Here is a 72089-nt window from a genome sequence, read left to right as displayed (position 1 = left end):
TACAGTGTTCACAGAATAAGACAAGAATTGGACTACTGTGCTGGAATGGTGTGATTCACTATAAACTCACAAGAAGATCTACAAGAATTTCTAATGTACTTACTACAAGTACTGGAAAACAAAAGCATATCTATAAATGAAATCTTCCAGATTTCATACATGTGGAAACATACATGCTCTCTCTGTAGCAATGTGATACAGGAACAAATCCCAAATGAGCGATTTGTGTATGTATCTATACCTAATTGTGAATCCATTCCATTTCAGCAACTTGTACAGAATGTAAACCATGGTAGGTACATAATACTTAGGCTGCTATGTTATAATGCAGATGGTACCAAAAACAACTGCAAGCTGACTTGATTCACACACGGTCAAGTGTCACTTGGAAAGAAAACTTTTACAACAGTATGTATAATCTACCATGCAGGTGGAATGTAATGATAGCACCATTACTCTAAAGCAGAGATTGCCAGCTAATCTTACAAATGCGTATTTAGTCTTCTTAAAGCCAAAATTTAATAATTAATGTGTACTTCAACATTACCAAAAAATGAAGTGAAAGACTACAAACAGTTAGAATACGCCAACAGGTATCTAACTGCCCAAGAGTTTATAACAACGACACAGATAAATGAATACCATAGAACCGTAACAACAAATGCACAGTTAGAATACGCCAACAGGTATCTAACTGTTGTTAAAAATCGGCAACAAGGCAACAAACATAGCATTAATTATAAAGAACAAGGAAACACTCAAAGAAAGCAAAGATATAGTTTGTAGCATAGCAAATAAAGGTTTTTTTTTAATCTGACAAGGATTTTTTTTTCCCCCCAGAACCAAGGATTTGAAAAACAAACACAGAAACTGTGCAAAATGCACAGTACACTGGTTTGTAAACTAATTATAAGGTTAAAAAAAGCTAAACTGTCTAATGTACAATGTAATAAGTCTTCATGAAATGCAAACACTAAAATGCTTTTTTCTTTTATCACAGAAATTTAAAAAGGCTAGTGCCGCCAAGTACTACAGTCATGTAAGACATATATGGATTCTGAACAAATTAAACAGTAAGTATAATTACAGTCATTTCATACATATGCAAATCTACACGTCTAATCTATGGCAGTAATATCTTGCAGTGGCTGTAGCCTGGGCCTAGCACCTTTGATGTATAACCTACCACCTACACCCTACGGCCAAGCAACCAAGACTATAGGTCCTACCCACAACCATTGCTGCATATCAAAACCATGGTGCTTCTAATTTGACTACTTCTAAGTTTAGTTTTGGGTGCATGGTCTGCAGCTATACAGCCAATACACTAGAACATGCACACAACCTCCGCACCACACCACCCCCATGTTCACTTATAACCTCACTGCTTATGACTTCAGCCATGCACCCAAGACTCTGGGTCCTGGCCAGAACCACCACAGCATATTGCAACCATTGTGGCTTCTAATTTCACTATGTATAAAGTTGGTTTTGGGAGCAGGGCCTTCGGCCATGCTCCCAAAATGCTACTCCCTCCCCATAACCACCTGAATGATGTTTCATAGTACAAGTGTACCTATACCTGTGATATGCTGCAGTAGTTGTGGCCACAGGCTACAGACCTGGGTGTAAGGCCGTAGATTTTTCAATGTATGGGTATGCAGTATATAAAATCCATAGTGGCTTACAACTGCAGTGCTTACAACTTTGTTCTTGGGTGCTTGGCCTTCGGCCATGCACCAAAGACTCTACGTCCTGGCCACAACTACCACACCATATCACACACATTGTGGCTTGTAACTACACTAAGTATAAATGTGCTGTTGGGTGCATGGCCTTTGGCCATGCACCCATGACTGCATGCCCTCCCCACAGCCACCTGAGTGATGTTCAATACTATGGGTGTATCTATAGCTGTGATATGCTGCAGTGGTTGTGGCCAGGGTCTAAAGTCTTAGGTGTATGTCCATACATATTTCAATGTATGGGTGTGAAGTGGCTTATAGATCCAGTGCTTATAACTTTGTTCTTGAGTGCATGGCCTTTGGCCATGCAGCCAAGACTCTTCACACTCCCCACAACCATCTTTTCGATAACGAATACTACAGATGTACCCATTGCTGTGACATGCTGTGGTGGTTGTGGCCAGGGCCTAGAGTCTTGGAAGTATGGCCTACGGCCTACTGCCATGCACCCAAGACTCTAGGCCCTGGCCTCAACCATCACAGCATTTTAAACCCATGGTTGCTTATAAATCAGTAGCACACCCATAGAATGAAACATTTTAACTGTAGCATGTACTCAATTTGTAGCCAAGACTCTAGGCCCTACCCACACCTACCAGATACATAGTCGATTGTATGGGTGTGATGTATGAATGTGATATGCTGCAGTGGTTGTGGGCAGTGTGTACATGCTTGGGTGTAAGGCATACAGCCTGCAGCCATGCACCCAAAAGTCTACGTCTTGCCCACAACCACGCACTATATAAAACCCATGTTGGCTTATAAGTTAAGAGGTTATAACTTTGTTGTTGGGTGCAGGGCCTTTGGCCATCCACCCAAGAGTGCAGGGCCTCCCCACAACCACCTGAGTGATGTGCGATACTACGGGTGTATCTATAGGTGTGGTATGCTGCAGTGGATGTGGCGAGAGTATGGACTCTTGGCTGTATGTCCATAGATATTGCAATGTATGGGTGTGCAGTAGTATGGGTGTATTGATAGGTGTGGTATGCTTCAGTGGTTCTGGCCAGAGGCTAGACTCCTAGCTGTATGTCCATAGATATTACAATGTATGGGTGTGCAGTGGCTTATACCTCCAGTGCATATAACTTAAAAAAAGCATCCTACGGCCATGCATCCAAGACTCTAGGCTCTGGCCACAACCACCGCAGCATGTCACACCCATGGCGGCGTACTAATCAATAGCACACCCATTGGAAAAAATAATGTAATAAGGACATGTACTCAATTTCAATGTTCGCTAACACGACGCGCGTCCTTAGAACAGTTTCAAGGTGCCTGTGCACAGCACGGACTGAAATACTACCCTTATTAAACCCCTCATTTTCTGTACGCACAAACATTACGAACAAGGCGGGCTTAGAGAATACATCATTAACACCTACCACCTGAACAAATACAGTTTTTCACCCATCTCTTGCTGTGTGACCCTCCCCAAGCACTATGACACACCAAAATAGAATTCAAAATAGCATGTTGCTGCTGGTAGCCGCTGTGCTGTCGGCGGATCCAAGATGTCGGGCGCATCCAAACAATCTGACGCAGAACATGTCTCACTGCAGCCAATCGGCAGAGATGTTGCGTGTCCGCGGTCATGACGCCAGCCCCTTAGCCAATCTGTATCTTGTCAGCGGAGTGAACAGGGAAGTGTGACCGCGGAGCGGACATAGATATCACTAATTTTTTTAGACGTACTTTTTAGTCATTTTAAATTAAAGTACTGCACGGATTGTCACCAAATTTACAAAAGCACGCTTTCGGGACCAAACCCCTGCAGCAAATTTGGTGAAAATCAGTCCAGCGGTTCGGCCTGTAGCCGTGCGCAAAGTTTTTCCCCCATTCAGTCTATGAATGACCCCTCCTATAACTTTTCCCCCCCTGGACAAATTCTCACCAAAAATTCAGAGTGGCCCATATACTGTTTTTGCAAAGTTTGGTGGGGTTTCGTCCAGGGGGAGCGGAGTTATAGGCCACCCAAAAAGTGCTCTTCCTATGGAAACTACTTTGGCTGTGTAATGTAGAATATTTCTGCAAACAATTGTGCAGATTTGTCAAATGGAACCACATTTATAAGCCTTTACAATATTTTGGGACCCCCCTTTAATTTTGCCCCCCCCCTTTACAGAATACCACCAACCGACTTTGCAGAATAAATCTAATGGGGCCATATACTTTTTTTGCAAAGTTTGGTAAGGATTCGTCCAGGGGGAGCAAAGTTATAAGCCACCCTAAAAGTGCTCTACCTATGGGTTGAGCAACTTAACCATAACTACAGGACCGCTACCACAGGCCCTGTAATGTATGTGTGGGTATGTATGTTATTATGATATATGTAATCCTACATATAAAGCAATATAGCAAGTCACAATAGAGGGGAATTCTTTAAGAATGTGTGCATTAAATGAGAAGGCTAGGTGAGAGGGCTCAGGAGATAGGGATAGGAGGATTCTCATTTCAGAGGTGATGAGGTAAGTGGCAGCGGTTGTAAATTGGGGGGCCGGGAACAGGATCTAGATGCAGTGGGGCTTTAGCATGGTTTCATAAAATGCTCCTTAAAAAGGTGGGTCAAAATAATAAAAATAGGGTGTGTACTCACATTTATGTAGGGAGCGGTGCTATTTCTGATTATTACTCCATAGCTAGGTGAAGGCCTGCTTACTTGTCTTTTCCTTTTTTGAGTTTAGATTTCCAATCTGAAAATGTCATGGCTGCGTGTACTACAGTGAGCACTAGAGATTATACGTTTGTATTGCAGATATGATGGAAACTTTAGTGGCAATGGCTTTATAGATTATGCAGAAATGTATGTCAGCCAGTGTTAATTCTTATTATTATAATTATTCTATTTATTGAGTGCATACCTAGCTTCAAGAAGCAACGGAGTACTTTATAATCATAGGGGGAAGAACACAGTGAGGGAAGCAGAGAAAAAAGGGAGTGTGGATCTAACAACAGGGGAGGGTGGGCATTTGGCATAAAGGGATCTACAAGCAACCAGGGGAGGAAACAGAGCATTTATATAGCGCTACGAACCCTCAGGTATCTGAGAACTGCTTATTATTACCCACGGTGTGTGGTGCTCATTTATCGACCTCGGAAGGATGAAAGGATGAGTTTGGCCCTGCCGGGATTCGAACCTGCGTCAGCAGGCTCTGCACCAATGTCAAAGTGAGCGCTCTACTCGCTGTGCCACTTGACCAGATAGGTACAGATCACTGAGATTCAGCAGTGGTGGATAGTGGAGGGTGTGTGGGCCTAGGAGTTATGGATGATCCATTCCTTGAAGAGGAAGGTCTTGAACTTTTTCTTGAACTTTAGAGCGAGTGGTAGAGAGTGATGTTGATGGGGAAGAGGTTCCAGAGTCATGGGTTTGAGACCGAGAAGGCCTCTTTTTTGCTTCTTTCCTTCCTGCGCCAGCGGTGTTCAAGTCTGCACTTGTCCTTTCTTCAAGTGGATCGCAGTCCTCAGGAGAGGCTGAGTTTCTCAGTGAGGTGGCTTGGGAATTTCATGGTGACAGCTTTTTAGAAGATGCACCAGGATTTGAAGATGATATTGGCTTGCAGCCGGAATCAGTGCAATTTGATGAGGGTCAAGATTATGTTGTCAATTTCGGAGAGTCCTTTAATGAGTCATGCTTCTGCATTCAGGACACATGTCCTGGGTGCCAGGGAAGTAGCTGGAAGGCCTTCTAAAAGGGTAGTGCCACCATCCGGGTGGGAGAGGACCAAGGCTTGGAAAGCAAATCTGAAATTGTTTTCTGGGTTGAAAGGATTGATTTTAGGCAGGGGAGAAAGTTGGTACCAAGCAGCTTGTGTCTTCTTTGCTATGTGTGTTTGAAGGCGAGGTGTCTGTGCATCGATCCGTTTGACCATGGAATGCAAATTCTCTGAGTCTGCTGATTTCTCTGGCTGCAGAATGTACTACTACTTTTCAAAAGATAATGTTATGCTTAAGTTGCCAGTGGCTGACTATGCTCTCGCCACTATCGAGATATGAGAAAGCCATTGGTCATGTTGCAGTTCTGAAATCTGGTTTGTTAATGTATGGCTGATTTTGTCAAGTAGGCAAGGCTAATGACAAGCAATCACAGTGTGTATGATGCAGTGTGATTCATAGAAAAGTGATTGTTTATGAGGATGCCAATTGAATTGTCTTGTGGTGAGAACTGATGTGAAAATCACTAAGTTAACTGTGGTTGAGTCGTTCCTGTTTCTAGACTTGCCTGCATGTTCTGGTGATGAGTGCACACTCTGTCTCTGATGGGTCCAGTTTGAAAAAGGGCATGCGCATGCAGGTTTAAATTAGGTTCAGAGAGCAACTAAGCCTATGGATATCAGAAAGAGGGGACACCTTTTGGCTGAACTGTGTGTCATCTGTATGTTTGTGTACACGTAAATTGGGTTAGATTATGAGAAATTCTAGAGGGTGCATGCAGCAGGTGCAAATTAGAAAGAGAGCATGTATCCTTCGGAGCAGAGCTGGCCCGAGGCATGGGCCTTCTTTGCGGTAGCACAGGACTCCGCAGGGGGGGGGGTCAGGCATTTGACTCATGGAGTATGAAGAGAATGCATGTGAATCCTCCAGTCGCATTCATTAGCACCTTTCATCAGGCTCTGGCCGACAGCAAAAGAGTGCGGTTTCACAGTTGAATGAATCATGGGTTCCGTGTCGTGAAATCGCCATCGCAGCACAGGCCCCTGCTGCCACATCTCTGAGTGTATCAGAGACCCCTGCTATCACATCTCACTCCATTCAGGAAGAAACAATGCATGGGCAGGAAACCATATTTTCTGGTGCTCACACCCGCCCACCCTCCATTCATGCAGCCAAGCACCAAATATTAGCCCCTGCAGTCACAGGCAGTCCATGGCCAACAATCACTTCAGAAGATAAGCCCACTGTAAATCTATATCATTAGTACTGCAAACACAGAAAAGTCAGAATGCCCGTGAAATGATGTGTACATTCTTTTTTGGACATTGCATGGCATTGCTTTAAATTATAAGCTTTGCATTTTTACAACGTGAATGTATTTTGTGTCCAATTATATGACGTCACTACATGTGAAAATTGGAGAGAGCCCCAAACTTTCTTTTCGACTGGGGCCCTGCATGTCCTAGGTCTGGCCCTGCTTAGGAGACACTGTGGGTGACTAAGAGATTCTCTAATTTGGAAGCGAGCTCTGACCCAGTTCATTTCAGTTGCTGAAACAAATATATTTAGCAATCTAGTCAGGGAAGTCGATCCGGAAGTAGAGAGATTTACTTAGAAGGACTGCAGGGTCTGGGTACCACAGGCAGGTAGATGGAATAGAAAGTTCGTATATGTCTGACAGAGCTAGAAAGTGTGGATCAACATTATCAGTGTTGCTGTGTTTGCCTTCAATGATCCACATGTGTGTTCCCATGCACTCCATCTATATTGTTGCCATTCTGTACTTGTGTTCATCCGGGAGGGGCGTGCTATTTATTTCTCGATGTCCGACTTCAGGAAGGATAAGTGAGTGATGTTTCTGGAGTTGCCAAAACTCCTTTATGTAAGGGGAGTTTTTTCCAGAATGTATTGGATGTATCCTCTACTGAGAGTAAAAAGGTACAGATTACCAATATGTGGTTAGGTATGTGAGCCCCTCCTGATAGGGTTTTAAAGTTGTGAGACAAGAGGATGGCATTTTTGTAGGAGGTGGCTTTGAGGCCGATCTGGGTGGCAGCCATTTCTTTGATTGCGATAGAAAGTAAAGCGGTCCATCTTGTCATGTCCTGGTCATGTTCTTGTGGTGAGTAGTGGGAGGATTGTAGGTTTGGATAGATTCACCGATGTAGGATAACAGCTATATCTTCTTGATGAATAATTTGCTGGTGCTGAAATGGTGCTTTTTCTTTGTGATTGAAGGACCGTTGGGATTGTGAGATGGTTGATACAGGTTCTAACCATTTTAAAGAGGTCCTTTCCCATGTTGATGCCCTCAGAAAATGGGATTTGTCAAAGGTTTCCGCTGACAAAGTGGTGAGCTTTCGGCAACAGTAGCAGTGAATTTAAATGTAGTGCTCTTATGTTGTTTGCATGTGTTGTGCTTGATTAGCATCCTGTCACTTGTAGCCGGTGCGAATGGCAGTAATGACTGCTGTTCTGGGCTTTGCTGAACCCTAGTGTCCCACCGTGCTCTTAAAAGCCCTTGTCTTACTCAGGGACATGCAGTGGGCACAGTTAGTGATGCAGGCATTGTTGCAAGAAAAGATGTTATGATTCATTTTGTGTGTTGGCTTAGATATAATCATAGTGCATGCAACCATGATTTCATCTAATGTCAACATTCCTGGAAACCAGCTATTCTCAAAAGACGCACTGCACATATTGCAAGATAATTTCCTCATGTCAAGCATGGCTTCCCCAAAATAATTGTGGATTCCTTGTTTAGTTTAGTTTATTATTTGATAATGCGCTCCAAACCCTGGGGTAGCCGGGCGCAGCCGACACAAGAATGCTTAAGCTTGGTTACATACAATAAATGCATACGTTATTACAGTATTTACCGTACAAATATACAAACTGTTAGGACACAACACATGGGGGGGAAAGGGATAGTCCATGTTACAATTTTTTAGGAAAGTACAGCTTTCAGAGTATTTACATGCATGAATCCAAAGGTATAGAGCCGGGGACCAGATTAGTGGGTATCATTAGTCCGAAGCCAACTTTTCACTTTACATCTAAATCTAGAATATGGTTGATCAGCTCTTAGTGCAGATGGAAGTGCATTCCAGGCACGGGCAGCTCTAACAGAGAAGCTCGCACCGACCGATTTCGTAAGTCTGAATCTGGGGGTTTCAATTAGAAGATGGTTAGAAGCTCTGGTGTGGTGTCTGGAGTTTTTTCTGGTCAGTCTAGCTGAGATATATGGTGGCGCTGAATTGTTGAGACCTTTGTAGGTGATAGATAGCGTCTTGAGGAGAACTCTGTCGCTCATTTTTAACCACTGGTGGTCTTTCCTAATATTGGAAATATGCTCTCTGCGGGGTATGTCCAAGGCTGCTCTGAGAGCATTGTTCTACAGTATTTGCATTTTGTTTATGATAGTTTTATTGGCACCTGCATATAGGGCGTTGCAGTATTCTAGTTTGGACATTATTGAGGCACTGGCTAGTGTGATACAGTTGGTTTTGGAGAGGTAGGGTCTGCAGGCCTTCATTAATGTTCAGGTGTAGGCTGTAGATGAGGCAAGGGAGTTTACTTGTCTTTTGAGAGATAGTGTGGAGTCAAGGTAGAAACCTAGTGTTTTTACCTCGGTAACCACCTTGATTATGTTACCATCTATATTGAAGGCTGTGTAGCTGGGGCTGAGTTTTTTAAGGTTAGAGTCGGAACCCAGGATCAGTATCTCTGTTTTGTCGTCATTCAGGCAGAGGCCATGGGAGGCCATCCATGCCTGAATGATGAGGTAAATCTTGTTTACTAGAGCTGTGTCTGTGACAAAGTTGCTAGATAGTGGTATAAGGATCTGCGTTTTGTCCGCGTAGTTAGTATAAGTTACCCCCAGTCTGTCAAGTTTGTCGAAGAGAGGCTTAGAGAAGATATTGTACATTGTAGGGGAGACACATGAACCTTGTGGGACACCACAGGTGATTTGTATTGGGTCCGCTGAAGCTAAGGGGGAGAAAAGACTCTCATCATACGGCTGGCAAGGAAGGATTGTACCCAAGCTATAGCTTCACTTGAGAAATGGGCAGCGGACTGCATAACACTGCATGGTCAACCAGGTCAAAGGCCGCCGATAAGTCAAGGATGAGGAGCATAGCTGTTTTACCTTTGTCCTTCAGCTCGTCGATTTGTGTCTTAAGGTCAATTAAGGCTGTTTCAGTGCCATGTTGTGGTCTGAATCCAGATCGGCGTGATCCTAGAAGTTGGTCCGTCTCCAGGTATTTTTGGATCTGGAGGTAGGCTACTCTATCAATGATTTTAAGGAGGAATAGGACCGTAGTAATGGGCCTATAGTTGGTAGGGATGGCTGGGTCCAGGGTCTGTTTTTGTAGGAGAGCCAGTACCCAAGATTCTTTGAGGTTGGTAGGCACGGTATTGGATCTAAAGGAGGCATTAATTAGCTTAGAGATGAAGGGTGCTAAGTCTCTAGCAGCGTCCTTCAATACTTGTGCCGGGCAGCTGTCACCCTGGCAATTCGATGGTTTCAGAGATGAAATAATCTTTTCAGTTTCCAGTATGGAAATGTTAGTGAACTTAAATGGTTTACAGCTACCTAGTCCAGCTGTACTTGGTGTATCTGACAGATGGGTAGTATGGGTTCCTGTGGAACTCAGAGAGGATTTCTTCTTTGCAATGTTGGCCTGTAACATCGTAATTCTGGCGCACCATTGTTTGTCCTTGGGGATATTGTCCGTGGGAGCAATTGGATTTTCCATTTCCCTAAGGATGGAGAAGAGTTCTTTAGAATTGGAGTTAGCTTTACTGATTCTCTCATTGAATGTATTTTTTTAGCTTGGATTATTTTTTTCTTGTATTTGTTCTCAAGGTTGGCAAGCAAGGTTTTGTTCTCAGCTGAGGGTGAGCGTCTCCAGATAGCTTGGAGTTCACGTTTCTGGATTCGTAGTTCTTTGAGATGGGGAGTGAACCAGGAATTGAGGTGTGATTCTTGTTTACTTTTACGTAGTTTGACTGGGGCAATGGTGTCCAAGGCTTTGGACATGGAGATGTTAAATGTATCGACTAATGAGTTTGGGTCAGGGTTGTTGGTACTAGCAATAAGAGCTGGTCGGAGGAGAGGGAGTAGTTTTTCAGCAGTAATATCTTTTTTGCTTCTAGTAGGTAGTGGTGGTACTGTTTCACAAGTATTTGTTTGAAAGGGTTCTATGAAAGATGAAAAGCAGATAAGGTGGTGGTCTGTCCAGGTTTGAGGTATGATGCTAGCGATGGTGGTAGTGCAATTCAGGTTAGCTATCCAATCTAGTGTGTGTCCTTTTATATGTGTGGGGGCTAGGACTTTTTGAGTGAGGCCATGTTCACATAAGATAGATTGGATGGATTGGGCCTCTTTGTCCTCAACATCGTTGAATCCCAAGTTAAAGTCGCCTAGTAATAGGGCTGCGTGTTCCCAAGCGGGCCAGGTGGTCTATACACCAGGAGAATGGTTAGTGTACTATTATTGGAGATGGGTAGTTTAGCTGAAAATAGTTTGAAGGATGTGATGGCTGGAGGAGGGGTGAGTCTTATTGCTAATTTAGTTTTGGGAATGATAGCTAGGCCGCCGCCTCTTTAGTTGGGCCGGTCGACTCTGAGTATATTGTAGTTGTCTGGTATGACAATCATAAGTGCGGGACCTGCTATATCATGGAGCCAGGTCTCGGAGACAGCCAAAAAGTCTATGTTATCCAAAGTATGTCAGCAATCTCCGTGCTGTGTGCTATCAGGGACCTCGCATTGATGAGTGCTCCTGATAAAGTCAGATTGGTAGTTTTTTCTTGAGTAGTTTTAAGTTTGGGGTACTTGGATCTCTTCTGGGTATGAGGAAGGTGAATCTGTGTTTTAGAGGGTTTTTCAACATCTGTGGCAGATAGGTTAAGGTTAGTGGCAGTTAAGGTGTGTTTGAGGATAGAAGGTTTCGTTCTATTGTTTTTAAGATCGTAAAGTCGTGGAACAAGCCACTCACCCTTGCAAAGCAGACATTTGATCTCCAAAAAAAACTACCACTGCACATGTCCCCGCCCCCCCTCCAACGACCCATGAATAGTTGAACAGGCCTTAATGCCTTGTTGGGTCCCGGTAGGGCAGTGAGGCCAGATAGAAGTCACATAGAGATTAGCCTTTTTGGTGAGTGGATCTCCACAACAGCGCTTGTGGCATTAGTTTACCCTCAACACAGACATCATACTGTACAGCTTTTCGTCCTGATGAAGGCCGTGTACAAGATGAGGCACATCAAGCCCACCTAAAACGGCTGAAACACCTTGGTGTAGACGCACAACCCCCAACCGCAGTGTATTGACACTGTCTTACATAAAGAGAACTTTTTGTCTTTAACTTTTCTATGTGATGTTACAATGTTGAATTGTTTATGTGTATGCTACAATATGTGAATACATTGAAAAATCACGATTAAGGTCAAATGTGTCCCGCACATACAAATTGGCTATTTTGGCCAAAAAAATGTTTTGGTCCTGTGTGTTGTAAATATCTTTGTCTGTATTTCCGGTTAAGCACCGTTTGATGTCTTATCTCTGAATTGTCTACTTTATGTTGACTTACACAACTTTAGATATATAAAAACGTGATTGGTTTTCATAAACAGAGTATGAATAAGTGATTTTTTCTTTATTGATGCAGAGGATGACAAGGAGTGGGAGTACACTCTGAGCAAAATTTATCTCGGACCTATTCAAGTGTATTTTTTGTTTCCTAAACAACCCTCCTGGGTAGAATAGGCTCCAAACCAGGAGCCCAATTTTTTGAAACCCAAAACATTCCAGACAAGTCTATATACATGTTAAAAAAATAGTTGGTAAGCAAATCCACAAAGTAGATGATAAGCATTGCCACTAACCAATGGTTTGCTGCCATACATGAGTGGATGTGGTGGATTATAATCTACCAACAGCAAAACACATTGTCCACCAATACGTATTGATACTCATCTGAATTTGTTACCCAACATGTTAGAAATGTTGTGCAACCCTTTTCCAGTTGCCAACAGTTTCATACATTGATCAATGATTACACACACCGGAGTTCATTTTTCACTTGCGTGTGTTGAGTGCCCTGAATCAATGTTCATCTTTTTCAAAAACAAAGTTTAAAAGTGAAGATCTCTCGCCATAGCAGGGGCCTCCCCCTGAAACAGCCTTCCGGCTTCCCAGAAACTTTAGGAGAACCATCTCCGGTTCCGGAAGCACCTCAAAACCTTCCTCTTTGCTTCTGCTTTCTCTCTCCCTCTCCCCTGCTAAATTCTCGACTAAATCTGCACCTAATCTGCAACTGGGCCACTCTCACCGACCTCGGTCCTGGGCCCAGCCACTCTCCTCTTGCACTGCCTCCCTGGCAACCCCTGCACTGAGGGACTGTCTCTGTATCCCTACAGCCCCCCTTTCCCAGCACTTGTCTGCACTTACCTTGCACTTGCCACCTGCTGGCCCTATTTATTTACTTTATTCTACTTACTTGTACTGCACTTCCCCCCTCCCCTTCCCCTTGCACTTTTCCCTTCCCCCTACCCCTGCACTTGCGTGGTCTGAATAACACCTGGCCTAGTAGGATCATTATCTGTCTTCCCCTTGTTAGCCCCTCCCTGCCTCGTCGCGCCTTGAAACACTTGTGTATAGGCGCGTTACAAATGCCATATCATATCATATCATATCAAGAGTAAAAACAGACTAAATCATTTTTTATTTTTTGCTTTTGTGCTCCGTTTTGTAAAGAATGGAAACGCAGTCAGAACATTATACCTTGAAGACAGCATTTGATAGGCAGGGTCGGATTGGCCCCTCGGCCGGTGTCTGCCCACGCCTTGCCCATTTTGAAAAAAAATGAAAAAAAAAGAAGTTTAATTTTAAAAAAAAAACATTTTTGAAGAAAATAAAACACCTGCAGTGGCATCATTCATCAAAGCAAGATAACACTTTAGATTGCTATGATGATTGATTTGCATACATGATGTGTGCATCATAAATTATGATACATGCATCATTCACATGCTGCTGCAGCATGCAAAGTTGAGGGGCCGGGGCCACCGCCGGACCAACGGGTGTCACCGTGCTGCCATTCCAGGTGGCACGGTGCCCCCTGGAGTGGCTGTGCTGTTGTATTAGTGATAAATATTTATTAGTGATATTAGTGATACACAATCAATTTTAGAGTAGAATAAGCATCTATTTCCGACTATGTATTTTGCCTTTCGCAAGTTGCATTAATAGCATTTTTTTTGTCTGCTGTTTTCTCTGTTATGATCATCACAAGACATTCCATCTTGGTATCCTCAGTTACTTGACAAAATCCTTGTGCCTAAAAGCTTCTTTACAGTGTAGAAATATTTGAACATAGCACATCAAGTGGCCATTGACTTCATTGTGCTACAATGAATGCTTTGTTGTAATGTGTCTATCTTTCCCATCTCGCTAGCATGCTGTTCAGGATGTTTGTTTGCATGTATGAGGTAACGAGTGCTCAGAGTATGGGATTTCCTGTGAGTGCGCTGCTTTCCCTATTTTGCAAACCTCTGAAGCCTGTAAGTAGATGAATGCAAGCTTGACATGCGGTCAACTTTGCTCCAGAGCTGCAGATGAACTTAACTGCACTGCTGTTAAATTCTCAGTTACAAGTTTAATGGTCTCCACTACAGAATAATTGCTCATTTTACAATAGTCTATATGATAGCTCAGGTGGTTGAGCGCTCGCTGCTCTGATGTGTGTGTGATCTGCAGATCCGAATCCCAACAAGGCCATCTCAGCCATTCATCCTTCTTAGGTCGATAAATGAGTACCAACATAGGTTGGGTGATATTGTTTGCATATTTGTTCCATAAAGTATAAAATGATTTAGTCTGTTTTTACTCTTGATATGATATGATATGATATGGCATTTGTAACGCGCCTATACACAAGTGTTTCAAGGCGCGACGAGGCAGGGAGGGGGGAACAAAGGGAAGACAGACAACGATCATACTAGGCCAGGTGTCATTCAGACCGCGCAAGTGCATGGGAAGGGGAAGGAGGAGAAGTGCAGGGGAGAAAGGGGAGCGGACAATGCAGTACATGGGCTAGGAAAAAAACAACAATGAACAGTAAGAAAAAGTACGGCCAGCAGGTGGCAAGTGCAAGGATAAGTGCAGACATCAGGTGTCAAGTGCTGGTAGTGGGACTGTAGGGATACAGAAACAGTCCCCAAGTGCGGGGGCTTGCCAGGAAGTCAGTGCAGGGAGTGCAACTGGCGGGGGAGGGGACCAGGGCCCGAGATCAGAGGGTGACCAGGTAACCAGTGCAAATTTGGTGTCAGTCAGGAAATCAGCAACGGAGAGGAGGAGAAAAAGCAGTAGCAAAGAGAAATATTTTGAGGTGCTTCCGGAACCGAAGATGATTCTCCTCAAGTTTCAGGGAGGCAGGGAGGCTGTTCCAGAGGGAGGCCCCAGTTGAAGAAAGAGATCTATCACAAACTCGTTGCTTGGAGAAGTGACTGAACCTAAGGGAGTTTGAGGTAGATGAGCGAAGAGCTCAAGAAGGAAGGTATTTAGGGAGAGAGAGTTGAAGGTAATGAGGCCCCAGGCCCCAGAAGGCCTTGTGGACAATGCAGAGGGTTTTGAACTTAACCCTCGCAGCCATTGGGAGCCAGTGCAGAGATGTCAGTCCTGGAGAGATACGATCCCTGGGTTTGAGGCCAAGGACAAGTCTTGCGGTCCTGTTCAGGATAAGTTGCAGAAGGCGGAGAGTAGAAGCTGGCATATTTAGAAAGAGGCTGTTGTAATATTCCAGCCTAGAGAGAACCAGAGCTCTGGAGATTGTGAGCTTCTAGGGGAAGGAGAGGAATGGAAGAATACCTCTGAGGAGGTGCAGCTGGTAGTGTGACTTCTTAGAGACGTCAGAGATGTGAGGAGTGAAGGAGAGTGTAGAGTTGAAGATGACCCTGACATTTTCAGCATTGCAGGTTGGAACAGGAAGAGGGCCAAGGGAGGCCAGCCAGAGAGCTACAGGAAAGGAGGGAGCGTGTGTGCCGATGAGGAGAATCTCAGTCTAACTGACATTAAGGCAGAGGTCATTGGCGGCACACCACTCCTGGATAGCCGACAGACAGTCAGACAGTATATTTATGGAATAAGCCTGCTTTTAGCAGATGCGAAAGGGAATCGGAATCCCAAGGCATCTGTTTTTTTTATGTCATGAAGAAAATCTTATGAAGGCATAACACGGTGAGCACTTTGAAGAAAGCACAGCACAAAGACTAATTCTGCTTCATGTACTTTCTCCCCCGTCAAAGGGACAATGTCCTGGAGCCCTAAACCAAGGCATGAGGCCATTAGACCTTGCTGTTTCCCCTGGTTTACTAAGCCGATTTTACAATGATACCTTTGTATTAACGAGAAGCCGAAGCTAGCTATGCTGCAAGGGCTGTGGTTCAAAGGAACCTGCGTAGGTGATGACATCTTGCTGTGAAATGCAACGTGCTCCCTCTCCACTTCATTTACTTACAGCATGCGTGCTTCCTGTCACTTTGTGCTGTATCCATTTCTCTCTGCGTAGTTCTCCTGTTCACATCTTTCTCTCTAACCAGGTGAGCTGAATTGGACTGCGCTAGCCTTTACGCTTCGCGGCACTGAGTGTAAACCGGCTGCGATCATTCGTTTATCGCGCCAGCAGGAACTGCGCGTCAGCTAGGGGCTTTGCAGTGATCTATCTAAAGCATTCCGCGGTGGGAAAGGAGCAAACCTTTTCATCTACTCTCAATGCCCCCATCGTGCCTGCGTGCTGGGAGAGATTTGAAAATTCAATTTTGGTTCACAACAGGGAATTGTTGATATTTGCTAAGCTGACGCCTCAGGGCGCCCGATTGGACTGTTTAGCTCTTTTGAAAACAAAAAGGCATGCAAGTGACCACTTTCAAATTGTATAGCACATTAATGAAATCTTTGCACTGCAGATAATGCAAAGTTGCATTTTTACATGTGTGTTGCTTTTATTGTCCCCTTGTTTATCAAGCATTTTACACACATACACAAGTGTGTGTGTACATGTGTGTTCAAACAGTTAACCATTCTGCATTATTGATTTAATACGTTTAGAGGCTGATAATGATATCAAAGCTAATTATGCTTTTTCTATATAAGATGTGAATATGAGAAAGAGGCAGTGGCCAATGACACTGTAGGACAAGTGGGGAATGATTAGGGTGCATTAACTAATGATTCAATAACACGTCTGTGAGCTACACTGTGGCTTATGAAACATGTGATCCAATATCTTTTTTATGTATTTATGTGTAAAGCATGCACAGCACATTACATTTCCATTTCCTCCAGGTGGTACACAACACGTTGAACGAGGGGTGGTTATAACGCTCCCTTGAGATAGTCTTGTGCTGTGGCAGCAGTGCTTTCCACTACAACAAAGTACGTGTTCCATTGAGGAATTAGCTGTGTTATAGAAGGTCGTCTTGTGCTCTTGCAGCAATGTTTCATGGCTCTGTGTAGATACACATTTTAAGTGCAGCATTGTCATTGTCAGTATGTTAATATGAGGCGTTATTTGAGTAAGCACTGACATGCAGCAGACCAACAGCTCTGTTGATAACTTAACAACATAATGTTTTGGTAATTCAGTGATGTGTTTGGACACACAGGTGTTCCATAATGGACAGTGCCCACTTAAAGTGGCAAATGGGCACTTCACAAGACCACTAACATTATATTACTTTAAAAGGGTATACAAGCGAATATATCAATTCCGTGCATGCGAGGACAGCTTCTTAATTACTGTCTAATCATGACCTCTAGCCGGCCCTTATGAACTTTAATCAAGTCAATGCAAAAAGGACGGGCATACTCGCGCTTAGCACTTAAGGGGTTAATGTATTGCTAATTAATGGTCTTGTTCTCTACCCGCCCCGTTACTGTATTTCAATGTTTTTGATTGATTGCTACCAGCCTTACTCTGTGTGTGGTTGAAAGTCCTAAACTGAACCTCCGGGTTCAGTTACGGTTACCCATGGATAAGGTGCCAAGATAACGTGACATGGACTGACCCATTCAGACATTAGGCCCTTATTCACAGATTCGTTTATAATGGTGGAATCCCATAGGAAAACGCTCCATGAATCAGGCCGTAGATGTACAAACGGGCCACAGCCTTCCCCTAAATGTTCTGGATGAGCATTCAGCTCAGCCCAGGTCCGCCACTCTATACAGTTGTGAGTTCTAGGTCTAAAACGATACCTCTACCCTGGCACAATGATACCTCTACCTTGGTGATAGTGGACAATTCATTAGGAAAGAAAACATCTTAACCTCGCTATCAGTACACCAACAGTACCCAGTACGCGTTCTGATGGAACCGGGGAGAGAGCGGTCTGATTTGTGGCAGCAAGCAAACCCTTGTTGTTTTGGCTCTGTTGGAATACATTAAATACGTTTTTTATAAGGACGTCTTCTATGATGTAGTTGATTCCACTAATGGAGCATTGTTGTCCACAATTTGTGGAAATGGTACAGACGTTTATTTTTGTATTTATTTAGTGTGCTTTTGTAAGGCGCTTATACATCAAGTACATTGTGTATCCACCTATGAGATAACACAGGGCTGCTATATCTTCTTTCCGATAGAGCTGTGATTACAGATGAAATCATGGCAATATCAGGTCCAAACTCCAGACCTTGTATCAGGAGATCTTTTTCTTCGATCCTGTTAACCTCATGACTTTTTTAGGTTATTAATTCTTTGAATTGTAACTTAATAATAGGTACATGAGCCTGAAGACGGCACTTTTTATGAAATTCAGGCTGAATGTTTAACTTTTGTCTGACTAATTTACAAATAGATTCTTCTAAGTGTTGTCTATTTTGCAGCCAGAAGTTGAATCCGATATCACTTTCTTCTGTTCTGCCCGGCTTATGCAAAATTGAGAAAGAGTTGGCTTTATCCCGTCTTAGTTAAATATCATATACGTTCCTCAACTGACGAATATGTCCTTTGCGACATGACAAAACATAAGGTTGTAACATTTGCAGTATTTCGTTTTTTTTAAATGAGGCATGGAGAATCTGGGCGAAGCTCAAACAATCGAATCCATCACCGGAAATTACACCCGTACTTTGCTTTTATTTAATCCAATTGAATATGTTTTTCCTTTTTTTGCTTAATAAAGTTTAAGTGCTCTGTACTATGCTTTTATGGGCATTGGCCCGAACTAAAGGTGACTGACTTACTGACGGACCTCTGGTAAGGGGCCACTGAATGTATAATTTATTTTCCTGATTTTTCTCTGGACAAGTTCTCACCCAAGGTCTCATCAGGGGCTCTGTCAGTGCCCTTGGGAGTCCCGTGGCCTCTAGAGGTTACGCATGTACCTGTTCCCTCCATGCCTGGCAGAAAACTATCATGTGTAATTCGAGTGGAGAACAGCCTACTGTAATCCAGGCATGTCCCTTCCTGTAACTCCAGTGCAAATTCCAGTGCTGAGCCTTGCCACCTCATATTTTCTCTGGTAAGAGTGAATGTGGCACTGATGTGCTTCACATGGTCATGGCTGCAGTCCCAAGACCAGACCTGGTTAGATACTCGAATGGTATCTGAACTCCTTGCTGAAATCAACATTTGAGTGCACACCTGGGAAGATGCATGGGAAACTTTGATTGTGTCATTCAAAAACCCGAATTAATGCAAAGCAAGGATTGCCAAATGATCATTCCTATTGCAACTGAAGCACTGCATCCTTATGCTGTCTATCAATGTAAGGTGAACCTGCGGACGAGTCACAACATTGAAGACAGCATCCTTCAGTGACCTTGCTCTGACGTGAAGGTAAACTGGTGTGGGTATATTTGTGTATGTGTGTGCATGTGAGTTTGTTTGTGTGTGTGGAAGTCTCACAGTGATACAAAATAATTAGCGCAACTGCTGAACTGTAGCATTAGGCATGAGATTTGGCCCACCCACTGAGTTGTAGTGTATGACATTTATCAACAAGCTGTACTATTGCATCTTGAATTCTAACACTTCCTATTGCATGTGAGGCCTACAAATTAGAATACGTATTTCATTTGTATTTGATTGTTTAAAGCACAGACCTTGTTAGGGGGCACCATAGCTCTGTACAGGACGTGGGTATCCAGTGCTTCAGGTGGTACTAGAGCAGTACGGTGAGTTGCAGTTTGTAAGTCAGTATGTGCTTCAATTGTGATTAGTCCAAAGTCAGGTATTTTTTTTTTTAACATGCTTTACGAGCTTTGCAGAGTTGGAGTATTGTGGGGGCATTCTGAGCTGATATAGGGATTGAGTGCCAGAGGGTGGGAGTGTGACAAGAAAAAGATTCATGCAGGTTCTTCCTTTGTGGGTAAGTTGTGATTCAAGCCGCAACAAGAGTGTGTCACCGGATATGTGGTGGTTAGCTGCTTGGTAAGCTAGTGTGCTAGTTGTAACTGCTTTGCAGAAGTTACAATCAGTCCATAAATGTACCCTGGCCTGTAGAGGAAGCCAGTATAGTTTTCATAGTATATGGCTGATTCTGAAGAGGGATATGAAAATATGGTTGAATATATACAGCGTTCTAAACGTGCATGCCTATACAAGCTGCAAAAGTCCCTATGAAACAGTACGTAGCAAAGTAAAGAGCAGCCCTGTGGATAGGAGGGTTTCCTACATAGACACAACAAGGCCCAGTGATTACACTTTAGTTAGATTATAACACACCTCTTATAGACAAGCAAATAAGTACTCTTAACATTATCCACCAGACAGTAGACACATATAGAATACATGATGAATACATTATCTGAATACAATACATGCTGGCCAAAAGATCTAGTTAGCTTCTCTTCAAGCACAAACACTTCCCCATCACCTCTCAGCACAGGACATCAGAGAGCCCCTCACAGAAAGGCACACACACATTCCAAGTTGAAACAATTAACAAAGTCAAAGGTTGAATGCCGTGCAATGATTGGTCGGTTCAAGGGAGGCAACAGATTTTGCAGGGTTTAGTTCATGGTAGAGAAGTTACAAAAGAGCAACAAGAAAAGATACTAGCCCCTGCAGTTTATGTACAAGACACTGTACACTGATTGGATACGACACCTTATGTTTTCGGAGTTCTCACAGCCTTGTCCCGGAGAGTTATAGCAATGTATGTCCCTTGCAGAACAGCCAAAATACAACTTAATGGAGGTCACAAGCTGGAATGAGTCAAACTTCAAAATAAGAAGAAGCATGATCGTAGAGCTAGCACCAATTTAGCACAACACTGCCCCTTCTAGTGTAAATTGTACTTGCAGATCTCGTAGTGTCAAATAATCAGTTATACAAATCATCATAATCCACAATGTAGCCCTAAATAGAATAACCAACCAATACAGAAGCTTACATCTAACTCTCATTGTGTGAATGCAGAAGTGATAGGCACTCTTCATGACACTATAATTCACACAAGCACCACTGCCCATGCACGAGAACCACATGAGATCCAGTAATCAGCATAATAGTGTACACCTAAGTCACATCACATGAATATAATATCAAAGACAGACAAACCTATGATAATTTATAATGTGAAAACACTTTTATATACATATAATACACAACTGCACCATTGTAAAATAACTAAGTCTGTAAGCAGCTAAGCCCCCAGCGTCAAAGCTCAGAGACAGATCTGATGAGCTCATGATAACAGGAAGGACATGCAAGCAATTCTTGCAACGATGGAGTTGCAGAATGAACTGATATTAAGCAGTTTGCAATGGTTGGAGCAGTTTGATGGTGCCAACTGCTGAGTTAAAAAGGAAGTTGTTTAAAGAGTTATATTTTCTGTCTCACACTGTCACATCTCACAAAGATGATTGGTTCAAATTTCTGTAATCATTCACTCCACTTCTACACCTCCTGCAGCAACCAATGGTAAATGTAGTTCTGACTGATACATGTGTCTAATTATTCTGTCCAATTGCAGTGTGTGAGAAGAGAAATAACTTCACTGTTAATGAGTTAACTAGCAAGCAAATCACCTTACAATGTGGTTAGAGTAGGCTAATGAATGTTCAAAATGTATCAATATTTTTGACCATACCAGTCAATCACCCGTGATGAAATTTGCAACAACTGTTGTCTTTTTCCTTTTTGTAATGACTATAAAACCAACCATTTTCTGCTATGTAATTTGAATGTCTTTTGATATTTCCCTGCCCTGGCAGATGCAACAAATGTTTGTTTTTCTCATATCTTGTTCATCATATGTTTTGGCTCTTTGGGTTACTTTCATTGGCAATAAATGGATCTGCCTTACGTTTTTGTGGCACGAGTTTCGGGAATCCAGGTTCATCTGGAAAACTGTGGTCTCCTCCGCTGCACTTTGGGGACAAGCAAGGCCTGCATGGAGGGAACAGAAGACTCTGCAAATTCCACTAGGAAGCTAGCAGGCACCAGTGTTAAACCAGACAGGCCTGCCTGTCCACTCCAGGCTCATAGCCTGCCTCCATGAGTGCTGGCAGTCCGGGAGGGTAGAGGCAGTACAGGAAGCCTCGAAAAACCATGATGAGATAGTGCACCTGATACAAGTACTACATGGAAAGTAGAGTGAATGGTGAAGTGAGTCATGTGATTTGTTTTTGGCAAAGTTGTTCTTGTTTCCTTATAGTAGAAAGTGAAGAGGTCTCCTTTAGTGAGGAGTTGTGACATCACGGTAACAATTGGTAAGTAAATGAGGGAGAGGCAACACTAATTTAGAAACAAGGGAGGTACTGCTGTAGCGAGCAAGGCTCATACTAGGGCCGGTCTTTGCATCAAGCAGTGCAGGCGGCTGCCTGAGGTGCAAGGCTCTAGGGGGCGCGCCAGTCAGACTCTAACAACGGCATTGTCATCATTTAAAAAAAAAAACTTTTATGTATACAGTTGGCGATTGAAGGTACAACAGAGAAAGGAGGTCACCCTTTAGACAGAAGTCTTGTACATTAATATCCGATTGCATCGGTACAGATGGCATCACACATAAGAAGAGTACATCAGCAGAAACATTCAAAGTGCATGGACAGTTTCATTCACACCCGTCTTCTCGGGGCAGGTAGGAGCGGAAACTGCACCAGATATCACGGTGTCTGGTCACAGGGGAAAGAGAGTAGGCATAGAGATTCTCGCTTTCTTGCACCCATGTCAGTGCTTTCATCCATTCGTCCACGGTGGGGGGGCACCTAGTCTTCCACTGGAGGAGTAGTGACCTTTTAGCCTGCATGCAACCAACATTGGAAAAGGCCCAGTCGTCTCTACCCAAGGGACCAGACCACAAACCAAACAACGCGCCCAGAGGGTGTTTCTCTAATGAGGTGCTTGTTATGTCAGAGAGAATCTTGATGATTCTTGACAAAACGTTTCCAGTCGCGGGCATCCCCAGAACATATGTAGATGGTCCACTGCTGTTTCATCACATCTGGGACAACCATGTAGTGTAGGGAGGGGCATAGTGTAGGCGATATAGAATCTTAAATTGTATGAATTTAAAGCAAAAGTTGAGGGAGACCCGTCTGGTGTGTGCGCATATGTGTGCCATTGGGTATCGGAAATGGCAGTTGCCAATTCCTCTGCCCAAAGCGAGCATGCTTTCAGGGAGGGAGGGGCCATCCCATCCAATGCCATTTTATACAATGAGGACACCACGTGGCTATTATCCCTGAGTTGGCAATGTAAGTGAGAATCAGCATTTCTGGAGGTTCCTGGGGGTACGCGGGTCAGTAGGCTGCAATCGCAGCGCAGACCCGATAGTATTGTAAGAGGTCACGCCCATTATCTCTCTGGCCCAGGTGTGATGAATGCCCCGTTTGGACACAGGTCAGCGAATGCTCTGTAACCCAGCGCTTCCCAGCGGATATGAATCACCTTATCACGCATCAGCAGTACCCCAGGAAGTTCCAGATCAGCAGCCATTTATAGAACGGGTGTGTGACCCCCATCAGGCCCTCAGTGTAAAGGCCACCGGATCCAACGGCAATCATTCCTGTAGCGGGTATCTAGCAGGAGGGTCTTGAGGCCAGTGCGACTGGCAGCCAGCGATTCCAGTTTGACATTTCGGGGGAAAAACTCCACTATGTACCAGTATGACGCATAGTGTGCCTGGGAGGACATCCAGTACAATTCTTTGTGCGGTGCAGAAAACACCCCCTTATCATATGTGGGAGTCAGTTCGGTCCACTTTTTCCTGACCGCACCAGAGTGGTAAAGTAGTCTTTACCGGGCCAGATCAGGACGTTGGAGAACACATAGAGCAATTTAGGCAGCAGAGTCATTTTTATGAGTGAGAGTTTAGCCGGGGCGGACAGGGTGAGGTTCTGCCACCTATGCATTTTGTTCTCGACCGCCGCCGCCGCTGAGTCATAGTTGTCTTTCAGTAGCTCAGGGCGTGTTCTGGACACAGTCACCCCCAGATATTTTATATGGTCGGCCGACCAGCGAAGAGCGAAGTGGCTCTGGACTACAGGAGTATTGTCTGTGAGCGGAAATACTTCCACCTTAGACAGGTTAATCATGAAACCAGAGAACTGTCCAATAGAAATGATGTCATGCAGTATGGGCTCTAGTTTGCAGTGTGGGTTGCGGACATACAAAAGTATGTCATCTGCATATAGGGAAACTATCTCCGGGCAGCCTATTAGGCGGAGATCGCGGTGTCCATGTCTCTCCCTAATGAAGTCAGCCATGCACTCAATGGCCAGGGCAAACATGATGAGGGAGAAGGGGCATCCCTGGCGGGTGCCTCTACCGTGAAAAATGTGTCCGGACATGAAGGAGTTTACCATCACCCTGGCCACCGGTCGTGTGACCATTGTCATCGTTTTAAGTACACTTTAACACAGAAATGAACAGCCCTTTCATTGCTATGCTCTCGGTGTAGCACAAGCACAGCAATTTATAAACATCAAGTGTTTTCTTTCCAAAATTACGAGTGTAAAATAACCTAAAATAGCTTATTTTTTATACTAATATTGTACAACCAATGTAAACACTATAGAGGAATGGGCGTTCGGAATGTAGTATTACACTGCAATACAATATGGTAAGGTTGAGTTGCAGATTGCAGAAGCAACAATCTATGTTTTAGAAGTCCATTATTTACATTTCAGCCTAGCCATCCATGTTGTCACTGAACTAATGCAATCAACTTGAATATTAGTGAATGTCTGTAGGCTAAAATGGCCCTGCAGAGAAGTGATACAGCACCCACATGTGCTTATATATTATGTGGCTTGCTTCCTGAGCATTCTGCAATCTGTCACAAAGGTGGCCCAGGCCAGGCTTCCCCATGTTGCTGGTGTTTGCTAAGAGACTGCACAGGGCACACATAGACACAAAGCTTCACCCATCATTGTGTTGCACCTGGTCACACACCAGGCGCATACAGGCACTGGAGAAGCACCAGGTCAGACACTTGAGAGGGTGGGGATAAAATGGGCATGGGGAGGGGACAAGTACCAGTTAGACTGCCCACCTACCTCTGCCACCCCAACTTCTCACCTCGAGTGAATTAAGCAAAGCCCCGGCAAATACTCCTGATCAGCTTCAGTGATACAGATCTGACACCTGGAACCTTAAGCAAAACACATGAAACCCAATGATCCCCTCTCCTTATCTTACTAAGACATTTCAGACTCCAGCAATCACCCCTCTTCCGTTCATCATGTTTAGTAAGAACACAGCTGTAGAAGAACACAACAGGACACAGACAATAAACGATGCTGGTGGCTGCATACTTAACAAATGCCCAGCAATTACTAATGTAAAAATGTTTATTGTTAGCACACGTATTTGTATGCATACATTTTTAGGCAATTGAAATCGAATGGGTGTTTGTACTTGCATGTCAGCTGAGTGATTGGAAAGGTAGGGGCAGGAGCCCGTTAATTTTCACAGCAGTGCTTAAGTGTGTGGTTTCAGATGTGAAGGAGAGAGTTAACTGATTGTAACATTGAAGCTGCACTAGAATATTTGCATTACAATGTGTAAAGAAGTTAGATTCCCCCACACAAGTAAGCCACCCCCCTATCATCTCTGAAGTTAACACCTCTCCCAACATTTTGGGGGGGGCACCAACAATGCTTCCCTCCTGGGGTGCAAACTGATCTAAGTCCGTCCTGTCATACCATTCACCTGTAGTAAGAGGTGTGAGGCAGAGAAAAGTAGAACATTGTAAAACTGTGATTTTGGATTCTCATTTGATTGTACATATTATGCATAGTGTTGAAACTGTTGGTGAAACACTGAGTGAGGGAAAATATTCCTTGGAGATTATGCTGGGAAAGGGGTGTGGTTTCAGAAATATTGTGGTTTTGCACATGAGAGCATTATTACTTTGTGCTTTCATGATGGTTTTGCAGTGAAATGTACGTGTTGTGGCTTTTCGAAGCAGATTTAGGAGTGCACCAAAGAAGGGTGGCACTTTGAAATCTTGATGAACGCATTGTTTGCATTTCAATTTTGTGGAACAGGTTTTACTGTATGGTGTTTCCATACCATAGCATAGACGAGAAATGAGCACTCCTTTAGAACATATGTGTAGGGAGTTACCTACCTATAGGGAGAAAATTAGGAAGTATAATGAAGAGTGGGCAATAGGGACAGAAAGACCATTTTTCACAGCCTGGCCAGCTGAGGGTACCCATGATAAAAACATTATCATACACATGTATACCCTTGTACTATCCACACATAAAGGTAAGAAAGTAAAGAAGATACAAAATATATTGGCGCTTTGGAAGCTCTACGTGGAAGATGCCAGTAGCCCAAAAGACAAGCTGAATGTCCCTATCAGGCAGCGTGAAATGGACATAGGCTTCAATGTCTGCGCTGTTGATGTCCCAGATGAATGTAGACAAAGGCACCACATCGGCACAGGCTGCAACGCCTGTGCAGAAGACAGCCCAATACATAGCAAGCAACTTTTCTTTAAAACAGCTGCAGGTTACATACACCCCAAATACAAGTCCCCTGCTTTTTCAGAAACAAACCCCGTAAAGGGAGCAAGTGCACCATGAGACAGACGAGATCCAGTGATAGAAAAGTTAGAGATTAAAGTGTGTAAAGACCTAGAAGTACAATACATAAGACAGAGGAAGAATAGCGCAGGGCGGCCAGGAAAAGTGATCAGCCGTGGTAAATGCAGAAACATTGGCAGCAGGAGAAATATGACTGAAATTGCCAAGGCAGTAATAAATGATTTGAAAGTAGAAACAGAAGAACTAGAGCCGCAGATTGAGCAAGAGGAACATGAGGAAAATTGGGAAACAAAGGAGGACCGGGAAGGGAGAACTCCTTGGGGAAGACGTTTAAGATCTCGCCCCATAAGCATTGTCATGGTCAGAGGGAGGAAGAAGGCTAGAACAGAGCAAAGTCCAAAACAGGTAAACCAGTTCCCATTGAAACAGAATGGAGTGGGTAGATTGCAATATGTACAATTGCCTGATACAGATAAGAATATCTTGATTAAGATGATATAGCCTTTTTATGCGAGGAGTGGGTAAATGGATTAGCACAATAGAAAAGCACACAGCAGAAGCTACTCCCGAGGTGGGGGACATGAAAAGCTTATTAGCCAGTATAATAGGAGAGCAGACAAACACAATTTAGGAGCAAGCAGGTTACCCAGGTGTCCGACTAGATAGCAAACCACACGACAGCGTTCCATTTAGTAATTGAGGAGCCCATGTATGGGATGCACTGTAAAGGGCATACCCCAGTAGACCTGATGTAGGTGCTATAATGGCACTCACAATGAACCAAGACAAAGGCCCTGCATTGCATATTCAATCTATTCAGGAAATGCAGAGAGAGGAGACAAGGGAAACATGGGAACAGAACATACCATTCTTTTACCATGTATTAAGGAATGGCCAACCCATTGAAGTACAAATCTAGATAGAATTGTGGGCATGGAGGCGAAAGCATGGGGAGAAATACAGGCACACAGAGTACATTTCTGCAAGCACAAGCATGAAGGTAAGAGCAACAGAAGAGAAAGTGCATCACGCAGAAGCAAAGGTGAGTTTGGAGGGAGCAGTAGTAAACAATCCAGACAGACACAAAACAACAGTCAGGATTGTCACATGACTTGGGAAATTCACAGGACAATAACAACAGATGAGACAGGGGAGGGGATCAAGGAACAAGAGGGAACTCACAGAAGGGACGAGGGGGAGTATTTGGAGGATTAAGGCCACGATTTGAGGGATCATACTGGACATGCAGGAAGATGGGACATGCAGGCATGGCACCCACGTCTGGGAATACCCGTCCCACTCAGGGTGACATTCGCAAAACAAAGGAGGTGATGGCTGGAAGGTCTGGAATTAATCCTAACCTCTGGCATTGCTCTGGGCAACTGGTGATGCCCAACAAGGGGGATGGGACCAAGCCTAATTTGCATATGGTCTTTCCGCTTTTGTAATGGCTTGGCAGGCAAAGAACGATGGTCTGGAGGGTTGCCCAGAGCAATGCCAGAGGTGAAGATATTTTCTAAATCTTCCAGCCATCACCTCTTTTGTTTTGCTATTGTCAAATCGAGTGGGACGGGTATGTCCAGACATGGGTCCCGTGCCTGCTAGGCATAGAGACCCAAGCTACTCCTCACTGATGACGCCCAACAAGACTGAAACATGTCTGGGGATGCTTGTGGGTTTGTGCAGAAGGGGTATGACCTAGCAGTTCAGGTTGGACTACCCCTTTGGGGGTGGGACCAAGCCCAATTTGCATATTGTCTTTTCGCTTTTGTAATGTCTTGGCAGGCGAAGAACGAAGGTCTTGAGGATTGCCCAGAGCAATGCCAAAGGTTAAGATTTATTCTAAACTTTCCAGCCATCTCCTTTTTTATTTTGCTACTGTCACCCCGAGTGGGGCGGGTATGCCCAGACATGGGTCTGGTGCATGCTGGGCCTAGAGACTCAAGCTACTCCTCACTGATAACACCCAACAAGGCTGAAGCATGTTTGGGGATGCCTATGGTCTCGTGCAGAAGTTCAAGATGGACTACCCTTTTGGGGGTGGGACCAAGCCTGATTTGCATATGGTCTTTACCCTTTTGTAATGGCTTTGCAGATGAAGAACGATGGTCTGGAGGGTTGCCCAGAGCAATGCCAGAGGTTAAGATTTATTCTAAACCTTCCACCCATCACCTCCTTTGTTTTGCTATTGTCGCCCGGAGTGGGACGGGTATGCCCAGACATGGGTTCTGTGCCTGCTGGGCCAAGAGACCCAAGATACTCCACACTGATGATGCCCAACAAGGCTGAAACATGTCTGGGGATGCTTGTGGTCTTGTGCAGAAAGGATGTGACCTAGCACTAGCAATTCGGGCTGGAATACACCTTTGGGGGTGGGACCAAGCCTGATTTGCATATGGTCTTTTACCATTTGTATTGGCTTGGCAGGTGAATAATGATGATCTGGAGGATTTCCCAGAGCAATGCCAGGGGTTAAGATTTATTCTAAACCTTCCAGCCATCACCTCTTTTGTTTTGCCAAGGCATCATAGCATCTTCAGAATCATCATGCAACACAGCTATATACCCATTGACGAAAGCAAATGGTGGATCATGGAGATTCATTCAGGATCCCTGCCCCCTAAACATCATAGTGGAAGCAGAATATCCAATAGTGCCAAACCCTGCCTCCATTTTATGCACCGTATCCACAAATGCAGTCTAATTTTCACCATACAGATAGCAAGTGGATATGAGGTACTTCTGACAAATCCAGCTACCACCATAGTGAGGTGACACACAGTTAACACAGCAACTTATGTTTTTCAAGCCAGCTGAGCCACACAACAAAGTCCATGATTGTGCAGCATACAACGGAGAATAAGATGAGTTTAGCTGGATCAGTGAAGACCCCCTTGAGACAGGAGAAGGGCTCTATGTCCACAGGTCATTCAGCATAGATCAGGAGAGTGGTCAGAGGCACAGAGGAGCATCAGTAGTGAAATATGTACACAAGCAAAAAGAGGAAGTTCAGATAGCGGTACAGCAGAGATTATGTTCCCACTACTCTGCAGAATCACCAGAACCCATAGCACTAATTGAAGCACTTGAGATCTCAGCATACGAAGATGTCACTATCTACACTGATTAGGCATACATAACATCTGGAGTGCACTCAGGCATATCAAAATGGAAAAGGAGAGGATACAGACAGCAGATGGGTACGCAGTGAAGCATGCAATTTTATTAGCAAGCCATAGTAAAGTGCACAGCGCACACCAAAGGAACATACTTAGTGTTACGCAGAAAAGATGCCGCAGACACATCTGCAAAACAGGCAGCTTATATGCCCTTTCTTGAAGAAAGCAAAATACCTGTTACCGCAGCCCAACAAAGTGTGTTACCAGAAGCATAAAGTGCATTGTCAAAGGAGCATATCATTGAATTTCAGGAAAGAACCCCAGCAGAAGAAAAATCTTTATGGGTAAAAAGGGGATGCACTTTATCCCCAACCGGCATCATATGGAGATTTAAAAAGAACAGCACAAGTAAAGTAGTGATACCCAGAGAGCTATTGTGCATTGTACCAGAACAGCTCCATTACCCACTGAAGCACCTAAGCTGCACATAGCTGCTGACATAAGTGAGGACTGAATCATGCCAAACTTGGCAGAACAAGTTGACAAATGTGTCGTCAATTGCACTACATGTCACAAATTCCATCAAGGACACACACGCAAGACATTGAAGGGAACCTTGCCCCACCGCATTGGGTCATTTAAAGAGCTCTACATAGATTACATACATATGGTGAATCATTGCAACTCATACAGGTTTGTACTAGTGGTAGTGTGCCGATACTCCCGTTGGATCAAATTAGGCCCTTGTGTCAATGCGGATGCTAGTTCTGCTTCTAGGTTCTTAGTGAGGGAACTCTTCCCAAGATGAGGAATATGTGAGACTTTGAGGTCAGATAATGGTCCCCAGATTGTGCATGAATTCCTGAGAGAGGGCACCCGACTGTTAGGAATTAGGCAAAAGCTTTGCATAGTATACCACCCTCGGGCAGACGGTGTGGTAGAAATACAGAATTGCCTACTGAAGCTCAAATTTGCTAAACTGTGCAACACCCTTAAAAAAGGCTGGTTACAATGCCTGCCACAGTCCCTATTCAGCCTAAGAAATCAGCTTAGTACAAACCATCACCTCACTACCCATAAGGTGGTTACTGGGAGGAGAACATTTTCCTCAGCTGTACCCTCAATAACAGTGTTAGACGTACATTGTAGTGCAGAATTGTTAGGGGAGAATTCCAATGTCTATTTTAAGAATATGTCAATGTGTGTAAAGTTAATGTCTTCACAGATACATCTCAGAGCAAAAACCAGGGCCTCAACAAATCAACAAGGAATAGACGAACCGCTACAGCTACAACCTGGTGACAAGGTCTTCGCAAGGCAGCACACTTCAAAATTGAGTAAACCAAAGTTTACAGGTGTTAACTAGGTGGAACACTCTACCTCAACAGTGGCAAAACTCAAGGATTGTCATGTCTGGGTGCATTTGACCAACTTGTGCAAAGACACAAGCACATTGCCTCAATTCTGATGGACAACTGTGTCCAACATTGGAACAAGCAGCGGACGTTGAGTATTTCATGTGACTTTAAAAACAAGAACAAGATGAAACTGAAGCCCTTCGGGCACAGCAGAACAATTGCTATAGTCGATATAAAGAAAGCTCAAGAAGATAGAGGTAGAAATGTGGAACATTTAATGATAAGGATATGTTGTTTATTTTTCTTTCTCCTTCCGTCTATCCTTTTAACAGAGTTGCTAAGATTATGACTTAGAAGTGCTAAAACCAATTATACAAAGGTAGAAAATGTATTAGCATTTAGAATTAACATTATGATTAGACATAGAAGACAAGTGAATAATGAAGCAGGTAGCAAGTTAGATGAACATCACTCAGAAGGTATGACCTCATGAAAGAATTCAGAAGGGCCCAAGTAAATGAGTCATGCTATATATGTGGGTTAATCCTGCATGCAGTTGGCACCCCCAGACTGATCTCATTGCAGGAAGTGCCAACTACAGAGGCGCATTGCTTGGTACATTTAGTAATTTGGAAGATTCAGGGCCAGTTTCAGTGACACATAGTGTACATACAAATGGACAAGAGATCAAAAGATGAATTTGAATCTATGTGAAAGTGAGAAGGCACCCAGTGTCAGGAAAACCATAAGTGGTCATAGACGGTGCACAATTTTGGAATAAGAAGTAGATTAAGGGCAAGCAGTATTTAATGCTGATGGCCTAATGGGATTTACAGAAGAAGAAATAAAACAAACATATGAACTGTGTAGAAACAGTGGACATTACATGTAAATAAGCTGATATATTTGCATCAACATGAACAACCTGTAAAAGTATAGAAACTCACTTGATCTTCATTTTGTCTCAGAGGCCGAGGGAATGTGCTCATTGGCAGCGATCAGAACTGCAACCAGACATTCTAGATTCAAGCAATGAATGAAGGCACATCCACAATAATGGATACACTATGGCAATGTGGGTCTAAGGCCTAGTAATATTTGCCTACATCTTGGAGCGGCCTCTGTTCCCTTGTTACCCTGCACAGTATTGGTTATACCTACAAAGCATGTGCAAATGCCCAGAAAGGAATTCTAGTGCCCTGAACAGCCCCCGACAAGTCTGAGAAACATGGACACACCTAGGGTGCAAAGAAATAAATGAAACAGATACTTATCAAAGGAAGCTGAAGAAGCATTGGAAAAGATCCTGTCACCTTTCTTTTTTTTTACCAAGGCTGAGGTCTTCTTTACTTCATTATTAGCACCAGGAATACAAGTAGCCTACAACTCAAAATGGCTACAATTGATAAGGTGGAAATAGATACAACTTTCAAATGCAACTGGGCATGGACTAAACACAATTTGTGAGGAGCTATGTGCACTCGGGCTTGTAGTACTACAAATCTGCATGGTACTCAACCTGATTACAGCAAAGGAGGATGGGATCTACAGGAAAATTGTCAGCTCCTGCTGTACCTTTAACCCTCCCAACGATGGGGAAAATGGGACGCTAACTCTTGCCACCAAGCAGATTGACAAATTAACTGTTGCTATGGAAAAGGAATGACGACGTTGGATATTGAATTTTTGTCAAATTTATTTTCCCTCCCCATCCTTCTGAAATGACTATGGTGCACATAACATTTAATTATTACCTGCTGTGTGTCTCTTGAAAATAAAAGAAATGTCATTGAAGTTATGACCAGTGGTAATGTCACTCCTCATTGGAAAGATGAAAGCAGTCAAACAGATGAGCAATCACAGGTAGGAATAGCAAACAGGCACCCAATGAGTATACGCTGTTGCCCAGACAATGCCATTTGGCCACCACCCCCAGACCCCAATAATGATATTGAGTATTACATTGATATCACTTTAGGATGGCCCCACAGTTATCTGCAATGCACACCATGGGATTATATTGTGTACGGGGGAGACCTGAGAGATGTAAGTAAAACATTGATACCCAGAAGTGTCTATGAATGGCCTGGAGAAGGAGAAGACGTTTATTAAAGAGAATTTAGAGACAGATTCATCCCCCAGGGGATGAAAGTGGGAATGAATGGGAATACATCAATATGGGTGAATATATGCAGCGTTCCAAACATGCACGCAAATACAAGCAGTGAAAGTCCCTATGAAACAACACATTGCAAAGTAAAGAGCATTCCTATGCAATGAAGGGTTTTCCACATATGCCATCAGGGCCTAGTGATTACACTTTAGTTAGATTTTAACACAACTGTTATAGCCAAGCAAATATGTACTCTTAACATAACCAAGTATAATCTAACATCAGAAGAGTAATATAGTAGAAGTGTTTACAATGAAGAATAACTGATAACCATCATTTTACATTAGCTGAATACATTAAATGCAGACCACAAGATCTAGTTAGCTTATCTCAAAGCACACAATTGTCCCCATCACCCCTCAGCACAGAACATCTGACCGTCATTCACAAAAAGGCACACATATATTCCAAGTGGCATACATTCACACAGTTAAAGGTTGAATGCTGCAAAATGATTGGTTGATGAAAGGGGGGGCCAAAAGCTTTCCCCCGGTTTAGTTCATTGTAGTGAAGTCACACAAGAGGAACAAGAAAAGGTACTAGGCCACAGAATTTAAGGACAAGGCGCTATGCACTGATTGGATAGGATGCCTTACATTTACCGAGTTCCTACAGCCATATTCCGGAGAGTTATAACAATGTATGTCATTAGGCAGAACAGTCAAAATGCAACTTAATGGCGGTCACAGGCTGGCAGGATTGGAGCAACAAAATATGAAGAAGCATGGTCGCAGAGCTAGGACCACACTAACACAACACTGCCCCCTGTAGGGTAAATTGCACTTGCAGAGTTTTCTGTGTCAAATAATCAGTTATACAAAGCACCATAATCCACAACATAGTCCTTATTAGAATTTGCAACTAATAGAGAAGCTTAGATCTAACTCACATCGTGTGAATGCAGTAGTGATAGGGACCCTTCATGAAGCTATAATTCACACACTGCTTGGGAACTAGAACCACCCAAGATCCCGTAATCAGCATAATAGAGTACACCTAAGTCACATCACATGAAGATATAAAAGACAGACAAACCCATGATAATTAATAATGTGTGAAAACCTTTTAAATGCATATAATACACATCTGCACCATTGCAAAAGAACTAAATCAGCAAGCAGCTAAGCCCCAGCATGAAAGGTCAAAGACAGGTCAGATGAGCTCATGAGAACAGGAAGGGCATGCAAGTAATTATACAATGATGGGGTTGCCAAATGAACTGAGATCAAGCAGATTGCAATGGTGGGAGCAGTTTGAGAGGGCAACTACTGAGGTAAAAAGGAAGTTGTTTTTAAGAGTTACATTTTCTGTGTTACACTGTCCATCTTACAAAGATGATTGGTACAAATTTCTGTAATCATTCACTCCACTTCTACACCTCCTGAAGCAACCAATGGTAAATGTATTTCTGACTGAAACATGTGGCTAATGTTTCTGTCCAATTGCAGCGTGTGAAAAGAGAAATAACTTCACAGTTAATGAGCTAGCTAGCAAGCATGTCACCTTACAACGCGGTTAGAGTAGGCCAATGAATGTTAAACATATATAGAAGTGCCTATATTGTTGACCACACCAGTCAATCACCAGTGATGTAGTTTGCAACAACTGTTGTCTTCTTCCTTTCTGTAGTGACCATAAGACCGACCATTTTCTGCAACACAATTTGAATGTCTTTTGATATTTCCCTGCCCTGACAGTTACAATACAATTTTGTTTGTCGCATATCTCGTGCATCACATTTTTTGGCTCGTTGTATAACTTTTATTGGCAATAAAGGGAGCTGCCTTCCAATAAAGTCAAATTTCCACACACGTAATGATGTATGATGTGGCATTGTGGACTGCTTGAGCAACTGTGACCCCCATCAGGTGGACATTAATCCCATTTATGCCTGCACTACATTCTGGAATTCCTGCGGCAGGATCAAGGGTTTGCTTTTGTGAAGAGTGGAGATTTCAAGACAGGTGGTTTGGGCTTTCTTGGCTATGAGTTTCTGATATGGCACACTGCTGTTATAGGTGAAGCTTGAGGATTTTTCTGAATCTGATAGTTGCAGATACACATCCTTTTCGGTGCATAATATTGAGCCCTTGCTGGATAAGTTGTTGTTAAGAGGGGGATCAATGAGGACAACTTCAGTATAAGAGGCGTTATATTTGAGCTAGGCAGTCAACATCCAGTGCTGAATGACAGCAAGATGATCACAGATGTGACAGATGTCCTTTTGGGATTTTTACTCTCATATTTATCTGAATATCGTCCATACGCCGGTGTATGACAATATCAGGATCTTTGAGGAGAGTACCCAGAGACCCCATGCAAAGGTTAAAGAGGATTGGTGAAAGGATGGTGCTGTGTGGGACTCCACAGGAGACTGGAAGTTTGTTACAATGCAAGGTGTTCATATGAATGGTCTGGTGTCTGTCGGAGAGGTAGGATGTAAACCAATTCAGGACAGGGCCAATGAATCCCATCCTGTTGGCAAGAAGGAAGAGGAGGATGTGGTGGTGATTGAAGGTCTTGAATGCAGCTGAGGAGAAAAAGAGGCCAAGGAGGCATGAGTCACCCTTATCCATGAATTGTACCGCACTGTCCACCACCCGAATGTTCGGTTTCTCAATGCTAAACTTGGGGCAGAACCTCAGCTGATAGTCGAGTAATGGGTGTATTGGTTCAATTCAGGCATGTAGTTATGCAGCAAATACTTTTACCAAGATTTTACTGATAAACATGAGGTTCGTTTTTTGGCCAATAGTTGGCCAGGTTGTATGGGTGCAGGGTTGCTTTATGTTGTTATATGCCTCCTTTGTGTTCCTCATTTGCCTTTGAAGCTATGTACACCTGTATTACTCTATTGTTCCAACTGTATACATTGCTTTTCAACCTGAATTAAATGCACATAAAGCATTCCTATTTCAGCGACAGAGTATGAGCCGTTAGTTATTTAATATACTAAGCACAGTGTTGTGTTTCTGACAATCCAGGTAATGTCCCATGGTTGGCACTCCCTTGTCTTTTTTTTGCTCAGGCTTATTTTAAGCCTCTGTTTGTAGGCTATAACTAGCCCTGTGAGCCCCCAAACACAAGGGTAATATCTCATATTGAAACCATTGTAGTCCGACTTATTACAAGATACCCTGCATCACTCAATTATAAAGCTGTTTTAAGCTGTATTTCAGCAAGGGACAAGAACTGTAGCTAGTGTGTCCTGAATGCATACAGCAAACAAATAACCACTTGCAGCACCTAGTAAATACCACAAAGTGGAAAGCTCTTGGATATGTGTTATCGCTCAATAACATATATAATCTTTATCTAAAGATACTTTGTAGATCTGCTCAATAGTTTTCATGTATTTTGTTGTTTTATTGCAGAATACTAACTTTCACATCTCTCTTGCCATCAAGTAACAATTTTATCCAAAATACACCCAGCATGAGTTTCATGCTCCTCAGAGCATTTTCAATGCTTCTGCTGGAAATCCATTTTCAAAAGCCATCCTTTTCTTTTTATCAATGAATTCATTGTGTACCTCCCAACGCTCTTATCAGAGCATTAACAGAAAACAAGCCTCCACCATGAAATAATTAGTAACATATTACAAATTACAGGCTTGAAATTACCAATTGGGAATGATTATCTCATTTAGGGGCTGATTCATGGAACAAATGTGCGCCAAAAATCTGGCACAAGCTGGCGCAAGCTTGAAAAAGCAAGCGCACGTGCACGCGTGCGATTCATGGAAGGGCCTTTGCGTGTTACTGCGGGATGTGCGCCAAATCCGAGCGTGGCGCACATGGGCGCACACGTCACAGCAACATCCTGAACGCCATGCGTGACACGTACAGCGAAAGCGCACAACGTCGGCGCACACACCAAAAAGAGGATGGGAGACGGGCGTAACACACAGAATGGGGAACAACGCATGAAAAAGAAGGCTTAACTGGGGAAGTACTGCAGGGAAATACACGGAACGGCCACACGCACGCAAACAACACGCATTCATGGAATCGAATATGGGAGACCCGGGCACGCTAAAAGACGCGCACAGATGTCAACATGTCCGCCACACAAAGGCAGGCAGAAGCATCCCTGTGCACAGTATAAAAGTGCGCACAACAACAAACACGTATACACAGCTACGATGAATGCCCCATTTGTCACAGCACTGATCGTGGGACACCGAGGAGGAGGAGAATAGCCAGGCCACGCATTTTTTTGCCCCGGACCAGCCTTTTTGGGAGGCCTGACGACCAGGTCTATGGCAGGTATAGGTTTCCACCTCATATCATCCTAGACCTGGTCAGGGAGTTGGAAGATGACCTTACATCCCCCACCCTGTGCTCCCAAGCATTGAGCCCCTTGGAGAAGGTGCTCAATGTCCTGCATTTTTTGGCAACTCGGTCATTTCAGCAAACAACTGCCATAGTGGGGGGGCCTCACAGCCCACACAGTCACGCTGCCTACACCAGGTGTTGGCAATCATGACTGCGCGCCCCTCAGTCTGCAGGCACATATACATGGCCAGAACTCCCACAGAAAGGCAGGCCGTGGTCCAGGAATTCTACAGGGTGGCACACTTGCCCAAAGTGCTCGGTGCCATAGATTGCACCCATGTGGGCCTACGTCCACCTAGGGCCACTGAGCACATCTATTGAAACCGCAAGCACTGGCATTCCATCAACGTGCAGGTTGTATGCGATGCAAAGGGAATCATCACATCTGTCTATGCAAACTACCCTGGCTCAACCCATGACAGTTTCATATGCAGAATGTCCGCCCTGAGCCGGGCCCTGGAAGCTGGTAAGCATGGCGACACATGGCTCCTAGGTGAGTACAAATGCCTGTGCACATGTATGCATGTCACACACAGACAAATACACAAACCCAACTAATCACAACCATTATCACCTCCCCAGGGGACAGTGCCTACCCTCTGAGGAACCACATGATGATGCCAATTCGGAACTCCACCACACCACCCCAGGTAAGATACAACACTGCCCATATTGCAACCAGGGCCATATTGGAGTGCATATTCAGATTGCTCAAGTCACGCTACCGCTCCCTTTGCCACTCTGGTGGCCAGCTACTATATGCACCCCCAGTAGTGTGCAGGATCATTGTGGCAGCATGTGTCCTGCACAATGTTGCAACATGGCAGGGTGTACCGGTGGATATGGTGGTGCCCCCACATCCCCAACCACAGGCACAGGCGCTGACCATGGGACGGGCAAGGGCAAGTGGCGAGGCAGCCCGGACCTAGCTTGTGGCCACATTTTTCACCTAAACTCCCACCCCTGCAGATTGCACACAGGCCTGGCACATACCAGGTGACAATCAATGATGACAAAGAGACAGTCAACTGTCACAACCTCACCACCCTTAGGATGTTGCCATGGAAGTGCTACATTGTGTGCATCCCTAGCTACTTAAACATAACCAATCCTGTGTGATCCAAAACAACACATGCAAGGTGTGTATCACCCACCCTCCCGCAAAACAGGCCATGAATATCCCTGGTATGTCACGCAAACCCTCCCAAACCACATCACCCTTGTCTGCCACACCATGACATGGCATGCAACAGCAAAAGGCCAACACATGACCAATAAGATACAAAGTGACATGTGATAAATGGAAAGTGGCCCACGACAATGACGGCTGACATGGAATCAGATAAAATGACTGACCAGCAACCTCCCACACATACCAAGTCATACACAAATGCCTTCCACCAGATGTAGCTTCAACACAGCACTGAATGCCTGTTCACATGCACATTGGGCAAATCAAAATCGCTACTCCCGATCCCGTGTGCTGTGTGTGTCTCCTGCTACACACTGCTCTGCACAAAGCCATTGTGTTGTGGACACACCTTGAGCATCACATGAAAAGGTCAAAAGAATAAAATAACCTATGGACGCATGTACAGGATCCCCAAATGGTAATTGTCATGCGCTGCAGGGACACAGCGTGCCTGAGAAGGCAATATGTGTGCACCTGTGAGCATGGAAGGGTGGTTGTACATGTGGTGGAGCATTGTGCAACAGTGTGTGGCAGTAGGGACATGCACTCAATATATGCATGTGAAATCAAGTGACCCTAAGTGTCCTGTACACATCACATGTGAACACTGCCCATGTGTACACCCCAGCATGTCAAAGCACAACAATCCCCTGTCACCTGAAAAGTAAATACAACACAGGAACAGCCATTGACCAGCAGAACACATCATGTACATAGTACCCCACAATGACATTGTCAGAGAGTGCCCAAACACTGCAGCCCAGGATTACTGTCCAACAACAAAAGACCCTCCCTCATTTACACATCACCATGACCTTCTGAACAAATGTGTCTGGGGTATGTAGCCTTCTCCCTTTTAGTCTACCTGCCTACAGGATCTCCCTACCCCTTGGTCTTCATGTGCCACCTTGCGTGTAAATAGGGTGCAGCCCCCTCAGAGGGCTCCTTGAATGGTAAAAATCCCAAATCGCAGAGGACTCCAAGGAGCCAAACCCCCAAACCAGGGAACAATCCTCTAGGCACCAAAAAACCCTGGAAGTGTTTCCATTAGATTATTTGAAGTGGAAAAAAAAGTCCAGGCACATGTACAAGCAGAATGATAGAACAACCAAGGTGGCACAGTTCAACAATGGTTCAACAGGATGGGTACCTTTTTCCGGAAATAACATACAATGAGGATGCAACAACTGATGGGTAGTGTCACAACTCTGGGCTCCAGGCGCAGGAGTGGCACAAACCAACCACCCCCTCCGTGGCCTGGGCGGCTGCAATGTAAAACTTACACAGGCCTCCGAGACCCCGGCGGGGAAACTGGGTCATGGATCCGTTGGTTCGACAAGCGTTGGTATTGAGGATAACCGGAAAGAGGTGCAGGACAGAGGAGTTGGATTGGTAAGGGAAAGTAGGCAAAATACCAAATACAACTATTGACAATAACACATACTCAATCAGAGAAACTATGTTCTACATGCACATTGTACAAAATGAGTCAAATGCAAGCCAGAGAGAGACTTATCTCTGGGGTGAGTGCTGGCCTCCTGCCTGTGCACTCTCAGGTCCGGTAACAGGATCACTTCAATGCTGCAAAGAGAGTGTGAGTTACTAATCTGTGTGTGTTTTCAACACACACACAACACCATTCATGCTCCTAAGTAAGTGACTTCTCCACAAACAAACACTCTTGTTTGCTGCTATGTACGTATATGTTAGTTTGCCCCTGTGATGATTCATACACTGTCAATGCAGTAAGGCTGGCGCACGTGGGCGCGCAGTAAATTGAAGACCAATGCGTCAAGAATCACACATGATAGAATGGTGCCTGGGTGAGCTGCTAGACGCATATAGCGAGGTGCGACTTCAGTACAACTCTTGTTCTGGCAGCCGTGGATTACAATAGGTAGTGCAAGTGGCAATTTGCACATGCAAATGATATACACTGCACACAAGTCTGTGCATTGCTGGGTGTCCCTTTTCGCTGTACAACTTTCTGGCTAGGAACGCTCCTGCGCTAATATCTCTGCTTCTACGGAGCAGGTTGGACAGGAGGATATGTGCAACGGCCCCTGCGTGTGCCCCTGAAAACTTGTAAAGTTACTTGGCCTTTGTCCCTCAACGCATCCTAGCTGTACTGTGCGCTTCTACAACAATATCTGGCCAAGCTCCCCAGCACTGGTGCTACCTAGCATGCATGTGCAAGTGGCCTGGTGGAAGGTTGGCTGTGCTGTGGCCCCTTGTGCTGCTCACCTTGCTTGGATCTCCTGGAAACACGTCTGCTTCTGTCGGACGTCTGAGCACAAGCCCTGTGCTTCTGCTTGCGCACGCATGCGCACGTCAGCACCACCAAACGTCGCCAGGTTTCTTTAGTACTTGGCCCTGTGTCTGCTGGCAAAGGTAGTCTGAGGCTCATTTTCCTGCAGAAAGGGCATAGAACATATTAATAGTGCTGGAAAGTTCCCTGTGTGTGCGTCTTCATGCTGGTTGTCACTGGGCCATGTTAGAGACATCAGAACTCCTCTCAACATCAGTGTGACTTTCACAGGCAAAGGGTGCAGGGTACTGTCTACAGCATGAAGTGCATCAAGCACATATACAGGCAAGAAAATAACATACATCACAATCCACATCAATTAATGGACCCATCAATCATGTACTCACCCAAATTGATTAAAGACATGCCGTGGATAAAAGCCACTCAATCCCCACTCGGGGTGTTAACTTTAGTAGTACAGAAGCAGACAGGCCACAGATATGAGGAAAGTTCAAAGCCCTTGTGTAAATGTTTGTTACACCAAACCATCCTTGTGAGCCCATGGATAAGGGAAGCAGGAGTGGCCTATGTGAGTCAGGACCCCAAGATGCAAACACATACACGAGACAAGCTTGAAGGGCCCAGCTGGAACAGACAGTGGATGCTTTCAAAACCACAAAGCACCACACCGTCACATGAATGCACAATAGATAAGCAATTTTAAACTATATGAACTAATTAAACTGACTATAAAAAACCTACATTACCTAATTAAACTAACTATCAAAAACCATATTAACTAACTAAACTAACAAGAAAAATCAAAAATGGCCACATACAACTCGGGGGTGAGGCACCCAGGAGGGGGGGGGGGGGGTAGAGGGTGCACCTCAACACCCACATGCGATGATGTTGAGACAAAAAAAAAATCCTCCATGGGCTCAATGCCGGCACAGCCCGACCTGTGTGGGAGATAACTCGTCGTTTTCATCACCCTTTGGCTGAAATGGATGACGTGGCACAGTATCCTGACCACGCCTAAGTGCAGCTTGCCCCTCGTCGGCAGCACAAGTCTGCGGGATGGGTGAGCCTGGTTCTGTGCGGCGATGACACATAGGTCAGCATGTAGAACCTCGCGTGATTCGCGTGCTTCCTCTTGCAAGGTAACACGTGTAACACTGAGTTCTTCCTGCATGGCCTGGTTGGACAACTGGTACATCTCCCGGCAAGCACGTAGCTCAGCTGAGATGGTATTCTCTAGCTGCTCCAACCTCTCCTCTGACCGCCTCCTCTGGGACATCATGAGCACAGCCAGAGTAGATTTGAGGGATTCATAGTCAACCCTCATGGCCTCCATGTGTGCCTCTGCGTGAGCAGCAATTGCTTGACACAAAGACAACATTTCAGCCCGGCATGCCCTTTCTGAGGCCGCCATGCCCAGCCTGAACGGATTGAGCCACGCGTTCCATGCTCTCAGGGATGTTATCAATTGCTGCCCCCTGGTGTTCTGAATTGGCAACCATGGCTTGCTCCCACTCAGTATACCCCAGTGGCGCGCGGCCACCGCGTTGCTGGGCTTGACACCTGCGGGGCCCAAGGAGCTGATGTCCTTGTTGGGTTGGCACCGCCCACGACTGCAGGACTACATTCCTCTGTCGACCAGATGCCCCAGGCACATCAGCAACTGCAATGGAGTGTGACCCTGCATCCCGATCCACCACAGGCGGAGGTCCCACCACCGTCTGGCCCCTCAGTGCAGGTGTTGCGGACAGAGGAGCGTCCACATCAAAATCAATCACCCCTGACAAATGGACCTGATGTACATCCAACCCGACATTGTCGTCAGAGTGCTCTTACGAGCTAGACTCATTCCCAGCCCTAGACAAGATGGTCTGTAACACAAGTGGGTTCTTGTGGCCTACCACCCCACGATCCCCACTTGTGCCGGGTTGCTGGTGTGATAGCAACCCTGTGTCTGGCATGACAACACCATCCTCTGGCTCCATTGCTTCATCATCGGAAAAGGTGGAGAAAAGATAAACATTGGTACACATGTCTGAAGCACATAACACACACACACACAGACATCACAATGACAGCCAACACATGAAGCTGACATGTCACACACAAATGAGACCCTGGCATGCATCCAGTGGCCTTGATATGCAAACACATTCCAAAAGCAGAAATGGATGTGTCTAAATAGCAAAGCCTACACAAGTACAAAATGTAGTATAACAATTCCATCAGACACCACCTCTGTCAGACACATGACACAGGCAGAAATGAGAGATGGCAGCTAAGAGATGCAACACACCATAAGCATTTCTGAAATGCAAAATGACCACAGCTGCAAGTGATCCCAAAGACACGACACAGGTGTTGAGGTGCACCCTGTACCTCCCCCCTCCTGGGTGCCCCCACCCCGAGTTGTATTTGGCCATTTTTGATTTGTTCTTGTTAGTTTAGTTAGTTAATATGTTTTTTGATAGTTAGTTTAATTAGGTAATGTAGGTTTTTTATAGTTAGTTTAATTAGTTAATATAGTTTAAAATTGCTTGTCTATTGTGCATTCATGTGTCAGTGTGGTGCTTTGTGGCTTTTGAAAGCATCCACTGACTATTCCAGCTGGGCCCTTCAAGCTTGTCTCGTGTATGTGTTTGCATCACTAAAGCAGCATCCTCAATATAGCTACATCCATCTGCAGCTCAGCCTGTTCCGGGTGGCATGGGCCATGTAGATATAGTGAATGTCACAAGCAAAGTAAGGGCCTGCAACCAGGCATGAGGGACCATAACGCCCAGTGCCGTCCGAGCTGCAGGCCATGAGGCCTCCACAACACCCCTCAGGGCCTGATTGAGCACATTGTGCTATGAATGCACCAGATTACATCATTCTGTGTGGAAATCACCACGGCCAGTAACCACCATAGTAGCTAAGTGGGCCTGGGCTACACATACTGCACAACAGTGAACCTTTGGGATCATGCCAGTTCCACATAAAGTGCGCAATGCAGAAATCTCACCAGCATAAACCTCGATGAACTACATATTAGTCAGGAAGACACATGTGTAAATGGACACTTTCACAAACACATAAGTGAGTACTCGCAATGTTGCACCACACAACGCTGAAGCTGCTTGCATATGTACATGTGAAAGTGTTCAAAAACGCCCATTTCCCCATACACCTGTATTGTGAACATGACCAGCATCCAATACACCAAAGCAAGTAGCTATAACTCTGCTTGCGTTGATGTATGTGGAAGTGCACACATACACACATGAAGGATGCTCCACAGTCATCACAACCCAATTGGCAGGCTACATCCAATCAGTGCCCTATGCAAGTTGGTATAGGCCGCATATTGACCAATCAACTTATCTAAACAACCACTAGGCAATTCCAATACTGAGTACATGTGTCATGTTTCTCATACATTACAGAGAAGGTATGAAAAACAGTCCATACATGCCAGGTGACTTTGACATTGCATCAGTGAGTAGTCTTGTAGAAGGGTGTAACCCGGCTCAGAAGTGGGTTGATGCAGTGCAGAACATGTGTACGTGACCCACTATCTACATGAACAAGTACATTAAGAAGTCTACCAATACACGTGAAGGCAGTGCAAGGGCAAGTTGAGGCATCACGTACAATGTGCATGCAATGGGTTGCATGGCTACAAGCAAACACCCCACACCCCTAAGTGAAAATGCAGGGAGGCATTGCATGGCAGCGAAAGGGTGACCAGAGACCTGTGTATTGCCAGACAGTGTTGACTAGCGTCAATTGCATCATCTGAGTCAACTGACAACACAGCAGATGATGATGGGACAATAAGCAGGACACATGATGAACCCTTTGTAGTACACCCATGTGTGCAGAAGCCACTACACCAGTTGAACAGAGTAAGTGGGCCTTAAACAGGGGGAGGCATGTGCCCCACACAGACTGTGACACCCTAAATCTGTGTGTGATGCTGGCCTGAGCCAGAGTATGAACTCTGCAGCGACTGACTCGTGGGAAGTGAGGTCTTCCTCCTCAGGTCGTGGCCCACTGCCAGTCATCAGAGTCATGTTGTAATTAGAGGCACGCTTCGCCTCAGTACTGTGTTTGAGGTCATCCCAATGCTTTTTGCACTCTTGAGCTGTGCGCACCTCATGGCTGAATGCACTGACACGATCTGCAACTTGCTTCCAGTGGGACAGCCGTAGTTTGACAATTTGGCCCCACTAGCATATCACGGTTGTGGTCCCGCATGTAGTCCACAGGGAAGTCCAGTTCCTGCACGCAGAAAGGCTTCTTCCTCGACGTGCCGGAGGCCGGAGCTGTGTCTGGAGTCCCAGTCTCTACTGCAGGTGCAACCTTCCTTCTCTTGGACAGTGGTCTTGACCCTGGCTGGCAAATGCCACCCTGATCAGTATGTGCTGTGGCGCTGGTAGGTTGAACCAAGGGAGTGGCAGGTGGAACGAGGACGGAAGCCCTGACTTGCATCAGTGGCTGCTGGGTGCCCTGGAATGGACCCTGCGCAGCAACATCCGCTGTGCCAGGGTCATTGACCGGGCCTGTCCTGGATGGTAGACTCACAACCGCGGTGGTGTCGGCTGCATCTGCGCATGCACTTGCCAACACCCAGCTGGTCGGGGCACCAAATTACATTACTGCCCCAGGGACACGTGCCTCGGGCAGGGCAGCCCTGTGTGCACCTACGGTGTGCCTCCTGGAAATCTTCCAGGGACTCTTCAGGTGCCAACAGAGACTGCGCTGGCAGACCCTGAGCCTGGGTGGTGGTGTCCACAGCTGCACCTGCAGCTACCACTCCCCTTGCCCCGTGGCAGTCGATGAAACGGACTGCCGGGTCACATGGGTGCCAGTGCCAGATGCAAGAACTGCATCTCCCGGAGCCGCAGGGGGTGGTGGCATGACTGCACCAACAAATGGCACAACATTGTGCCAAAGTGGCGCACCCCTGCCTCTTCCCACTCTGCAGCAACCCTGGACACCCTGGAGTCCCCCTACTCCCTGGTCACCCCGGCCATGTCCCTGACCATGCCTGCCATGTGGAGTACGCCCAACTGAGGCACCCCTTACCTTTCGTGGCCGCACAGCCATGGCACAGATGTAGTAGTGCCGGCACAGATGTAGTAGTGCCAATGGGAGGTGTACACAACAATATTCCTGGGCAATTGGGGTGAAGGGGGTGGGATACAAGATGTTAACAGCACCCCTGTACCTGCAAGGCTGTATGTGACCCCGGTGATTAAGTGAAGGGTCACACAACGCTCAGACACCCCAAAATTGCAGTAAAAACATGCACGCAACCCCGGTAGCCCACGTGTGTGGAATTAACCTCCTGCAGTATGCGGTGGCACCCAGGGACATGAAATACACATACGCGTGGGACACGCAGGCTACTATGACCTCAAAAACCGGTACGCAATACACAGGGGCACCCGCAGTGGGAAAAATAGCGTGCACGACTCACCATCATACTAGCGTGATAATGAAAAACACGCGTAGCCAATACCCCTGCCAAAAGAAGAGATACGTCCTTGATCCGCTGTGAAGTTGTGATGGCACGCGAAACAACACGAAGTAGCAACACACACGTCGGTCTCCACGAAAGGTGCATACAGCGAACTGCTGGCCCCGCTCACCTTTAACCTGTGCTGAGGGAAACGCCAGTGCGCGTCACTTCTCTTACACACTTAGGCCCTTTCCTCAGATTACACGCATTCACATGTGTATGTGGTTTTTTGGCACGTGCGGATGCACCCGTGCTGAGGGAAATGCCCGCACGTATCACGTCACATGTGCGCTTATGCACTAAGGGCCTTTCCTTGAATTACACGCTGACGTGCAGTTTTTTCATGTGCCAAATCACTCCGTATCAAGCTGCGCACGTGACAACACACGGAAGACCACGCTCCTGCCCAAAAGGCCATTTTCCTGCCCCCAGAGCCCCGAGCATGCTCCCACTTGCCATCTGCTACTGCCTGCCTGCCTGCTGGCCACGTGCCCTGCTATTTGGTGCCTGCACGTCAGACATCTGCAGGGGTCCAGTTGCTGTGACCACCCCCGCTGGAACAGAAGACTCCCGACTGGTATTCCATCGCTCCACAGCCCAGCCCCAGGACCCAGTTGCCCACCCACACCTGCCTTAGGGGTTGCCATGTCCGACACAACACCATCTGCACCAGTGGCAACTGCCCAGCAGAGAGGCAGAGGGCTGCCAGCTTCAGTGCCAATAAAGTTGGCATCCTGGTGAAGCAAGTCCTGGGGCATTATGATGCCCTTTTTGGAAGTTCACGCGGCGACAATGAAGGACGGAAGAGGATCTGGCCTGGCGCCGCTTGAAGGCAGCGGATGCTGAGGGGTGCCGGGTCCGACTTACTGACCACCTGATGAGGGTGTTGGAACATATACACCCAGCGTTCCACAACCAGGTCCTTGAGAGGCAGACCTGTCCGGAGTCGAGCGGTAAGTTTACATGCATACTGATTGGATGCTGTGCATGTTGAGGTGTGCCAGGAGTGTGCAGGTTGGACATATGTCTTGGTAGGCCCATGTATGGATGTGTATGTACAGGGACATGAGCCTGCTGCATGTGAGTCCAGTCATGTGTGAGGCACATCAATGGTTTATGTGTTTAAATGCATTGTGGCCAAATGCATGTGTGGGTGCACACATGTTTAAATTTCGGTGTATGTACTGTGGCATGGTTGTGGTGTGACACATCGATGCTGGTTCCATCTTCATGTATGTGCACAATGTACATGTGCATGTGTGTCTATTTGACAAGTGTGCAACTGTGATACACCTTGGATGCATATACCACTGACATGTAGGAGGCTCATTGGCAGATGTGACATGGATGGTTATATTATCACTGTGACAGGTGGTGGATATGTACAGATGAATGTATGTCTGGTGGCGTGTGTGCATGTGTTCTGCACTCCCTATGTTGCATGTGACGTCAGGCTAACCTTCTGATGCTCATGCTGTTGTATGTGTGTGGATGGTGCTGCCTGCTGCAACATTCCTGTTGATTTGTGCATGTGTGTGAGTTCAAGTGATATGTGTGTTGGGGAGCCTGATGCCATGTGTGAGGTTTACACTGCCACTCATGTGCAACTGTCATGTGTGTATCAGACCATTGTACAGTGCCCTGATGCCTGTGTTCTGTCTCTCCCTGTCTGCAGCGTCAACTGATGAAGAGGGCGGAGACAGTGCTGTGGAGCACAGCGTCAGGGATCGCACCGCCAGCCGGAGATGCAAGGCCCAGCTCCCCTCCCGGGTTGTCATCTTGTCGGGGAGTGAGGAGTCTGGTGACGCGTCCGTGTCCGCAGCTGCCGAGGGTAGGTCTAAGAGGCGGAGGTCAGAGGTGGACTCCTCGGCAGCAGAAGGGGCAGCTGAGACCCCACAGGGACCTATGGAGGAAGATGGCACAGAGTCATTAAGGTTGGTGGGGGTTTGAGGAGGAGGTCGTTGAAGGGCCACACACGGGGTATGGAGGTTGGTGGGGGGTTTGAGGAGGAGGCCGTTGAAGGGCCACACACGGGGTATGGAGGGGGATTCCACTGGTGCTAGTGGTGCAGTCCAGGGGCAGGGACAGGAGGCAGCACAGGCTGCCACGGAGGTGCCTGTGTGTAATCCTGTCCCCGATCCTGTGACTGCATCATCCCGCACCAGCAGGGATGCCTTCGTCCAGACCCGTTCTCAGGGAGGGGATACACGAACAACAACTGGCCTTCCTCTCCCTGCAGACGCGGCAATCCGGGACTGTGTTGAGCCTGTCCTGGCTGGGGTGGCGTTGCGTCAACGTGGCATCCGGGATGACGTGCAGGGTTTTTGTGAGGACACTGCGCGTTATTTGGGATGACTCATTGACTGCGTCGACCTACTAGGACGGCTCACCAGTGCTGGGTTCCTCCGTCTTCTGGACCTTGTACCGACCCCCTCCTCAACTGAAGCCCATATGCGCCAGTCGTCCTCAGTGCCCAAGTATCACCCAGCTACCCTGTGGAACTGCCTCTGACTCAGCGGCCAGGCTGGTGGAGGACACATTCCTGCCACAGTCAGGAGTCGGAGGTCCAGCAGGGGTGGCCACCGCAACAACTTCACCCCAGCAGGAGAAGGACATGCAGGCATCAACAGGCAGGGCACATGAACCGCAGCAGCAGGCTCAAGGTGGGAGCGATGATGGCTCAGCGCCATCAACATCAGAGGGACAGGCATCGGCCAGAGGGAAGGAGGACCCTGGATTGGGAGTGTCTTCCGTGTGGCAGCGGTTGGGCCAGCAAATAGATGCGGAGTGGCGGTGGGCGGAAGAGGCACGGCTCACTATGGTCAGGGCGGAGAACTCCATGCGCAGGGCACTGAGGCGGGCTGAGTGCCTCAAGGAAATTGGCAGGGAGTTGGAGTTGGACATGGCATTATCCCTGCAAGACCTCGGGGCCAGGGAACAGGCCCGCCTCCAGGACATTGAACAGGAGTTCGATGATGCCCTGGCCCGGGAAATCAACAAGTGAGCCGTAGGACTTGCACGCCTCCATTGTATATAGTTAATTAGTGTGAGGTTTCCTTTCTATTTTTCTTTCATTTGGGGCGCATGGACTATGCCCCACCTTTTTGTATACAGTTATTAGTTAGGTAGGGTATTTTGTAGGTTTCCTTTGGATTGTTGGGCTCATGGACCCTGGATTTTTACATTGTACATAGTTCTGGACTGGATTTGACTTGAATGATTTTTTTTGTTTATGCATGCAGCAATGGGTTTCTTTTTTGTTTACCTTTGGATTTGGTTTGATGGACAAACGCTTTGGAGCCTTTTTCTTTTGGATTTATTTGGATTCTGCATTCATATATATTTCATTCATTTTTTACATGCAGCCTTTTGTTTATTATTTCTATTATTGTGTGATTTTCTTTCATTCCCTTGCTTTTGTATTTAATACATTTGTGTGGTATTCTCTCATTGGTTTCATGCATGTCACGATGTGGGTTTTCTCATTCACTTGCACCCATTGTGTGTGTGTGAGACAGACATGTATTGATGTGCATACTTGCCATTTGGGATCTATCATGACATGGGGATTTCAATGTGGGGTGGATGGAATACTTGGTTTGGTGTTTGGACTGGGGTGGCGTGGGGTGGGATTTGGGTGGCCATAAGGGCCATGGGTGTGGATCATGATTACGTGTTGGGGGAAATGAGTCGGGGCCTGCTGACAGGTGCCCGTCACTGCTGGGTGGGTGTAGTTGCAGGGGGACATGAGTCAGGGCCCGCTGGCAGGTGCCCGTCAATGCTGGGTGGGTGGGGGTGCAGGGGGACATGAGTCGGGGCCTACTGGCAGGTGCCTGTCAATGCTGGGTGGATGGATGGGTGGGTGGGGGACATAAGTCGGGGCTCACAAGTGTGCTCACAAGTGCATGGTGCCATGTGGGCTGACTGCAGGGTATGGTGAGGGTTGTAGGGTAGTCCCCTATGGTGTGGGCTGCCTTCAGGGCATTGGGAGGGGGGAAACTGCACACCTGGGAGGGCCCACGATGCCAAATCACGTGTGAAACTCCCTGCCCACCCCCAAAATACATGTACTCTGCTCGCACAGGGCCTATCGCGTGTGAAACTCCTCGCGTACCCCACAAATACACGTACCCCGCTCGAGCAGGGTCTATCGCGTGTACAACTCCCTGCGTACCCCACAAATACACGTAGCCCGCTCGCACAGGGCCTATCGTGTGTGCAACACCCTGCGTACCCAACAAATATACGTACCCCGCTCGCACAGGGCCTATCAGGTGTGAAACTGCCCGCGCACCCGCAAAATGCTCGCACAAGACCTATTGCATGTGAAACTCCCAACGTACCCCACAAATACATGTATCCCACTCGCACAGGGCCTATCACGTGTGAAACTCCCCACGTACCCCACAAATACACGTACCCCGCTCGCACAGGGCCTATCGCGTGTGAACCTTCCTGCGCACCCCCAAAATACACCTACCCCGCTCCCACAGGGCCTATCGCATGTGAAACTCCCTGCTTACCCCACAAATACACGTAGCCCGCTCGCACAGGGCCTATCACATGTGAAACTCCCTGCGTACCCCACAAATACATGTACCCCGCTTGCACAGGGCCTATCGCATGTGAAACTCCCTGCGTACCCCACAAATACAGGTACCCCGCTCACACAGGGCCTATCGTGTGTGAAACTCCTCGCGTACCCCACAAATACACGTACCCCGCTCGCACAGGGCCTATCGTGTGTGAAACTCCCCGTGTACCCCACAAATACACGTACCCCGCTCGCACATGGCCTATCGTGTGTGCAACTCCCCACGTACCCCACAAACACACGTACCCCGCTTGCACAGCGCCTATCGCGTGTGAAACTCCCAGCGTAACGCGACAAATACATGTACCCCGCTTGCACAGGGCCTATCACGTGTGCAACTCCCCGCGTACCCCACAAATACACGTACCCCGCTCACACAGGGCCTATCACGTGTGAAATTCCCTGTGCACCCCCAAAATACTTGTATCCTGCTCGCACAGGGAATATCGCGTGTGAAACTCCCTGCGTACCCTACAAATACACATACCCCACTCGCACAGGGCCTATCACATGTGAAACTCCCCGCGTACCCCACAAATACACGTACCCCGCTCGCACAGGGACTATCGTGTGTGAAACTCCCCGCGTACCCCACAAATAAACGTACCCCGCTCACACAGGGCCTATCGTGTGTGCAACTCCCCACGTACCACACAAACACACGTACCCCACTTGCACAGCGCCTATCGCGTGTGAAACTCCCAGCGTACCCCACAAATACATGTACCCCGCTTGCACAGGGACTATCGCGTGTGCAACTCCCCGCGTACCCCACAAATACACATACCCCGCTCGCACAGGGCCTATCATGTGTGAAACTCCCTGCGCACCCCTGAAATACATGTACCCCTCTCGCACAGGGCCTACCGTGCGTGAAAATCCCTGCGTACCCCACAAATACACGTACCCCGCTCGAACAGGGACTATCGCGTGTGCAACTCCCCGCATACCCCACAAATACACATACCCTGCTCGCACAGGGCCTATTGCGTGTGAAACTCCCCGCGCACCCCCAAAATACATGTACTCCGCTCGCACAGCGCCTATCACGTGTGAAACTCCCCGTGTACCCCACAAATACACGTACCCCGCTCACACAGGGCCTATTGCGTTTGCAACTCCCTGCGTACCCCACAAATACATGTACCCCACTCGCACAGGGCCTATCGCGTGTGAAACTCCCTGCGTACCCCCGAAATACACGTACTCTGCTCAGACAGGGCCTATCACGTGTGAAACTCCCTGCGTACCCCACAAATACATGTACCCCGCTCGCACAGGGCCTATCGTGTGTGAAACTCTGAGCGCACCCCCGAAATACACGTACTCCGCTCGCACAGGGCGTATCACATGTGAAACTCCCTGTGTACCCCATAAATACACGTACCCCACTCGCACAGGGCCTATCGCGTGTGAAACTCCCTGCGTAACCCTCAAATACACGTACCCCGCTCGCACAGGGCCTATCACGTGTGAAACTCCCCGGGTACCCCACAAATACATGTACCCCACTTGCACAGGGCCTATCGTGTGTGAAACTTCCCATGTACCCCACAAATACACGTACCCCGCTCGCACAGGGCCTATCGTGTGTGCAACTCCCCACGTACCCCACAAACACACGTACCCCACTTGCACAGGGCCTATCGCGTGTGAAACTCCCCGGGTACCCCACAAATACACGTACCCCGCTCACACAGGGCCTATTGCGTTTGCAACTCCCGCGTACCCCACAAATACATGTACCCCACTCGAACAGGGCCTATCAACTGTGAAACTCCCTGCGTACCCCACAAATACATGTACCCCGCTTGCACAGGGACTATCGCGTGTGCAACTCCCAGCGTACCCCACAAATACACATACCCCGCTCGCACAGGGCCTATCGCATGTGAAACTCCCCGCGCACCCCTGAAATACACGTACCCCGCTCGCACAGGGCCTACCGTGCGTGAAACATCCTGCTTACCCCACAAATACACATACCCCACTCGCACTGGGACTATCGCGTGTGCAACTCCCTGCATAGCCCACAAATACATGTACCCTGCTCGCACAGGGCCCATCAAGTGTGAAACTCCCCGCACACCCCCGAAATACATGTACTCCACTCGCACAGGACCTATCGCGTGTGAAACTCCCCGCGTACCCCACAAATACACGTACCCCGCTCACACAGGGCCTATTGCGTTTGCAACTCCCGTGTACCCCACAAATACATGTACCCCACTCGCACAGGGCCTATCGCGTGTGAAACTACATGCGCACACCCGAAATACACGTACTCTGCTCACACAGGGCCTATCGCGTGTGAAACTCCCTGCGTACCCCACAAATACATGTACCCCACTCGCACAGGGCGTATCGTGTGTGAAACTCTGAGCGCACCCCCGAAATACACGTACCCCGCTCGCACAGGGCCTATCGCATGTGAAACTCCCCGTGTACCCCATAAATACACATACCCCGCTCACACAGGGCCTATCACGTGTGCAACTCCCCACGTAACCCACAAATACACTTACCCCGCTCGCACAGGGCCTATCGCATGTGAAACTTCTGCCGCACCCCTGAAAAAAATGTACCCCGCTAGCACAGGGCCTATCGCATGTGAAACACCCCGCATACCACACAAATACACATACCCCGCTCGCACAGGGCCTATCGTGTGTGCAACTCCCTGCGTACCCCACAAATACACGTACCCCGCTTGCACAGGGCCTATCGCATGTGAAACTCCCTGCGCACCCCCAAAATTCACGCAGGCTGCCCAACCACCATCCCAATGCCCCATAGACAGCCCATCCACCCTGGCCATGCCCCACAGGCAGCCCACATCACAGGGGGGACATTTTTCACGCTATTTACCTAGCGTGAGCAGGGTACATGTATTTCAAGGGGTGTGCGGGGAGTTTTACACACAATTTCACTAGCACGAGAGGGGTACGTGTATTGTAAGGGGTGCGCAAGGAGTTTTCTACGCATTTTTGTGGTTGGGGGGCTGTATGCTCGTCCACTGGCCTTTGCGCCATGTACTGGATTTGTGCGCTGTTCATGGAGCATGGGGTGGGGTTGGGGGCATAACTGGTGCTGCTGGAGGGTCGCTGCGCCACTCTGCGACACGGCTGGTTATGGATGTTGAAATCCATGAATACTATTACGTACACTATGGCAACCATTAGGAAAATATCACAATATTTTCACATTGTCTGTATTCCCAATTTCTTAATTCCTTCTCTTTCCGGATGTGTACGATTAAGCATAGATTTGTGCGTGAATCTAGGAATACTTTATATACATTGCCACAATTTCTCTTCCAGAGATATATCTAGCCCATAGTCAATCCGCCAAATTGAAATGATAAGTTTTCATATGCCGTCACGTTCAGGCAAAATTGCCGTAGTTCGTGTTCATTCGGTTGGTCATAACTCGTGTCAGTATGAATATATAAAAGCACTCGTATCGCGGCTGTTACAGAATCAATAGAAGTTTGCATAAAAATCACTTAGAAAAGCCACGATTCTCCACGCTGTACGTTCTGCTCCTCGCTAAGCAGGCCTGTTCCCTCCCAGTGTTTTGTACACATACTCTGCTGATTGCTCTCCACGACCACCGCCAGTGCCCAGCACAAGTTACAGCTGTGAGCTGCGTGGTGGGCTGTTAGGCAGAATCATATGCAGTGCCCTTAGGGACCACTGCACACAATTAAGACTAAAAGTGGTAATACAATTTCACCTTTGGTACAAGCGTACTACACAGAAAGAGCCAATGGACCTCTGACTGGATGGCCATAGAGAAGTTCAAAGGGACTGTAACCTACTCCCTCCTGAGGGACTTCTCTATATGCAAAGAGAAGGCATGGCAGTAGAAGGTCCCACTTTCTTTTAAGGGGTTCTTCTAAAGCACCTATCATGCTCTTCATAGTTCTGTTAAACCTCTCCACCAATCCATTTGTTTGTGGGTGCTAGGCAGTAGAGACCTTGTAAGTTACTCCACAGGTTTTCCACATGGCTTGCATTTAGTGGGACATACAATGTGATCCCCTGTCAGATATCACTTCCTTGGGAAAACCTATTCTGGTAAAAATACCAAGTAGGGCCTTAGCCACAGCCTGAGCCGTAACAGTTTTCGTACGTATTGCTTCAGGATACCTAGTAGCATGGTCTACTACAACCAGGATAAACCTGTTACCTGAAGATATGGGCGGGTCAAAAGGACCAACAATGTCAATCCCAACCCTCTCAAAAGGAACTCCCACCAATGGGAGAGGCACCAGGGGTGCCACATTCTTGGCTCCACTCTTGCCAGAGGTTTGGCAAGTGTAACAGCTCCTACAGAATGTGTCTACTTCTGAACCCATTTTAGGCCAGTAGAAGTAAAGAGAGAGCCTTTCCTTGTTTTTTAAAAAAAAAAACTCAAGTGACCAGCCAAAGGTATCTGGTGGGCTAACTATAGGAACTGGAGTTGGTTCACTTGCAGTCTGCAGGGGTTGACTCAGTCGGTTCACTGTAAAAGAGGCCATCTTCCCAGGCTATTCCCCATCAAGCTGAGAAGCTGCCTGAAGGCAAAGACCTTCAAGAGTAGGACACTCTCTTTGTCCTCTGCTGAAGTCTGCCCTGTTGGGTCCACCTTCTGTCAGTAAAGACTGCAGGTCAGGATGTTCAACAGGGTCAAGATCTCCAACCAGAGTAAGATCTTCTTCCAGATCTGAGTTCTCAGTATCTGGTGGAACCACACAGGGTTGGACCTCACACTCAGCCTCAGCTGGAGGAGGAGTCACAGGTGTGACTTTGGACAGTCTTGGTAATGTCCTTGTAGGCACAGGGGTGCTTGCTGTTTTCTTGCTGGTAGACTTGGGTTTCCCCGTTGTCTCTTATTGTCTTGCGATAGCAGTAAGTTAGTCCTGTGGACTGGGGGTGATAGCTTCTTCTATCAAGTCTCCAGGAGAGCCTCTCAAGGTTCTCTCCCTTGCACACCTTGTGAGCTCCTGCTTCCTTTTGCTGGGAGGTCTGGGGGTACTAGACACAACTCCAAGAGTTTTCAGGTCATTACCCAACAGAACTCTCCCAGGTGTCACTTTGCACACTAACAGGTATCCTGACAGTCATGTCATTACACTGGATGAGAGCTGGAAACTGGGGAACCATTTGCACAAGGCCTCCAGCTAACTTGGTTAGGTGTTTGGGTGCCTTAGCAACATCCTCTTCCTTGAAAAAACATTCATCAACCACAGATATGATGGCTCCAGTGTCTCTGTTGGTAGGTGTCTCCTGACCATTCACAAGAACATTAACAGGCCGATTCATGGAATAATTAGCGCGGCGCAAGTGGGCAAAAACGTGCGAATCGCAGTGGAATAGCGAAAATCGCAGTGCAAGTGCGAAAATCGCACGAAAAGCAGCGCACGTCGATTCATGGAAGGCCGTGCGCGAGAAAACCAGCGGATGTGCGATAAAAAAGTGCGCGGCGCACGTTGGCGCACAGGCCATCTAACAGCGTGCGCCAGGTCACAGCGAAAATCGCACAGGCCACAGCGAAATTTGCACATAGCGCGGCGCACGCAACAAAAGTAGGCGGAACACGGGCGTAACACGCGGAATGGGGAACAACTTGCCAAAACGTGGGCGTCACGGGGGAAGTACAGGGCACAAGTGCGCGGAACGCCCACACGCTCGCCTACAACACGTATTCATGGAATAGAATAGGGGAAAAAAGCGCACGCTCAAACCAGCGCACAGGCACAAACACGACCGCCACAAGAAAGCAGGCGGTAGCGTCTCTGCGGCTGTAAGAAATGTGCGCCAAAAGGTGCGCCAACAAATAGCACCTATATACTGCCATGATGAATGCCCCATACTGTGGCCCTCCAGGAAAAATGACGTGCAAAGGGGTACCCACAAACACGGACACCCGCTGAAAAAAAATACGTGTGCGTGTATACCGGGGTGCGCGGGAAGTCTCACACGCGATTTCAGCAGGGTACGTGCATCACAGGGGTTCGCGTAAAGTTATTCACGCAATCGTGCCTGGGGGAGCGGGCTCCGTGTATTTCAGGGGTTCGCGTGAAGTTACACACGCGATCGGGCCTGGGGGAGCGGGCTATGTGTATTACAGGGGTTCGCGTGAAGTTCCTTGCGCGATCGGGCCTGGGGGAGCGTGCTACGTGTATTTCAGGGGTTCGCGTGAAGTTTCACACGCGATCGGGCCTGGGGGAGCGGGCTACGTGTATTACAGGGGTTCGCGTGAAGTTCCTCACGCGATCGGGCCTGGGGGAGCGGGCTACGTGTATTCCAGGGGTGCGTGAGAAGTTCCACACGCGAATAGCCTGGGCGCGTGTATTTCAGGAGTGCGCGGGAAGTTCCACACGCGAATAGCCTGGGCGCGTGTATTTCAGGGGTGCGCGGGAAGTTCCACACGCGAATAGCCTGGGCGCGTGTATTTCAGGGGTGCGCGGGAAGTTCCACACGCGAATAGCCTGGGCGCGTGTATTTCAGGGGTGCGCGGGAAGTTCCACACGCGAATAGCCTGGGCGCGTGTATTTCAGGGGTGCGCGGGAAGTTCCACACGCGAATAGCCTGGGCGCGTGTATTTCAGGGGTGCGCGGGAAGTTCCACACGCGAATAGCCTGGGCGCGTGTATTTCAGGGGTGCGCGGGAAGTTCCACGCGCGAATAGCCTGGGCGCGTGTATTTCAGGGGTGCGCGGGAAGTTTTACACGCAAATAGCCTAGGCGCGTGTATTTCAGGGGTGCGCGGGAAGTTCCACACGCGAATAGCCTGGGCGCGTGTATTTCAGGGGTGCGCGCGAAGTTTTACATGCGAATAGCCTGGGCGCGTGTATTTCAGGGGTGCGCGGGAAGTTCCACACGCGAATAGCCTGGGCGCGTGTATTTCAGGGGTGCGGGAAGTTCCACACGCGAATAGCCTGGGCGCGTGTATTTCAGATGTGCGCGGGAAGTTCCACACGCGAATAGCATGGGCGCGTGTATTTCAGGGGTGCGCGGGAAGTTCCACACGCGAATAGCCTGGGCGCGTGTATTTCAGGGGTGCGCGGGAAGTTCCACACGCGAATAGCCTGGGCGCGTGTATTTCAGGGGTGCGCGGGAAGTTTTACACGCGATTTCTGCACGGTACGTGTATTTCAGGGGTGCCGGGGAGTCCCACATGTGATTTGACAGTGTGGGTCCTCCCAGGTGTACCCTGTACACCCTCCACGGCCCCTGCAGGCAGCCCACACCACAGGGGACTACCCTGCATCCCTGGTCATGTCCCGCAGGCAGCCCACCCAACATGGGCATGCCCCCCAGCAAAGGCACATGTCTCCTTGAACTAATGAACACCAACTCATGTCCCCTGCACCCCCACCCCCCAGCACTGTGGGGCACCTGCCAGCAGGCCCCCACCCATGTCCAACTCATGTCCCCCACCACCCCCACCCCCCAGCACTGTGGGGCACCTGCCAGCAGCGCCCACCCATTTCTCCCACCACCCCCACACCCCAGCCACCAGGGGCACCCTCCACCAGGCCCCCACTCATGTCTCCCACCACCCCCACACCCCAGCAGTGCAGGGGCACCCTCCACCAGGCCCCCACTCATGTCTCCCACCACTCCCACCCCCCAGCCACCAGGGTCACCCTCCACCAGGCCCCCACTCATGTCACCCACCACCCCCACCCCCCAGCCACCAGGGTCACCCTCCACCAGGCCCCCACTCATGTCTCCCACCACCCCCACGCCCCAGCAGTGCAGGGGCACCCTCCACCAGGCCCCCACTCATGTCTACCACCACCCCCACCCCCCCAGCCACCAGGGGCACCCTCCACCAGGCCCCCACCCATGTCTCCCACCACCCCCACACCCCAGCAGTGCAGGGTCACCCTCCACCAGGCCCCCACTCATGTCTCCCACCACCCCCACCCCCCAGCCACCAGGGGCACCCTCCACCAGGCCCCCACTCATGTCTCCCACCACCCCCACACCCCAGCAGTGCAGGGGCACCCTCCACCAGGCCCCCACTCATGTCACCCACCACCCCCACACCCCAGCAGTGCAGGGTCACCCTCCACCAGGCCCCCACTCATGTCTCCCACCACCCCCACCCCCCAGCCACCAGGGTCACCCTCCACCAGGCCCCCACTCATGTCTCCCACCACCCCCACCCCCCAGCCACCAGGGTCACCCTCCACCAGGCCCCCACTCATGTCACCCACCACCCCCACCCCCCAGCCACCAGGGTCACCCTCCACCAGGCCCCCACTCATGTCACCCACCACCCCCACCCCCCAGCCACCAGGGTCACCCTCCACCAGGCCCCCACTCATGTCTCCCACCACCCCCACCCCCCAGCCACCAGGGGCACCCTCCACCAGGCCCCCACTCATGTCTCCCACCACCCCCACCCCCAAGCCACCAGGGGCACCCTCCACCAGGCCCCCACTCATGTCTCCCACCACCCCCACACCCCAGCAGTGCAGGGGCACCCTCCACCAGGCCCCCACTCATGTCTCCCACCACCCCCACCCCCCAGCCACCAGGGGCACCCTCCACCAGGCCCCCACTCATGTCTCCCACCACCCCCACACCCCAGCAGTGCAGGGGCACCCTCCACCAGGCCCCCACTCATGTCACCCACCACCCCACACCCCAGCAGTGCAGGGTCACCCTCCACCAGGCCCCCACTCATGTCACCCACCACCCCCACCCCCCAGCCACCAGGGTCACCCTCCACCAGGCCCCCACTCATGTCACCCACCACCCCCACCCCCCAGCCACCAGGGTCACCCTCCACCAGGCCCCCACTCATGTCTCCCACCACCCCCACCCCCCAGCCACCAGGGTCACCCTCCACCAGGCCCCCACTCATGTCTCCCACCACCCCCACACCCCAGCAGTGCAGGGGCACCCTCCACCAGGCCCCCACTCATGTCTACCACCACCCCCACCCCCCCAGCCACCAGGGGCACCCTCCAACAGGCCCCCACCCATGTCTCCCACCACCCCCACACCCCAGCAGTGCAGGGTCACCCTCCACCAGGCCCCCACTCATGTCTCCCACCACCCCCACTCCCCAGCCACCAGGGGCACCCTCCACCAGGCCCCCACTCATGTCTCCCACCACCCCCACACCCCAGCAGTGCAGGGGCACCCTCCACCAGGCCCCCACTCATGTCACCCACCACCCCACACCACAGCAGTGCAGGGGCACCCTCCACCAGGCCCCCACTCATGTCTCCCACCACCCCCACCCCCCAGCCACCAGGGTCACCCTCCACCAGGCCCCCACTCATGTCTCCCACCACCCCCACCCCCCAGCCACCAGGGTCACCCTCCACCAGGCCCCCACTCATGTCACCCACCACCCCCACCCCCCAGCCACCAGGGTCACCCTCCACCAGGCCCCCACTCATGTCACCCACCACCCCACCCCCCAGCCACCAGGGTCACCCTCCACCAGGCCCCCACTCATGTCTCCCACAACCCCCACCCCCCAGCCACCAGGGGCACCCTCCACCAGGCCCCCACTCATGTCTCCCACCACCCCCACCCCCCAGCCACCAGGGGCACCCTCCACCAGGCCCCCACTCATGTCACCCACCACCCCCACACCCCAGCAGTGCAGGGTCACCCTCCACCAGGCCCCCACTCATGTCTCCCACCACCCCCACCCCCAAGCCACCAGGGGCACCCTCCACCAGGCCCCCACTCATGTCTCCCACCACCCCCACACCCCAGCAGTGCAGGGGCACCCTCCACCAGGCCCCCACTCATGTCTCCCACCACCCCCACCCCCCAGCCACCAGGGGCACCCTCCACCAGGCCCCCACTCATGTCTCCCACCACCCCCACACCCCAGCAGTGCAGGGGCACCCTCCACCAGGCCCCCACTCATGTCACCCACCACCCCCACACCCCAGCAGTGCAGGGTCACCCTCCACCAGGCCCCCACTCATGTCACCCACCACCCCCACCCCCCAGCCACCAGGGTCACCCTCCACCAGGCCCCCACTCATGTCACCCACCACCCCCACCCCCCAGCCACCAGGGTCACCCTCCACCAGGCCCCCACTCATGTCTCCCACCACCCCCACCCCCCAGCCACCAGGGTCACCCTCCACCAGGCCCCCACTCATGTCTCCCACCACCCCCACACCCCAGCAGTGCAGGGGCACCCTCCACCAGGCCCCCACTCATGTCTACCACCACCCCCACCCCCCCAGCCACCAGGGGCACCCTCCAACAGGCCCCCACCCATGTCTCCCACCACCCCCACACCCCAGCAGTGCAGGGTCACCCTCCACCAGGCACCCACTCATGTCTCCCACCACCCCCACCCCCCAGCCACCAGGGGCACCCTCCACCAGGCCCCCACTCATGTCTCCCACCACCCCCACACCCCAGCAGTGCAGGGGCACCCTCCACCAGGCCCCCACTCATGTCACCCACCACCCCCACACCACAGCAGTGCAGGGGCACCCTCCACCAGGCCCCCACTCATGTCTCCCACCACCCCCACCCCCCAGCCACCAGGGTCACCCTCCACCAGGCCCCCACTCATGTCACCCACCACCCCCACCCCCCAGCCACCAGGGTCACCCTCCACCAGGCCCCCACTCATGTCACCCACCACCCCACCCCCCAGCCACCAGGGTCACCCTCCACCAGGCCCCCACTCATGTCTCCCACCACCCCCACCCCCCAGCCACCAGAGGCACCCTCCACCAGGCCCCCACTCATGTCTCCCACCACCCCCACCCCCCAGCCACCAGGGGCACCCTCCACCAGGCCCCCACTCATGTCTCCCACCACCCCCACACCCCAGCAGTGCAGGGGCACCCTCCACCAGTCCCCCACCCATGTCCCCTATCACCCCCACCCCCCGCCACCAGGGGCACCCTCCACCAGGCCCCCACCCATGTCCCCTATCACCCCCACCCCCCAGCAGTGCAGGGGCAGCCTCCACCAGGCCCCCACTCATGTCTACCACCACCCCCACCCCCCAGCCACCAGGGGCACCCTCCACCAGGCCCCCACTCATGTCACCCACCACCCCCACCCCCCAGCCACCAGGGTCACCCTCCACCAGGCCCCCACTCATGTCACCCACCACCCCCACCCCCAGCCACCAGGGTCACCCTCCACCAGGCCCCCACTCATGTCTCCCACCACCCCCACCCCCCAGCCACCAGGGGCACCCTCCACCAGGCCCCCACTCATGTCTCCCACCACCCCCACACCCCAGCAGTGCAGGGGCACCCTCTACCAGGCCCCCACCCATGTCCCCTATCACCCCCACCCCCCCACCACCAGGGGCACCCTCCACCAGACCCCCACCCATGTCCCCTATCACCCCCACCCCCCAGCAGTGCAGGGGCAGCCTCCACCAGGCCCCCACTCATGTCTACCACCACCCCCACCCCCCAGCCACCAGGGGCACCCTCCACCAGCCCCCCACTCATGTCACCCACCACCCCCACCCCCCAGCCACCAGGGTCACCCTCCACCAGGCCCCCACTCATGTCACCCACCACCCCCAGCCCCCAGCCACCAGGGTCACCCTCCACCAGGCCCCCACTCATGTCTCCCACCACCCCCACCCCCCAGCCACCAGGGGCACCCTCCACCAGGCCCCCACTCATGTCTCCCACCACCCCCACACCCCAGCAGTGCAGGGGCACCCTCCACCAGGCCCCCACCCATGTCCCCTATCACCCCCACCCCCCCGCCACCAGGGGCACCCTCCAAAAGGCCCCCACCCATGTCCCCTATCACCCCCACCCCCCAGCAGTGCAGGGGCAGCCTCCACCAGGCCCCCACTCATGTCTACCACCACCCCCACCCCCCAGCCACCAGGGGCACCCTCCACCAGGCCCCCACTCATGTCACCCACCACCCCCACCCCCCAGCCACCAGGGTCACCCTCCACCAGGTCCCCACTCATGTCACCCACCACCCCCACCCCCCAGCCACCAGGGGCACCCTCCACCAGGCCCCCACTCATGTCTCCCACCACCCCCACACCCCAGCAGTGCAGGGGCACCCTCCACCAGGCCCCCACCCATGTCCCCTATCACCCCCACCCCCCCGCCACCAGGGGCACCCTCCACCAGGCCCCCACCCATGTCCCCTATCACCCCCACCCCCCAGCAGTGCAGGGGCAGCCTCCACCAGGCCCCCATCCATGTCTACCACCACCCCCACCCCCCAGCCACCAGGGGCACCCTCCACCAGGCCCCCACTCATGTCTCCCACCACCCCCACACCCCAGCAGTGCAGGGGCACCCTCCACCAGGCCCCCACCCATGTCCCCTATCACCCCCACCCCCCCGCCACCAGGGGCACCCTCCACCAGGCCCCCACCCATGTCCCCTATCACCCCCACCCCCCAGCAGTGCAGGGGCAGCCTCCACCAGGCCCCCACTCAAGTCTACCACCACCCCCACCCCCCAGCCACCAGGGGCACCCTCCACCAGGCCCCCACTCATGTCACCCACCACCCCCACCCCCCAGCCACCAGGGTCACCCTCCACCAGGCCCCCACTCATGTCACCCACCACCCCCACCCACCAGCCACCAGGGGCACCCTCCACCAGGCCCCCACTCATGTCTCCCACCACCCCCACACCCCAGTAGTGCAGGGGAACCCTCCACCAGGCCCCCACCCATGTCCCCTATCACCCCCACCCCCCGCCACCAGGGGCACCCTCCACCAGGCCCCCACCCATGTCCCCTATCACCCCCACTCCCCAGCAGTGCAGGGGCAGCCTCCACCAGGCCCCCACTCATGTCTACCACCACCCCCACCCCCCAGCCACCAGGGGCACCCTCCACCAGGCCCCCACTCATGTCACCCACCACCCCCACCCCCCAGCCACCAGGGTCACCCTCCACCAGGCCCCCACTCATGTCACCCACCACCCCCACCCCCCAGCCACCAGGGTCACCCTCCACCAGGCCCCCACTCATGTCTCCCACCACCCCCACCCTCCAGCCACCAGGGGCTCCCTCAACCAGGCCCCCACTCATGTCTCCCACCACCCCCACACCCCAGCAGTGCAGGGGCACCCTCCACCAGGCCCCCACCCATGTCCCCTATCACCCCCACCCCCCCCGCCACCAGGGACACCCTCCACCAGGCCCCCACCCATGTCCCCTATCACCCCCACCCCCCAGCAGTGCAGGGGCAGCCTCCACCAGGCCCCCACTCATGTCTACCACCACCCCCACCCCCCAGCCACCAGGGTCACCCTCCACCAGGCCCCCACTCATGTCGCCCACCACCCCCACCCCCCAGCCACCAGGGTCACCCTCCACCAGGCCCCCACTCATGTCACCCACCACCCCCACCCCCCAGCCACCAGGGTCACCCTCCACCAGGCCCCCACTCATGTCTCCCACCACCCCCACCCCCCAGCCACCAGGGGCACCCTCCACCAGGCCCCCACTCATGTCTCCCACCACCCCCACCCCCCAGCTTCCAGGGGCACCCTCCACCAGGCCCCCACTCATGTCTCCCACCACCCCCACACCCCAGCAGTGCAGGGGCACCCTCCACCAGGCCCCCACCCATGTCCCCTATCACCCCCACCCCCCCGCCACCAGGGGCACCCTCCACCAGGCCCCCACCCATGTCCCCTATCACCCCCACCCCCCAGCAGTGCAGGGGCAGCCTCCACCAGGCCCCCACTCATGTCTACCACCACCCCCACCCCCCAGCCACCAGGGGCACCCTCCACCAGGCCCCCACTCATGTCACCCACCACCCCCGACCCCCAGCCACCAGGGTCACCCTCCACCAGGCCCCCACTCATGTCTCCCACCACCCCCACCCCCCAGCCACCAGGGGCACCCTCCACCAGGCCCCCACTCATGTCTCCCACCACCCCCACCCTCCAGCCACCAGGGGCTCCCTCAACCAGGCCCCCACTCATGTCTCCCACCACCCCCACACCCCAGCAGTGCAGGGGCACCCTCCACCAGGCCCCCACCCATGTCCCCTATCACCCCCACCCCCCGCCACCAGGGACACCCTCCACCAGGCCCCCACCCATGTCCCCTATCACCCCCACCCCCCAGCAGTGCAGGGGCACCCTCCACCAGGCCCCCACCCATGTCCCCTATCACCCCCAACCCCCGCCACCAGGGGCACCCTCCACCAGGCCCCCACCCATGTCCCCTATCACCCCCACCCCCCAGCAGTGCAGGGGCAGCCTCCACCAGGCCCCCACTCATGTCTACCACCACCCCCACCCCCCAGCCACCAGGGGCACCCTCCACCAGGCCCCCACTCATGTCTCCCACCACCCCCACCCTCCAGCCACCAGGGGCTCCCTCAACCAGGCCCCCACTCATGTCTCCCACCACCCCCACACCCCAGCAGTGCAGGGGCACCCTCCACCAGGCCCCCACCCATGTCCCCTATCACCCCCACCCCCCGCCACCAGGGACACCCTCCACCAGGCCCCCACCCATGTCCCCTATCACCCCCACCCCCCAGCAGTGCAGGTGCAGCCTCCACCAGGCCCCCACCCATGTCCCCTATCACCCCCACCCCCCAGCAGTGCAGGGGCAGCCTCCACCAGGCCCCCACTCATGTCTACCACCACCCCCACCCCCCAGCCACCAGGGTCACCCTCCACCAGGCCCCCACTCATGTCGCCCACCACCCCCACCCCCCAGCCACCAGGGTCACCCTCCACCAGGCCCCCACTCATGTCACCCACCACCCCCACCCCCCAGCCACCAGGGTCACCCTCCACCAGGCCCCCACTCATGTCTCCCACCACCCCCACCCCCCAGCTTCCAGGGGCACCCTCCACCAGGCCCCCACTCATGTCTCCCACCACCCCCACACCCCAGCAGTGCAGGGGCACCCTCCACCAGGCCCCCACCCATATCCCCTATCACCCCCACCCCCCCGCCACCAGGGGCACCCTCCACCAGGCCCCCACCCATGTCCCCTATCACCCCCACCCCCCAGCAGTGCAGGGGCAGCCTCCACCAGGCCCCCACTCATGTCTACCACCACCCCCACCCCCCAGCCACCAGGGGCACCCTCCACCAGGCCCCCACTCATGTCACCCACCACCCCCACCCCCCAGCCACCAGGGTCACCCTCCACCAGGCCCCCACTCATGTCTCCCACCACCCCCACCCCCCAGCCACCAGGGGCACCCTCCACCAGGCCCCCACTCATGTCTCCCACCACCCCCACACCCCAGCAGTGCAGGGGCACCCTCCACCAGGCTCCCATTCATGTCTCCCACCACCCCCACGCCCCAGCCACCAGGGGCACCCTCCACCAGGCCCCCACTCACGTCTCCCACCACCCCCACCCCCCATCCACCAGGGGCACCCTCCACCAGGCCCCCACTCATGTCCCCTATTACCCCCACCCCCCAGCAGTGCAGGGGCACCCTCCACCAGGCCCCCACTCATGTCTCCCACCACCCCTACACCCCAGCAGTGCAGGGGCACCCTCCACCAGGCCCCCACTCATGTCTCCCACCACCCCCACCCCCCAGCCACCAGGGGCACCCTCCACCAGGCCCCCACTCATGTCTCCCACCACCCCCACCCCCAGCAGTGCAGGGGCACCCTCCACCAGGCCCCCACCCATGTCCCCTATCACCCCCACCCCCCCGCCACCAGGGGCACCCTCCACCAGGCCCCCACCCATGTCCCCTATCACCCCCACCCCCCAGCAGTGCAGGGGCAGCCTCCACCAGGCCCCCACTCATGTCTACCACCACCCCCACCCCCCAGCCACCAGGGGCACCCTCCACCAGGCCCCCACTCATGTCCCCTATTACCCCCACCCCCCAGCAGTGCAGGGGCAGCCTCCACCAGGCCCCCACTCATGTCTCCCACCACCCCCATTCCACAGCCACCAGGGAAGCCTCCACCAGGCCCCCACTCATGTCTCCCACCACCCCCATTCCACAGCCACCAGGGTCACCCTCCACCAGGCCCCCACTCATGTCACCCACCACCACCACCCCCCAGCCACCAGGGTCACCCTCCACCAGGCCCCCACTCATGTCTCCCACCACCCCCACCCCCCAGCAGTGCAGGGGCACCCTCCACCAGGCCCCCACTCATGTCTCCCACCACCCCCACACCCCAGCAGCGCAGGGGCACCCTCCACCAGGCCCCCACTCATGTCTCCCACCACCCCCAACCCCCAGCCACCAGGGTCACCCTCCATCAGGCCCCCACTCATGTCTCCCACCACCCCCAGCCACCAGGGTCACCCTCCACCAGGCCCCCACTCATGTCACCCACCACCCCCACCCCCCAGCCACCAGGGTCACCCTCCACCAGGCCCCCACTCATGTCACCCACCACCCCCACCCCCCAGCCACCAGGGTCACCCTCCACCAGGCCCCCACTCATGTCTCCCACCACCCCAACCCCCCAGCCACCAGGGGCACCCTCCACCAGGCCCCCACTCATGTCTCCCACCACCCCCACCCCCCAGCCACCAGGGGCACCCACCACCAGGCCCCCACTCATGTCTCCCACCACCCCCACACCCCAGCAGTGCAGGGGCACCCTCCACCAGGCCCCCACCCATGTCCCCTATCACCAACACCCCCCCGCCACCAGGGGCACCCTCCACCAGGCCCCCACCCATGTCCCCTATCACCCCCACCCCCCAGCAGTGCAGGGGCAGCCTCCACCAGGCCCCCACTCATGTCTACCACCACCCCCACCCCCCAGCCACCAGGGGCACCCTCCACCAGGCCCCCACTCATGTCACCCACCACCCCCACCCCCCAGCCACCAGGGTCACCCTCCACCAGGCCCCCACTCATGTCACCCACCACCCCCACCCCCCAGCCACCAGGGTCACCCTCCACCAGGCCCCCACTCATGTCTCCCACCACCCCCACCCCCCAGCCACCAGGGTCACCCTCCACCAGGCCCCCACTCATGTCTCCCACCACCCCCACACCCCAGGCCCCCACTCATGTCTACCACCACCCCCACCCCCCCAGCCACCAGGGGCACCCTCCACCAGGCCCCCACCCATGTCTCCCACCACCCCCACACCCCAGCAGTGCAGGGGCACCCTCCACCAGGCCCCCACTCATGTCACCCACCACCCCCACACCCCAGCAGTGCAGGGGCACCCTCCACCAGGCCCCCACTCATGTCTCCCACCACCCCCACAACCCAGCAGTGCAGGGGCACCCTCCACCAGGCCCCCACTCATTTCTCCCACCACCCCCACGCCCCAGCCACCAGGGGCACCCTCCACCAGGCCCCCACTCACGTCTCCCACCACCCCCACACACCAGACACCAGGGGCACCCTCCACCAGGCCCCCACTCATGTCCCCTATTACCCCCACCCCCCAGCAGTGCAGGGGCACCCTCCACCAGGCCCCCACTCATGTCTCCCACCGCCCCCACACCCCAGCAGTGCAGGGGCACCCTCCACCAGGCCCCCACTCATGTCTCCCACCACCCCCACACCCCAGCCACCAGGGGCACCCTCCACCAGGCCCCCACTCATGTCTCCCACCACCCCCACCCCCCAGCCACCAGGGGCACCCTCCACCAGGCCCCCACTCATGTCTCCCACCACCCCCACCCCCCAGCAGTGCAGGGGCACCCTCCACCAGGCCCCCACCCATGTCCCCTATCACCCCCACCCCCCCGCCACCAGGGGCACCCTCCACCAGGCCCCCACCCATGTCCCCTATCACCCCCACCCCCCAGCAGTGCAGGGGCAGCCTCCACCAGGCCCCCACTCATGTCTACCACCACCCCCACCCCCCAGCCACCAGGGGCACCCTCCACCAGGCCCCCACTCATGTCCCCTATTACCCCCACCCCCCAGCAGTGCAGGGGCAGCCTCCACCAGGCCCCCACTCATGTCTCCCACCACCCCCATTCCACAGCCACCAGGGAAGCCTCCACCAGGCCCCCACTCATGTCTCCCACCACCCCCATTCCACAGCCACCAGGGTCACCCTCCACCAGGCCCCCACTCATGTCACCCACCACCCCCACCCCCCAGCCACCAGGGTCACCCTCCACCAGGCCCCCACTCATGTCTCCCACCACCCCCACCCCCCAGCAGTGCAGGGGCACCCTCCACCAGGCCCCCACTCATGTCTCCCACCACCCCCACACCCCAGCAGCGCAGGGGCACCCTCCACCAGGCCCCCACTCATGTCTCCCACCACCCCCAACCCCCAGCCACCAGGGTCACCCTCCACCAGGCCCCCACTCATGTCTCCCACCACCCCCAGCCACCAGGGTCACCCTCCACCAGGCCCCCACTCATGTCACCCACCACCCCCACCCCCCAGCCACCAGGGTCACCATCCACCAGGCCCCCACTCATATCACCCAGCACCCCCACCCCCAGCCACCAGGGTCACCCTCCACCAGGCCCCCACTCATGTCTCCCACCACCCCCACCCCCCAGCCACCAGGGGCACCCTCCACCAGGCCCCCACTCATGTCTCCCACCACCCCCACCCCCCAGCCACCAGGGGCACCCTCCACCAGGCCCCCACTCATGTCTCCCACCACCCCCACACCCCAGCAGTGCAGGGGCACCCTCCACCAGGCCCCCACCCATGTCCCCTATCACCAACACCCCCCCGCCACCAGGGGCACCCTCCACCAGGCCCCCACCCATGTCCCCTATCACCCCCACCCCCCAGCAGTGCAGGGGCAGCCTCCACCAGGCCTCCACTCATGTCTACCACCCCCCCCACCCCCCAGCCACCAGGGGCACCCTCCACCAGGCCCCCACTCATGTCACCCACCAACCCCACCCCCCAGCCACCAGGGTCACCCTCCACCAGGACCCCACTCATGTCACCCACCACCCCCACCCCCCAGCCACCAGGTTCACCCTCCACCAGGCCCCCACTCATGTCTCCCACCACCCCCACCCCCCAGCCACCAGGGTCACCCTCCACCAGGCCCCCACTCATGTCTCCCACCACCCCCACACCCCAGCAGTGCAGGGGCACCCTCCACCAGGCCCCCACTCATGTCTACCACCACCCCCACCCCCCCAGCCACCAGGGGCACCCTCCACCAGGCCCCCACCCATGTCTCCCACCACCCCCACACCCCAGCAGTGCAGGGTCACCCTCCACCAGGCCCCCACTCATGCCTCCCACCACCCCCACCCCCCAGCCACCAGGGGCACCCTCCACCAGGCCCCCACTCATGTCTCCCACCACCCCCACACCCCAGCAGTGCAGGGGCACCCTCCACCAGGCCCCCACTCATGTCACCCACCACCCCCACCCCCCAGCCACCAGGGTCACCCTCCACCAGGCCCCCACTCATGTCAGCCACCACCCCCACCCCCCAGCCACCAGGGTCACCCTCCACCAGGCCCCCACTCATGTCACCCACCACCCCCACCCCCCAGCCACCAGGGTCACCCTCCACCAGGCCCCCACTCATGTCACCCACCACCCCCACCCCCCAGCCACCAGGGTCACCCTCCACCAGGCCCCCACTCATGTCTCCCACCACCCCCACCCCCCAGCCACCAGGGTCACCCTCCACCAGGCCCCCACTCATGTCTCCCACCACCCCCACCCCCCAGCCACCAGGGGCACCTCCACCAGGCCCCCACTCATGTCTCCCACCACCCCCACACCCCAGCAGTGCAGGGGCACCCTCCACCAGGCCCCCACCCATGTCCCCTATCACCCCCACCCCCCCGCCACCAGGGGCACCCTCCACCAGGCCCCCACCCATGTCCCCTATCACCCCCACCCCCCAGCAGTGCAGGGGCAGCCTCCACCAGGCCCCCACTCATGTCTACCACCACCCCCACCCCCCAGCCACCAGGGGCACCCTCCACCAGGCCCCACTCATGTCACCCACCACCCCCACCCCCCAGCCACCAGGGTCACCCTCCACCAGGCCCCCACTCATGTCACCCACCACCCCCACCCCCCAGCCACCAGGGTCACCCTCCACCAGGCCCCCACTCATGTCTCCCACCACCCCCACCCCCCAGCCACCAGGGGCACCCTCCACCAGGCCCCCACTAATGTCTCCCACCACCCCCACACCCCAGCAGTGCAGGGGCACCCTCCACCAGGCCCCCACCCATGTCCCCTATCACCCCCACCCCCCCGCCACCAGGGGCACCCTCCACCAAGCCCCCACCCATGTCCCCTATCACCCCCACCCCCCAGCAGTGCAGGGGCAGCCTCCACCAGGCCCCCACTCATGTCTACCACCACCCCCACCCCCCAGCCACCAGGGGCACCCTCCACCAGGCCCCCACTCATGTCACCCACCACCCCCACCCCCCAGCCACCAGGGTCACCCTCCACCAGGTCCCCACTCATGTCACCCACCACCCCCACCCCCCAGCCACCAGTGTCACCCTCCACCAGGCCCCCACTCATGTCTCCCACCACCCCCACCCCCCCAGCCACCAGGGGCACCCTCCAACAGGCCCCCACCCATGTCTCCCACCACCCCCACACCCCAGCAGTGCAGGGGCACCCTCCACCAGGCCCCCACTCATGTCTCCCACCACCCCCACCCCCCAGCCACCAGGGGCACCCTCCACCAGGCCCCCACTCATGTCTCCCACCACCCCCACACCCCAGCAGTGCAGGGGCACCCTCCACCAGGCCCCCACTCATGTCACCCACCACCCCCACACCACAGCAGTGGAGGGGCACCCTCCACCAGGCCCCCACTCATGTCTCCCACCACCCCCACCCCCCAGCCACCAGGGTCACCCTCCACCAGGCCCCCACTCATGTCTCCCACCACCCCCACCCCCCAGCCACCAGGGTCACCCTCCACCAGGCCCCCACTCATGTCACCCACCACCCCCACCCCCCAGCCACCAGGGTCACCCTCCACCAGGCCCCCACTCATGTCACCCACCACCCCACCCCCCAGCCACCAGGGTCACCCTCCACCAGGCCCCCACTCATGTCTCCCACCACCCCCACCCCCCAGCCACCAGGGGCACCCTCCACCAGGCCCCCACTCATGTCTCCCACCACCCCCACCCCCCAGCCACCAGGGGCACCCTCCACCAGGCCCCCACTCATGTCTCCCACCACCCCCACACCCCAGCAGTGCAGGGGCACCCTCCACCAGGCCCCCACTCAT

The sequence above is a fragment of the Ambystoma mexicanum genome, chromosome 7q (genome assembly GCF_040938575.1).
Source record: "Ambystoma mexicanum isolate Mex_15411 chromosome 7q, UKY_AmexF1_1, whole genome shotgun sequence".
NCBI classification, from domain to species: domain Eukaryota; kingdom Metazoa; phylum Chordata; class Amphibia; order Caudata; family Ambystomatidae; genus Ambystoma; species Ambystoma mexicanum.
Note: the sequence above shows the minus strand (reverse complement) of the source record.